The sequence below is a fragment of the Triticum aestivum genome, chromosome 2A, assembly GCF_018294505.1.
Source record: "Triticum aestivum cultivar Chinese Spring chromosome 2A, IWGSC CS RefSeq v2.1, whole genome shotgun sequence".
NCBI classification, from domain to species: Eukaryota; Viridiplantae; Streptophyta; class Magnoliopsida; order Poales; family Poaceae; genus Triticum; species Triticum aestivum.
In genome coordinates this window covers 615,838,245-615,910,104 of record NC_057797.1, presented here as the reverse complement: position 1 = coordinate 615,910,104, position 71,860 = coordinate 615,838,245, and the positions used below count along the sequence as shown (strand labels likewise).

Genomic DNA, 71,860 nt, shown 5'->3' with positions numbered 1-71,860 from the left:
AGATGGAACCGAAGCTTCGTGATTGATTGATTGAAGGAATAGAAAAATGCAACATCTCTCCTCTTTGTCCCATGCTTGGATGCATGTAGTACTACAGTATAGAGCACAGAGTCTACTCCCCTGTCCCTTCTATCACAAATCACAAAGCAGTGAGGCGTCAAATCACAAAAGCATGGACGAAGCAACCATCATTTCACTCTTCGCTGACTCCGCTTCTCCATCGTCTTCTTCGAGAAGCCATCTCACCGCATTAGTTACTCCTAGTAGTACTAGTAAAGGACTTCCTGGATGCAAATAAGGCGGTTGTGTCGGCTTGCAGGCGGCACTTGCGAACGACTTACCGTGGTCTCCCTCAATGGTGTTCTCCGTCGAACGCACTTCGCCAAACCACCATAAAAAAATATCGTCGACGTCACCGCAATGGGGAAGGAAGTCAAATATAGTTACTACCTCCATTTTTTTGTACACAAGGCCAGTATATCAAAATTACAATTTGGAAAGGGCCACTAACACTAATCGAGGCAAAATTGATGGGGTTAGCAACCAAGGACATTAATATCCCCTGCATGCGTGCGGAAGTGAGAAGGTTGGTTTGCATGGCGCTGCATTAATCAAGCGATGAGGAGTGAGATGGTTAGCTCTTTGGTCTTTGGAGAAGAAAATACGCATTAATTGACACGTGAAACGAGGATTTGTATCGATTAAATCCCGCGAAGGAAAACCCAGCCTTTCTTTTTTAACACTAGTACTCCTAGTACGTACGTACTTATCCTATTTGGGTCTAGGTCTTGCATTGCCAAACTTCGCCACACATTTTTGCCAAGCTTGCCTAAAGTTTCCAAAATAAGAAGGAGGTACACTTGCGCATGACTACCGCGGCCGCACCGCACCCTCACACGGTCGCTCCTGCATGCCGCGGTCGCATCGCACCCTCACACAGTCGCTCCTGCACGCCGCAAACCCAACCAAGGGGACGCACCCTCGCTGACACGTGCTGTCGCATGTGAACACACCAAACTCAGCCATCCTATCGCTGACACATAATTTTCGTTCATAGAGTATGTTTATCCAACCGCATGTTGGGGAGTATCCGTACGGCCCGTGAGGTGGTCTGTTGGGGAAGAAGAAGAGGTGAGGAAGAAGGAAAGAAGGGTTAGGAGACGTAGGATATTCATCCAACCACCTGAAATGGTAGACTGACCCAAGTCAGGCGACTTGCATAACAAATATATGTTTTTACATAGCAAAAGATCCATGAAAACAACAACATAAAGAAAAACTATCACTGCTCGCGGAAAGAGACGGCCTCGTCGTCTTTGGCTGCCGGCGCGAACCAGCCGTCGCTGCCGAGTGTGTCTTCGCACCGTGGTTGTTCTCGGCCTCCAGCTACTCGTTCAAGCGGAGCGTGCGGGCGCTCTGCACAGACGAGAGCACAGCCCGGTTCAAGTCGAGGACGTCCGGTTCCGCCTACAGGAGGGCCTCGATGGCAGCGGCATCCGCGCGCTCCGTGTTGAGTCGAGCCTCTGCCGCCCGGTTCAAGTCCAGGACGTCCGGTTCCGCCTGCAGGAGGGCGTCGATGAGAGCGGCATCCGCGCGCTCTGCGTCGAGTCGAGCCTCTGCCGCCCGGTTCAAGTCCAGGACGTCCGGTTCCGCCTGCAGGAGGGCCTTGATGGCAGCGGCATCCATGCGCTCTGCCTCAACTTGAGCCTCCACCGCCCGGTTCACATCCACGACATCCGGTTCCGCCTGCAGGAGAGCCTCGATGGCAGCGGCATGCGCGCGCTCCGTGTCGAGTTGAGCCTCTGCCTCCCGGTCCTCCTTTAGTATCGCCATGTTGAACCGCTGGTCCGCCTGCACCATGCGGGACTCGGACGCCGGCACGAAGTCGACGTCCATCGTCTCATACCCATCGGGGGCCTTCTGCGCCGCGACCTCCGCCATGAACATTGGATCGGCTTCCTCCTCCTCGTAGCTTGGCTCTAAAGAACTCGGGGATTGGCCCGCCGCAAAGCGAGCTTGGGAACGAAGGTCTATGGCGTCGACCGCCACCGCGATTTCTACGCGGCGCTCTGGCGTCAGCATGTTGTAGTAAGTGATCTTGTGGCGCACCATGGCTTTCCGGAGAACTAGGGGACGCTTGATGCAGGCTAGGGGATCGAAAGGTGGGGGAATGGGCTGGAGATTTGGTGTGGTTTTAGGGCAGTGGCTGGCGTAGGCCGAGCAGCGAAGGTTCTGGTGTGAATAGTGGTTCCGGTGACGACCAGTCAATCGGTTTTGACTGTACATCGCTCTTGTCGCATTCCCGTTGCATCCCGGCACGCTAGACCCTCCACGTTGCTCACCGAATGGAACGCGCTTCGTCTTGCTTTTCGCTCGCTTGTGGGACCGCAATTGAGAGCAAACCGACGTCCCTCCCCCTCCCCTGCCCACGTCATTTATTATACCACCACTCCCTCCGTTTTATGCGGAGTAAATAAAAACAGAGGGAGTATTATTGCGGATGAGGATCCCCTGACGTCGCCGAACCCATTGAGTAACTGACATGCGGGGCCTAGCAAGCATGGGGTCCGCCAGTAAGTGACCGAAAGGGAGGGTAAGGCAGGGATACCTATGTCAGAGGATCCACTTGCACTATACTACTTTGACCAAATGTTAGAGTAATAATATATGACATGCAACTTACACAAAGCATACAGGGTCTAATGCGTTTTTCGAGGCTAACTTTGACCAAATGTTAGAGTAATAATATATGACGTGCAACTTACACAAAGCATACGGTCAAATTCGTATGTGAAAGGAGTTCCCAATGATATAATTTTCACAATATACATCTCATGTACTATTAATCTTGTCAATAGTCAAATTGGAAACCATCTCGAGTACAAATCTAGGAGTACGTACGAATCTAACAATATTGATTGGGCGTTGTTGAATGTTGATACCTTTTTTATCAAAGTAGATATACTTTGACTACACATAAAACTTATATGTAAACTACTCTTTATATATGATTTGCGGAGTAGAAAGGATAGGAGGGAGTATATTGTACGTTCAAAAACGAAACGAACATTGAATACCCTTTATATATGATTTGCGGATGCTATGATCACCGGTTAAATTTTTTGAATCCGCCTTAGGTATCATGTGCCCCCACTCGTTCCCTCTCGATTTCATCTCGGGGTTCGGCGATCTATTGAAAGAGGACTAGGGTGGGTACATGCGAATGATACTCGGCGGAATGTTCAAATGAGGCATGCGGGAGGATGGACTCGACTGGAGGGCGACATGATCGATGGAGAAGAGGGTCGGAGAGGAATGAGAAATAAGCAAACGCCACATGATTATACTTGAACGGCTCAAATAAACAATAAGTTGTCTCGCTTGGCCTACATAGTGAAAGGCCTAATGCGCAACATGGAGCACTGACGCTCGAATATGGCCGGGAAAACAGGGAAACAGACATGTGGGGCACACCCGTCGGGATGACGTAGCGCAGACTAGTCCAATGGAGGAGCTGGCCCACGACCTCCTCACCACCGACAACCGTTCATGTGGGTCGTTGGGGCCAACAACGGGGCGCAGCACCAGCACCGCCTCTGGACACGGCGACCGCGGTGAGTGACACGCTCATATCGTCGCTAGACACGGTCAGTTTTAGTTTGCCGAGGGTGGCGTTAGTGTTGTGGCACGACCAACAGTATGTTTGGTTTGTGCCCAAGGTTGCCCCATCAAAGCATTGGGTAGCCAAAATTTTGTTTGAGGTATTGGTTTCCCATGATTTGGCCGACATTGGCAAGAAAAATGAACTTGAGTTGGCTAGAGTTCATTGGTATGCCAAAGAAATGGCAACCATCCAAACAAAGACCAATCTTTGGGTCAGGACCAAAATTTTGGTTGAGGTATTGGTTGCCCATGATTTGGCCGACATTGGCAAGAAAAATGAACTAGAGTTGGCTAGAGTTCATTGGCATGCCAAAAAAATGGCAACCATCCAAACAAAGACCAATCTTTTGGTGATGACCAAAATTTTGGCAAGGTGCACTTTGGCCACAATCCAAACACACCCCAACACCCAGCTCGTCGAGGATGCACGGGGCGCCGTGATGCGTCCGCGGAGTGGTGTAGCGCGGCCAACTGCATCCTCTGGACCTGAGACCATGCCGGGTCGTCTTGCTTTTTCAATGACATGCGGGGATCGCATGTGAGCAAAGGGCATCTCCAACGTTGCCACGACCGCCGCTGACTACCCTGGCACACCAAAACCCTCGTCCCTCGCGACGTCGCACGGTGCGTTCCCAGCCGCCGCCAGCTGCCCACATTCATGTCGTCCGTTCGTATGTCATCATTAAGAGGCTCGGTGCCTGAGGAACAACTCCGGCGACTTAATGACGCACCTGGACGCTTGGCCTCACCGGAATGCGCTACTTAAAGCGGCAACGCCCAGCTAACCTCCACACCATAGCGCATCGTCCTCCTACCTGGAACCACATCCGCCATGACCGCAAGCGCGAACGCTCTGCGGGAGAGCTTGTCTTCGGGGATGGATCTTGAGGTCGCCGCCCTCGCTGAAGTCGCCGCACAAGCGGTGGCTACGCTGGCGGCCGGCGACGGGAGCACTGTCAGCCACGCGTCCTACTTGCCGCCGTCCAATGTCGGGCACCGCCGAGGTCGGGGACTCCTCCGAGGATGAGTAGGGCATGGGAGGCGGCAGGGCATGGTGTGCCAACTGGCCGGTCCGTCTCCCGTGTTCTACTTTTCCTCGCCGGAGACCGCACCTTCACTTCACGGGTCTTGAACCCCGCCCCCGTACATGGAGATCACAGATGGAGGACGTCGGTCGCCGTCATAGAATAGGTTTAGGGTCGGGTTTCTTTTATTTTTTTTGTCCTATAAAAGTTCGAAATGTAATGAAAATCTGCCGTGTTTGCATTAATCTCGGCCGGTGTATATGAACTTTCACAATAATATACATATTGTAGGAGTACTAGCAAGATGCCTGTGCGTTGCACGGAAGATCAAGATCTTGTGGGAGAAAAGGATGAACCAGGGAAAGCCTTATCTGCAAATGTGGAGAGGAGTGCGGGTAAATTGTCATAGTTTCCTTCCTATCCGTTAGATATAGATCGGACGGCCTATATTGCAGGATCGGACACATCTTTCTACATCTATGGAACCTACGAAAGGGTTAACGTAAATTGCCTCTCTCTCCTCCCCTGATTTTCATGGTGGTGGGCCCCTCCCTCCCCCCAATCTACAATCAACAGCTCACACGTTTCACATTACGTTAATTACGTAACTGGGATTACGTAGGTGTAGCATTACTCGTCCTAAAAAACCCAACTAAGCCAACCTCCCAGCATATCGCGCGGGAAAAGACCCGGCCGCGCCGTTTTAGTCGGGATTACCGGATTACTAGTAGTAGTATCGATGGATCGCGTGAAGCAACATATTTTTTTTGTGGGGGCAAAGCACCTAGTTTAAAAGGAGAAAATGCGGTACACTCACAGCACTCCTGTCGCGGTCGCATTGCACCCCACACATGTTCAGTCCTGCACACGGCTCACGCAAACGGAACGCGCTTCGGCTTAACTCTTCACTGACACGTGAGACTGCACTTGGAGAAACCGACCATGTGCCAAACTCCCCCCCGCCCACCGCGCGAAAATCCTCCCCCCCCCACACCCAAAAATTCCCCCCAAATCCGATTCAACCGCCCTTCGACCAACTAGCCAATAATATTACCCAAACCCCCCTCCCGCCTGGCCCCCTCCACTCCATTCGCTCCGCCAAAGCCGCCCTCCCCACCGCGCTGATACGTCGGCCCCGCGGTTCGGCGATCCTCTCGCTCCCACAGTACGCTCTCATAGACTACCGTCCTCTAGCCGCGCCGCCACCTCTGGCTACGTTCTTGTGGAGGCGCACGGCGGTCAGCGCCGCCACCGCTGGCGACATTCGTGTGGAGACGCACGGCGGTCAGCTTCTCCCACGGTATGTGCATTCTAGACTGAGGCCCCGTTCATGTCGGTGTAGCGCTGAATGTTAGCTGCTAGATGCTGTTAATCTCACTGTTTGCCGAAGTAGTTTACTGTCAATATGCTCTGCTTAAGAAGCTTCCTTGCCCTGTTCTGCACTCAATCTGCTTAGCTGAGATGGCATGCCAAGGCCGATTATTTGCTAAAAATATCCTGCCATATATTTATTGTGACATAGATTGCCATGGTCTAGTAGCCAATCTGTTAGGTGAAATAGCTCTACACCGTTTTATACTTGATCTTTGTTGCTGCGATGGCCTTCGATAGTTTGATGGCTGTGTGCTCGGCCTCATTGACTGCTGAAACAGCCTGCCATAATTTGGCACTCAAATCTGTTTGCTGAATTAGCTTTACATATATTTCGTTACTTAGATCTGCTCGTCCAAATATCTTGCCATAGCTTTAGACATCGACCTAGGTATTTTTTTTCTGGACTTCATAAAAAAGCATATATATTTTTCCTGTAATATCTAGTAGAAGAACTAATTTGTATGTCTAACAGATGGACAGGACTTGGATAACTTCTGCTCGAAGATTCTCCGCTGCATATGTCGAGGGGGTTGAAAACTTCATGAACTTTATCAGAGCTGAGTACGGTGGTCTAAAATCAGATGTGCTCTGCCCGTGTAGCAGTTGTATGAATTCAGTTACAAGACCCCAGTCAACTGTGCAAAATCATCTACACTTGTATGGGATGTCGGTCACATATACTAGGTGAGTTCATCACGATGAAGCTGTGAACGTCAATGTTATTGACTACGTGGAAGCAGCAGATCACCATCTTGATCTGCCTGATGCTCAGATGGAAGAGGAGGAGGTGGTGGTGGTGGCGGAGCCAGTGAGTTTGACCAACATTGAAACAATGCTACGAAATGCTCGTGCATTCCGTGAACTTTCACCTACAGAAGAAAAACGGTGGGCCCGCATGTTGGAACAATGCAACGTTGCTGTAACCCCAGGAAATAAGTTGTCAGTATTCTCAGCTATGGTCACCTTTCTTCAGGTGAAGACATCTGAGCGGATGACCAACAAATCATTCGATGCGATGTTGGCTGCTTTCCGCGAATCTTTCCCAAATGCGTCTGAACTGCCACACACCTACAGTAAAATGAAGAATTTTCTTCGTGCAGTTGGAATTGGATATGATATGATCCATGTTTGTAAGAATAATTGTGTTCTGTTCTGGAAGGATTATGCCAACTTAAGTGAATGCCCGAAATGCAAATCATCAAGATGGAAAGATGGCGATGCTGTGAAGAGGATTCTCATAATGTTCTGAGACATTTTCCAATTACACCAAGATTGCAGAGGTTGTTTCATGATGCTGAAACAAGAGAGGATGTACTATGGCATTCTAGGAACCAGGAGTACAGAGATCAGAATGTAATGAGCCATCCATCTCATGGTAGTGAGTGGAAAAGCTTCAATGATAAACACAAAGATTTTTCTGCTGACCCGAGAAACATTAGACTTGGCTTAGCTTTAGATGGATTTAACCCATTTGGCCACGAGAGCGTCACATATAGCATGTGGCCAGTGCTTGTTATCCCTTACAACATGCCTCCAAATGTCTGCACCAAAGAATCAAACTACATAATGGCCTTGCTCATCCCAGGTCCAAAAAGTCCTGGAAAGGATTTTGCTTTGTTCATGGAGCCTCTTATGGAGGAACTTCAACAGCTATGGAAGGGTGTTCTCACTCGAGACCTATATAGCAGCCCACCAGCTGATTTCTTTCTGCGTGCTGTTATAATTTGGTGCATCCATGATTATCCGGCTTTGGGCACTATGTCAGGGCGAACGACACATGGTTACAATGCATGTGTTCGATGTGACAGGAATCCGCTGTCATACGCAATACTTAGCAAGATCTGTTACATTGGACACCGTCGTTTCCTTGCCAAGGACAAGCCGCTTCCTAGAAAATACCAAAGACATGTGTTCAATGCAAAGCATGAAAACCGTGATGCGCCAAAGAGGCTCACCGCCGATGAGTTGCAACTGGAATTAGAGAAGGCCAGGCATATTACACCAGGAAACCATCCTGATAATGGTAGCGGGAAAAGGAAGCGTGGCAGGGCAGAAGAGAGATTATTGTTTACCCGCAGGTCCACTTTGTGGGACTTGGAGTATTGGAAAGATTTGGATTTGCGGCATAATCTTGATGTGATGCACATCGAGAAAAATATATGTGACAGCATTATCGGCACACTTCTTAATATTGAAGGCAAGACGAAAGATACCTTAAAATCTAGGATTAATTTTACACACCTGGGTATCAGACAGGATTTGCAGGTGCAAGATGAAGGTAAACCATGGGATATGGCACCAGCTATGTAAGTCTTGGACAAGGTAAAAAGAAAAGAATTCTGCAAGGTCCTGTCACGTGTGAGATTCCCACATGGATTTGCTTCCAACCCTGAAAGGAGAGTCAGTGCAGATGGAAACAAGGTACAAGGGTTGAAAACTCATGACTGCCACGTCCTACTTCAAAGGGTTTTACCTGTTATCCTTAGAGGATTGGGCCGCCCTGACTTATACAGAGCAGTTGCAGAGTTGGGACAATTCTTCAGGGAACTCTGCAGTAGGAATATCAGGATAGATGCTTTGGAGCGTCTTAGAGACAAGATACCAACAATCCTATGCGACCTTGAGAAGATATATCCTCCAGCCTTCTTTGATGTGATGGTGCATTTGGCTATTCATCTACCTGATGAGGCACTACTTAGAGGTCCAGTACAGTATGGCTGTTGGGGAACGTAGTAATTTCAAAAAAAATCCTACGCACACGCAAGATCATGGTGATGCATAGCAACAAGAGGGGAGAGTGTTGTCTACGTACCCTCGTAGACCGACGCGGAAGCACTGACGCAACGTAGAGGAAGTAGTCATACATCTTCCCGATCCAACCGATCCAAGCACCATTACTCCGACACCTCCGAGTTCTTGGCACACGTTCAGCTCGATGACGCTCCCCAGGCTCCGATCCAGCAAAGCTTCGGGGAGGAGTTCCGTCAGCACGACGGTGTGGTGACGATCTTGATGTTCAACTGTCGCAGGGCTTCGCCTAAGCACCGCTACAATATGACCGAGGTGGAATATGGTGGAGGGGGGCACCGCACACGGCTAAGGAACAATCACGGAGATCTACTTGTGTGTCCTAGGGTGCCCCCCTGCCCCCGTATATAAAGGAGCCAAAGGGAGGGGGCGGCCAGCCAAGGAGGGCGCGCCAAGGGGGAGTCCTACTCCCATCGGGAGTAGGACTCCCTTCTTTCCTAGTTGGAGAAGGAGAAGTGGGAAAGAGGAGGAAGAGGGAAAGGAAATGGGGGCCCCGCCCCCCTCTCCTTGTCCTATTCGGACTAGGGAGGGGAGGGGCGCACGGCCACCTCTTGCCTCCTTTCCTCTTTTCCCTCAGGGGCCATGTAGGCCCAATAACCCCCGGGGGGTTCCGGTAACCCCCCGGTACTCCGGTAAAATCCCGATTTCACCCGAAACGATTCCGATATCCAAATATAGGCTTCCAATGTCAGGACCCCGACTCAATGCCACATCGATCTAGCATGTAACACCTCATATCACTTTGCGGCCTCACGCACGGTATTCCCACGGGTGTCGCCTTACCTTTACCCAGGACCGTTTGCGCCTTTTGGCACACGTATATGACAGTGTCGCTAGCATCTATATGATAAGGAGCCCGGGCTGACATGGCTAGTCGTAAACCCAAAATGGCACAAACTTACAGGGACAGGCATCCATGACCCAGCATCGAACGTGTCGGTCATCAGCGAGTGAATCCAGGCTGTAGCACTGGGCTAGCAGGACTCCGGTGAACCGGGCTGTAGCGGGCTAACAGGACTCCGGTATTCATCGCGTGACATTTCCCCGAAGGGACAGACACAGGAACGAAGAAGGACACATGCCGGCCAGCCTAAGTGCTCCGGAGCAGTAGCAAGCTACCATGGCTCGGTGGAAACACTAGGAGACATTTCCCGGTAAGAGAGGCTACTAAAGATAAACAACTAGATAGTCAGATCCCACACATACCAAGCATTTCAATAACATACACACAATATGCTCGATATGTGCAATACAACATGGCGTCACAAAATGACTCTACGACTCAGTAGTTTTTATTCAATAGGCTCCGAGGAGCGAGATATTACAATCATGGGTCTCATGACCCAACACTCAGAGCATACAAGTCAAAGCACAAGCGGAAGCTATCATGTCTGAGTACAGACATCTATAAATGAAAAAGGCTAAGAAGCCTGACTATCTACCAGATCCTGCCGAGGGCACAAGATCGTAGCTGAGGTAACAAGCTAAACATCGAAGTCCACGCGGAACTACTAGTGAGACTGAAGTCTCTCTGCAAAAACATAAATTAAGCAACGTGAGTACAAATGTACCCAGCAAGACTTACATCAGATCTAACTCCATATGCATCATTATCAACAAAGGGGGTGGTGGAGTTTAACTGCAGCAAGCCAGCTTTGACTCGGTGGCTAACCTGAACTACGACTGCAAGTAACTCTTTTGAGGTGGCGCACACGAGTCCACATATTCACCATATCAATACACCACTATGGATCCGCTCCCGTCTCCCTACGAGAACGCCATCCATAGCACTCACGCTTATCTTGCGTATTTTAGAGTATCCACTTTCACTTGTCTATGAACTATGCAAGGGGTCCAAGTTTCCATATCCGAGGAATCCGGCTATTCGAATAGATAATGATAACCCTACAGGGGTGTACTTCTTCACACACGCTTCCGCCACTTATCGCCCTGTACACGTCATGTATCTCGGCAACCTTCAAGCGGAAGCCGGGCGAGGGAGTCGGCCACGACCTGACTAACCGAACAAGTCTCTAGTCCAGGTTTATCGCCTATTCGGGTTCCATCTGCAAGGAGATCCGGCCGGGGTGTCGCTCACGGCCCCAAACGATGTGAGCAGGGTTCCCAAGCCCACCATCCGGGTGCCACTTGGTACACCGTGCCACTGTGCCTAGTCTGTCCCAAGCCCACCTGTACCGGGTGCCACTTGGTAGACTACTAACACTACCTACAAACACCAGAAACTAGTTGCAACTCCTGAACAGAGATCAAGTTGATTAATAAGTCGAGAGAGCTTGGAGCGCCCGGAGCCCAATGTGTGGTAGTAACTGATCATGGATCACAAACACAGAACTCAGTTCCTGAGGACGGCTGCAATGAGACAACCCACCATGTACTCCTACATGGCCTCTCACTGCTACCTTTACCAAATCGTGTTCACACACTTAGTTCACACACAGTAGGACATGTTCACACACCTCTGATTCATCCCCGATGAATCAGACCTGACTCAACTCTAAGCAGTAGCAGGCATGACAAACAAGCATGAATGAGTAGGCACAACAGGGCTCAAACAACTCCTACTCATGCTAGTGGGTTTCATCTATTTACTGTGGCAATGACAGGTCATGCAAAGGATAAAGGGGTTCAGCTACCGCAGCAAGTAACAAATATGTCGTTATTGTCCTAATGCAGTAAAAGAGAGCAGGAGCGAGAGAGTGGGATTTTATCGGAATGAACAAGGGGGTTTTGCTTGCCTGGCACTTCTGAAGATAGTATAGCTCTTCATCGGTGTCATCGAACTCATCGTCGATATCATGTCTATCGAGAGGGGGCAATCACCGGCAACTGAGGAAAAACACAATCAATGCAATGCACAATATGATGCATGAATGTGACATGGCAATATGTTGTGGTTTGTGCTAATGCAACTAAAACCAGATTAAATGAAGTTGGTTTGAATCCAAGATTCAAACTCAAACTCCATATGTGGATATTTAAATGCCATTAATATGATTTGTGCTAAATAGCAGTTATAAGTTGTTCTAACATGCATGAAAATGGTACAGATGGATTCCTTGAATTTTTCTGATAATTTTTCATATATAATTTATTTAATTTGGAGTTACGGTTGAATTTCTATGAATTTTAGAAGTTTATACAATTTTCTGGAATTTCTGAATTATAATAATTCCAGTAATTCATTATTGCGTCAGCCTGACGTCAGTGTGACGTCAGCAGGTTAACAGGGACTGTTCCAGGTCAAACCTGACCAGTGGGGCCCACTGGTCAGTGACTCAGGTGACTAACAAAGTTAATTAACTCTAACTAATCAAATTAATAGCCACGGGGCCCACTGTCAGTGTCAGCAGGGGTTAATTAGTTTAACTAATTCGATTAGTGCTAATCCTAATTAGCTAACAGGGCTGGGCCCACCTGTCATGGACACAGGGGGGTCCCGCCGTGGTTAAAGTGGGTCAAACCCACCGGACTTGGTCCACGGCTCGTCGCCGGTGAAGCCCGAGACGGCGGAGGGGGTCGGAATTCCTCCTCCGGCGACCAAAACAGCGACTGAGGGGCTCTACGCGTAGCTGGTGTGTGCGCGCATCGAATCGTGGCATCCGTTCGTGCTGGGGAGGTCGGATTTGGCGACGGCGGCGAGCGGGGCGGCAGCCGGAGCACGGCGAGGTCGGGGTTGGCGCTAGGGGGCACGGCAGGTCGCACGGGTGGGCGCGCCCGGCTCCTGGAAGAGTACTGAGCACGTTGCCATGCTCGGGAGTTAGCTACGGTGGCTCTAGCCTCGTCTGCGTCATCGCCGGCGGCGAGGAACTATCGGCTCCGACAGCCAGGGTGGTTAGAAGGCGCGGACGGGCACGGGGAGAGAGGGGAAATGGACAGGGGCTCACGGTGAGTTCGAAGAGAAGGTCGGCGTGCTCGGGGAGGCGGTGGAGACGGCGAATCGACGGCGGCGGTGGTCGGAGCCCGAGGTGGAAGACGATGGCGATGGCGATGTTCCAGGCCCTCCCGGCTTGCGTGGCTCATCGAAGATGAAGAAGACAATGTGGCGGAGCTTCTGGGCGCGTCGGGATTGCGTGGGGTGGCCAGTGGCCGCGGCTATGGCGAACGGCGGCGACGGCTGCGCTCGGGGCTCACAGGGAAGAGAGGGAAGAGAGAGCCAATGGAGGGGGAGCGATCCAGAGGGAGAGGGGAGAACGAGGGGAGGATCTGGGTGTCTCTGTGGCATCGTCTAGGAGGGCCGGGGAAGCAGGAGGTGGCGCACGGCGGCGCGCGCGGCCGACAGGCAGCTGCCTGCCTGCTCTGGCGGGATGAAGCAAGTGGCTGGCACGGGCCAGCACAGTGCTAGGCCGGCCAGCGGGCTGCCAGGTGGGCTGCGTCAGGTAAGGTTTTCTCTGCTCTGTTTTATTTTTTTCTTCTGTTTTGTTTTATTTAATTTTGTTTTGCCACTGTTTTGAATTTAAAAATAATTCAAACAATGCCAAAAGCTCCTATGAATATTTTTATTTTGCTAGATGGACTTTTCCAAAAGCTCATAAAATATTTCAGGGATATTTGAAATTATATTCTAATTATATGAATATAATTCAAATTCAAATAGCTAATGAATTAAATCCAAAGTCCCAAAAATAAATCCTTAAAAATGTTCAATATTTTGGTTGGGACCAGAACCCTTGCCAAAAATTATCAAACATTTAAGAAGAGCATTTTGGAACAATGAATGAGATTTTTAGGGTTTTTGCCCTTCTTTTATTTAGGGTTTTGAGGCTTCCAATATTCCTCAATTCAAGTTTCGAAAATATAGACATGATGCACACATGAAGCTAGCCTAGAGCACTACCAGCAGCTAGGGATGTGACATCCAATATATCGATCTTTATGTCTCGACCATTTCGAGACTCCTCGTCATGTCCATGATCACATCCGGGACTCCGAACAACCTTCAGTAGATCAAAATACATAAACTCATAATGAAACTATCATCGTAACATTAAGCGTGCGGACCCTACTGTTCGAGAACAATGTAGACATGACCGAGACACGTCTCCGGTCAATAACCAATAGTGGAACCTGGATGCTCATATTGGTTCCTACATATTCTACGAAGATCTTTATCGGTCAGACCGCATAACAGCATACGTTGTTCCCTTTGTCATCGGTATGTTACTTGCCCGAGATCCAATCGTCGGTATCTCAATACCTAGTTCAATCTCGTTACTGGCAAGTCTCTTTACTCATTCCGTAATACATCATCTCACAACTAACTCATTAGTTGCAATGCTTGCAAGGCTTATGTGATGTGCATTACCGAGAGGGCCCAGAGATACCTCTCCGACAATCGGAGTGACAAATCCTAATCTCGAAATATGCCAACCCAACATGTATCTTTGGAGACACCTGTAGAGCACCTTTATAATCACCCAGTTACTTTGTGACGTTTGGTAGCACACAAAGTGTTCCTCCGGCAAACGGGAGTTGCATAATCTCATAGTCATAGGAACATGTATAAGTCATGAGGAAAGCAATAGCAACATACTAAACGATCGGGTGCTAAGCTAATGGAATGGGTCATGTCAATCAGATCATTCACCTAATGATGTGATCCCGTTAATCAAATAACAACTCTTTGTCCATGGTTAGGAAACATAACCATCTTTGATTAACAAGCTAGTCAAGTAGAGGCATACTAGTGACACTCTGTTTGTCTATGTATTCTCACATGTATTATGTTTCCGGTTAATACAATTCTAGCATGAATAATAAACATTTATCATGATATAAGGAAATAAATAATAACTTTATTATTGCCTCTAGGGCATATTTCCTTCAGACTCCCACTTGCACTATAGTCAATAATCTAGATTACACAGTAATGATTCTAACACCCATGGAGCCTTGGTGTTGATCATGTTTCGCTCGTGGAAGAGGCTTAGTCAACGGGTCTGCTACATTCAGATCCGTATGTATCTTGCAAATCTCTATGTCTCCCACCTGGACTACATCCCAGATGGAATTGAAGCGTCTCTTGATGTGCTTGGTTCTCTTGTGAAATCTAGATTCCTTTGCCAAGGCAATTGCACCAGTATTGTCACAAAAGATTTTCATTGGACCCGATGCACTAGGTATGACACCTAGATCGGATATGAACTCCTTCATCCAGACTCCTTCATGTGCTGCTTCCGAAGCAGCTATGTATTCCGCTTCACATGTAGATCCCGCCACGACGCTTTGTTTAGAATTGCACCAACTGACAGCTCCACCATTTAATGTAAACACGTATCCGGTTTGCGATTTAGAATCGTCCGGATCAGTGTCAAAGCTTGCATCAACGTAACCATTTACGATGAGCTCTTTGTCACCTCCATAAACGAGAAACATATCCTTAGTCCTTTTCAGGTATTTCAGGATGTTCTTGACCGCTGTCCAGTGATCCACTCCTGGATTACTTTGGTACCTCCTTGCTAGACTTATAATAAGGCACACATCAGGTCTGGTACACAGCATTGCATACATGATAGAGCCTATGGCTGAAGCATAGGGAACATCTTTCATTTTCTCTCTATCTTCTGCAGTGGTCGGGCATTGAGTCTTACTCAACTTCACACCTTGTAACACAGGCAAGAACCCTTTCTTTGCTTGGTCCATTTTGAACTTCTTCAAAACTTTGTCAAGGTATGTGCTTTGTGAAAGTCCAATTAAGCATCTTGATCTATCTCTATAGATCTTAATGCCTAATATGTAAGAAGCTTCACCGAGGTCTTTCATTGAAAAGCTCTTATTCAAGTATCCCTTTATGCTATCCAGAAATTCTATATCATTTCCAATTAGTAATATGTCATCCACATATAATATCAGAAATGCTACAGAGCTCCTACTCACTTTCTTGTAAATACAGGCTTCTCCAAAAGTCTGTATAAAACCAAATGCTTTGATCACACTATCAAAGCATTTATTCCAACTCCAAGAGGCTTGCACCAGTCCATAAATGGATCGCTGGAGCTTGCACACTTTGTTAGCTCCTTTTGGATCGACAAAACCTTCTGGTTGCATCATATACAACTCTTCTTCCAGAAATCCATTCAGGAATGCAGTTTTGACATCCATTTGCCAAATTTCATAATCATAAAATGCGGCAATTGCTAACATGATTCGGACAGACTTAAGCATCGCTACGGGTGAGAAGTCTCATCATAGTCAATCCCTTGAACTTGTCGAAAACCTTTTGAACCAAGTCGAGCTTTGTAGACAGTAACATTACCGTCAGCGTCAGTCTTCTTCTTGAAGATCCATTTATTCTCAATTGCTTGCCGATCATCGGGCAAGTCAACCAAAGTCCACACTTTGTTCTCATACATGGATCCCATCTCAGATTTCATGGCTTCAAGCCATTTTGCAGAATCTGGGCTCACCATCGCTTCTTCATAGTTTGTAGGTTCATCATGATCTAGTAGCATGACTTCCAGAACAGGATTACCTACCACTCTGGTGCGGATCTTACTCTGTTTGATCTACGAGGTTCAGTAGCAACTTGATCTGAAGTTCTATGATCATCATCATTAACTTCCTCACTAATTGGTTTAGGTGTCACAGAAACCGGTTTCTGTGATGTACTACTTTCCAATAAGGGAGCAGGTACAGTTACCTCATCAAGTTCTACTTTCCTCCCACTCACTTCTTTCGAGAGAAACTCCTTCTCTAGAAAGGATCCATTTTTAGCAACGAATGTCTTGCCTTCGGATCTGTGATAGAAGGTGTACCCAACAGTCTCCTTTGGGTATCCTATGAAGACACATTTCTCCGATTTGGGTTCGAGCTTATCAGGTTGAAGCTTTTTCACATAAGCATCACAGCCCCAAACTTTAAGAAATGACAACTTTGGTTTCTTGCCAAACCATAGTTCATAAGGCGTCGTCTCAACGGATTTTGATGGTGCCCTATTTAACGTGAATGCGGCCGTCTCTAAAGCATAACCCCAAAACGATAGCGGTAAATCTGTAAGAGACATCATAGATCGCACCATATCAAGTAAAGTACGATTACGACGTTCGGACACACCATTACGTTGTGGTGTTCCGGGTGGCGTGAGCTGCGAAACTATTCTGCATTGTTTCAAATGTAGACCAAACTCGTAACTCAAATATTCTCCTCCACGATCAGATCGTAGAAACTTTATTTTCTTGCTACGATGATTTTCAACTTCACTCTGAAATTCTTTGAACTTTTCAAATGTTTCAGACTTATGCTTCATTAAGTAGATATACCCATATCTGCTTAAATCATCTGTGAAGGTGAGAAAATAACAATATCCGCCACGAGCCTCAACATTCATCGGACCACATACATCTATATGTATGATTTCCAACAAATCTGTTGCTCTCTCCATAGTACCGGAGAACGGTGTTTTAGTCATCTTGCCCATGAGGCACGGTTCGCAAGTACCAAGTGATTCATAATCAAGTGGTTCCAAAAGTCCATCAGTATGGAGTTTCTTCATGCGCTTTACACCGATATGACCTAAACGGCAGTGCCACAAATAAGATGCACTATCATTATCAACTCTGCATCTTTTGGCTTCAACATTATGAATATGTGTATCAGTACTATCGAGATTCATCAAAAATAGACCACTCTTCAAGGGTACATGACCATAAAAGATATTACTCATATAAATAGAACAACCATTATTCTCTGATTTAAATGAATAACCGTCTCGCATCAAACAAGATCCAGATATAATGTTCATGCTCAACGCTGGCACCAAATAACAATTATTTAGGTCTAATACTAATCCCGAAGGTAGATGTAGAGGTAGCGTGCCGACCGCGATCACATCGACTTTGGAACCATTTCCCACGCGCATCATCACCTCGTCCTTTGCCAGTGTTCGCTTAATCCGTAGTCCCTGTTTCGAGTTGCAAATATTAGCTACAGAACCAGTATCAAATACCCAGGTGCTACTGCGAGCTCTAGTAAGGTACACATCAATAACATGTATATCACATATACCTTTGATCACCTTGCCATCCTTCTTATCCACCAAATACTTGGGGCAGTTCCGCTTCCAGTGACCAGTCTGCTTGCAGTAGAAGCACTTAGTTTCAGGCTTAGGTCCAGACTTGGGTTTCTTCTCCTGAGAAGCAACTTGCTTGCTGTTCTTCTTGAAGTTCCCCTTCTTCTTCCCTTTGCCCTTTTTCTTGGAACTAGTGGTCTTGTTGACCATCAACACTTGATGCTCCTTCTTGATTTCTACCTCCGCAGCCTTTAGCATTGCGAAGAGCTCGGGAATTGTCTTATCCATCCCTTGCATATTATAGTTCATCACGAAGCTCTTGTAGTTTGGTGGAAGTGATTGGAGAATTCTGTCAATGATGCTATCATCCGGAATATTAACTCCCAGTTGAATCAAGTGATTACAATACTCAGACATCTTGAGTATATGCTCACTGACAGAACTATTCTCCTCCATCTTGCAGCTATAGAATTTATTGGAGACTTCATATCTCTCAATGTGGGCATTCTGCTGGAATATTAACTTCAACTCCTGGAACATCTCATATGCCCCATGACGTTCAAAACGTTGTTGAAGTCCCGGTTCTAAGCCGTAAAACATGGCACATTGAACTATCGAGTAGTCATCAGCTTTGCTCTGCCAGACATTCTTAACGTCGTCAGTTGCACCAGCAGCAGGCCTGGTACCCAGCGGTGCTTCCAGGACGTAACTCTTCTGTGCAGAAATGAGGATAATCCTCAAGTTACGGACCCAGTCCCTGTAATTGCTACCATCATCTTTCAACTTTGCTTTCTCAAGGAACGCATTAAAATTTAACGGAACAACAGCACGGGCCATCTATCTACAATCAACATAAACAAGCAAGATACTATCAGGGACTAAGTTCATGATAAATTTAAGTTTAGTTAATCATATTACTTAAGAACTCCCACTTAGATAGACATCCTCTAATCATCTAAGTGATCACGTGATCCAAATCAACTAAACCATAACCGATCATCACGTGAAATGGAGTAGTTTTCAATGGTGAACATCGCTATGTTGATCATATCTACTATATGATTCACGCTCGACCTTTCGATCTCAGTGTTCCGAGGCCATATCTGCATATGCTAGGCTCGTCAAGTTTAACCTGAGTATTCTACATGTGCAAATCTGGCTTGCACCCATTGTAGATGGACGTAGAGCTTATCACACCCGATGATCACGTGGTGTCTGGGCACGACGAACTTTGGCAACGGTGCATACTCAGGGAGAACACTTTTTATCTTGAAATTTAGTGAGAGATCATCTTATAATGCTACCATCAATCAAAGCAAGATAAGATGCATAAAAGATAAACATCACATGCAATCAATATAAGTGATATGATATGGCCATCATCATCTTGTGCTTGTGATCTCCATCTCCGAAGCACCGTCATGATCACCATCGTCACCGGCGCGAAACCTTATGCTTCTACGACTATCGCTACCGCTTAGTGATAAAGTAAAGCATTACAGGGCGATTGCATTGCATACAATAAAGCGACAACCATATGGCTCCTGCCAGTTGCCGATAACTTGGTTACAAAACATGATCATCTCATACAATAAAATTTAGCATCATGCCTTGACCATATCACATCACAACATGCCCTGCAAAAACAAGTTAGACGTCCTCTACTTTGTTTGTTGCAAGTTTTACGTGGCTGCTATGGGCTTAAGCAAGAACCAACCTTACCTACGCATCAAAACCACAACGATAGTTTGTCAAGTTGGTGCTGTTTTAACCTTCGCAAGGACCGGGCATAGCCACACTCTGTTCAACTAAAGTTGGAGAAACTGACACCCGCCAGCCACCTGTGTGCAAAGCACGACGGTAGAACCAGTCTCGCGTAAGCGTACGTGTAATGTCGGTCCGGGCCGCTTCATCCAACAATACCGCTGAACCAAAGTATGACATGCTGGTAAGCAGTATGACTTATATCGCCCATAACTCACTTGTGTTCTACTCGTGCATATAACATCAAACCATAAAACCTAGGCTCGGATGCCACTGTTGGGGAACTTAGTAATTTCAAAAAAATTCCTACGCACACACAAGATCATGGTGATGCATAGCAACGAGAGGGGAGAGTGTTGTCTATGTACCCTCGTAGACCGAAGCGGAAGCATTGACGCAACGTAGAGGAAGTAGTCGTACGTCTTCCCGATCCAACCGATCCAAGCACCGTTACTCCGGCACCTCCGAGTTCTTGGCACATGTTCAGCTCGATGACGCTCCCCGGGCTCCAATCCAGCAAAGATTCGGGGAGGAGTTCCGTCTGCACGACGGCGTGGTGATGATCTTGATGTTCAACCGTTGCAGGGCTTCGCCTAAGCACCGCTACAATATGACCGAGGTGGAATATGGTGGAGGGGGGCACCGCACACGGCTAAGGAACAATCACGAAGATCAACTTGTGTGTCCTAGGGTGCCCCCTTGCCCCCGTATATAAAGGAGCCAAGGGGAGGGGGCGGCCGGCCAAGGAGGGCGCGCCAAGGGGGAGTCCTACTCCCACCAGGAGTAGGACTCCCTTATTTCCTAGTTGGAGAAGGAGAAGTGGGAAAGAGGAGGAAGAGGGAAAGGAAAGGGGGGGCGCTGCCCCCCCTCTCCTTGTCCTATTCGGACTAGGGAGGGGAGGGGCGCGCGGCCACCTCTTGCCTCCTTTCCTCTTCTCCCTTAGGACCCATGTAGGCCCAATATCCCCCGGGGGGTTCCGGTAACCCCTCGGTACTCCGGTAAAATCCCGATTTCACCCGGAACGATTCTGATATCCAAATATAGGCTTCCAATATATCGATCTTTATGTCTCGACCATTTCGAGACTCCTCGTCATGTCCATGATCACATCCGGGACTCCGAACAACCTTTGGTACATCAATATACATAAACTCATAATGAAACTGTCATCATAACATTAAGCGTGCGGATAGACATGACTGAGACATGTCTCCGGTCAATAACCAATAGCGTAACCTGGATGCTCATATTGGTTCCTACATATTCTACGAAGATCTTTATCGGTCAGACCGCATAACAACATACGTTGTTCCCTTTGTCATCGGTATGTTACTTGCCCGAGATTCGATCGTCGGTATCTCAATACCTAGTTCAATCTCGTTACCAGCAAGTCTCTTTACTCGTTCCGTAATACATCATCTCACAACTAACTCATTAGTTGCAATGCTTGCAAGGCTTATGTGATGTGCATTACCGAGAGGGCCCAGAGATACCTCTCCGACAATCGGAGTGACAAATCCTAATCTCGAAATACGCCAACCCAACATGTACCTTTGGAGACACTTGTAGAGCACCTTTATAATCACCCAGTTACGTTGTGATGTTTGGTAGCACACAAAGTGTTCCTCCGGCAAATGGGAGTTGCATAATCTCATAGTCATAGGAACATGTATAAGTCATGAAGAAAGCAATAGCAACATACTAAACGATCGGGTGCTAAGCTAATGGAATGGGTCATGTCAATCAGATCATTCACCTAATGATGTGATCCCGTTAATCAAATAACAACTCTTTGTCCATGGTTAGGAAACATAACCATCTTTGATTAACGAGCTAGTCAAGTAGAGGCATACTAGTGACACTCTGTTTGTCTATGTATTCACACATGTATTATGTTTCCGGTTAATACAATTCTAGCATGAATAATAAACATTTATCACGATATAAGGAAATAAATAATAACTTTATTATTGCCTCTAAGGCATATTTCCTTCAATGGCTAGATGTACCCTATTGAAAGGCGGCTAGGCACTTTCAAGGGCTAAGTTAGGAACAAAGCTAGACCCGAGGGTTCCATTGCAGAGGCCTACATTGCTACAGAAGCGTTGACATTCTGCTCAAAATACATTGAAATAGCTGATCAGCTTAGCAAAGAGGTGGGTGAAGACAATCCCGGGCTCAATGTTTTTGATTATTCTGTTCGAGTTATAGGGAAGAGTTGACAAGAGGACAAACCTAAAGATTTGGACAAAATGGTTTGGTATGTGTTGAATAACTGTCCTGAGATACTACCTTATATCAAGTAAGTGCAGTACTGCAGCTTATACATCGTAATCTACTAAACTTACAGCACATTCTTATATATTTAGATGTTTGACGCGATCACTATGTTGTGCAGCATCTACAAAGAGGAGTTACTGCCGCAAAATCCAAGAAACATTGACAAACTGGTTATGGAAGGATTTGCGAAATGGTTCAAGAACCATGTAAGCTTTTGAAGTGCACTGTCAGTTTTTTTAATATATTGAGTACATAAGATGATCAGCTTGTCTATTTTCTAACCATAGGTTAAGAAGATGCGGGAGGATGGGAAGGCAGTTGATGATGACCTTTACTCACTAGCAATGGGTCCCTATACTCGGGTAAGACATTATGGATCTTGCTTTGTTAGAGATGTGCGCTACAACACCCTTGCACGAGACGAAGGCAGGAAGACACAAAACAGTGCCATCATGAGCACAGATACGTATGACAAAGAGACAACTGAAATGTATGCTAACATAACAGACATTGTTCAGTTGCAGTATATCTCCAGTTTCAAGGATCATCGGTGTGTGGTTCTTTTGTGCTGTCGTTGGTATAACCTGTTTTCCAGGATCGCAAAACCCTGAGCTGATGATTATTTCAAATCCATCAATGTCAAGGCGGCGTACCAGACCAACGAGCCTTTTATTTTGGCAAATCAAACAACACAGATATTTTTCTTGGAAGACACATTTGCACGTAGCGATGACTGGAGAGTATTTCAAAGGTTTGAGCAGAGGAATTCGTTTAATGAAGTTGCACAACAAGATGATGCTTACACTACTCCTGATGTACAAGATAACACAGATGTTCCTAATATCTTTGAGAACCATCACGTCAATGACGCCGGCAAAAAGATTGCCTGTCGTGCTGTGGACATACAAGAGTTGGTCAAGAAGAAGCCAACGTTCGAGGACGTTGAGGACGAAGAAGAAGATGACACCGTGGGGAATTATGATTCAGACTAATACACATGGCAAAGATGTTGACGCTGCTGCTGCGGATGATGATTACATTGCTTTTGTCGTATTTGCCTGTCAGAAGACGTTTTTTATCTACTATGTGAAATTGTGTTTGCTATGACAACTGAAACCTGATGAACATGTTGTTTAGTATTTTGCTGTGAGAACATCACTTGTTATGTATGCTGATTTGTGTTTGGTGATTGTATGACAACTAAAACATGATGACATTGTTGTTTAGTTGTACTCATATTTGGCTATGAAACTTGAATTTGATGACATAGTTTGCTATTGGACTGCAATTTGCTCGACGTCTTCGAATGAGAACAAAGCTGACCCGACAGGGCCTCTGCTATTTATTTATTTATATGAGCAAAAGGGGATACCCCCTGATTTCCGTTAACAGAAATCATTAGATGTTCAAAACACTATGCCCAGCCTGCTACACAGGTTTCATTCATTACTAGTTTCAGCAAAGTGCTCATGTCGTAGCCACTGAATACATCACGAGTGCTACATACACTGCAAATAAAGAGACAATCATCCTATAGAGAACATCGATTTTGCCCATTATCTTCACAAGCTCTTTCATCTCCTCATTGCTGTCAAGGTTGTTCAGCAGCTGTTGCTTGGCCATGATCAGAGGAACTGCATCTTTAACCTTCTGCTCTGCATTTTCCTCTTCTGTCGTTCCTTCAGTTACTTGTCCAACACCCCAACCTGCTGGTATTGGGATTCCTTGGCTAACCAAATAATCAGCGTAGTTGCATTCCCCCACATCAGCAACTTCACAGAAATACAAATCACATGAATCTTCCCTTTTCTGCACGAATCAAATTGGTAGATCATCAACCAAACTATTAAAAAAATCAGCAACTGAAAGCAGCAGAACAACACTTAAACATATTATTACCCCATGATTCGGGCATTTGTAGAAGACTCGGCCAGGGTTGCGGATTGTGGTTGAGACGCGATGGATGGCTCTGCGTGATTTGCAGCAGTGGCACCACACCAACGGCAGCGGGTTGCGATGAGCAATCGGCTGCGGTGCACGTGCCGGCGAGGGTGTGATGAGACCCACAGGCGATGGTACGGGTTGCGACTTGGCGCATATCTGGTTGTTGCCTGCTGAAGAGTAGGTAGACGAGCAGCCAGCGAACATGATTGCTGCGGCCAAAGCTTCTGATGCTAGGCAGAGTAAGTAGAGAAGAGGAGAAGCAAATGTTGGATATGTCAGTTTCATTACTTGCAGAGTAGCATAGCACCAATATATAGTCATAGTCTAGGTTTGGATTCGAACCAGCTATAGGAGCACGTCTTTCCTTTTTCTAAAACTCGGCAACGTCTCTTTACTGGTACACTAGCTTGTTCTGTACGCCTTCCCAAGTCTTTGATTTTCTTTCCCTTTTTTTACGAGGACCTGACAGTTGGGACCCACCGGAAGGGCCTCTGTATTTCGCGAAAAAAACGTTCCCCCCGCTGACATGTCGGACCCACCAGCTATATGTTCGCACGCAAGGAAGTGCCTCCTTATTACGCACAAAAAATGAATACCACCCTGCTAGCTGGGACCCACCATAGTAGGAGGATGACTTGTGGGCCAACAAAGTTGACGGGGACGGAGGGCTTTGTCAACTTAGTCAATATGAACGATTCTAGCTCCAGTGACCGTACGATGTCCATCCAACGGGCGTAGTGCTTCTTCAACCTCTGGTCTTCTTGCTCCAGCCGCCCAAAGCAGTGCCGGTCGTGTCGCATGCTCCTGCCTCCCGTGGTGGGTTGTGCTGCCACGGAGGCCTCACCGCCCCCTACTATTCCCACCGCTGGCCAGGCCCTGCGGTGACGGCAGCCTCACACCGCAGTCGAACCAGTGAACCCTCGTACTCCTCTCCGCGCAGGCTTCCACTGCCGCGTCTTCCCCGGCTCCGCGTCGTCCCCTTCCTAGGCCTCGCCGTCGTCCACCGCCGTGGTGCTCTCCGCGCGGCATGGTCAACGTGGTCAAGGAACGACTTCCATCGGAAGAGTACTGTACGTGGAGAGGCTGACAGCTGGGTCCACGGCCACAGCCCAGTTTTTTTGTGATTTGCCAAGTAAGTCGCTTTGTCAGGCCTGTTGGGTTGCAAATCTTTCAAGACTAGGAGAGCTTTCATTCGGCTGGCCAAGAAAATGGCCCATCAGTAATGAGAAATGGTTGTACATTTTTAAAACACATCAAACCGGCAATTAGTTTCAAATATCTTTTTTTCATTTCAAGATTTTAAATTACATTAATTTTTATGTGTGGAGAATTTGTTGGATTTCATATTGATATACATTTATTTTTAAAATTAGTTTGAATGTGAGTCGAAATTTCAGGATTAAAAACAGTTCGGACCGCACCGAAATATGCAAAATTTCGTATAATTTTTTAACCGTGGCCACAATTTGGGCTGTAATACTAACAAAAATAATATGGGCTCCAAAAAAACCTTAAGAATTAGCAAATGGGCTGAAAATTATTAGAAATAATGGCAGATGGGTTGTATGCTGTTTTCCACAGATTTGAGGCTTTCCTAAAAAAATGTTGACGCACAAGCAGTGACTGTTGGATGTCCATCCAACGGCCGTCGTGCTTCTTCAATCTCTGCTCTTCCTGCTCCAGCCGCTCAAACAGGCACCGGCGGGACTACCTGCTCCCTCCTCCCCGCGGCCGGCTCTGCTGCCGCGCAGGCCTCACCGCCCCACCATACTCCCATCGCTGGCCTAGCCATCCCTTTACTCACCCACACCTGCTGTTATTCTCCAGCGATGCCAGACGAACCAGTAAACCCTCGTACAGTCGTACTCCCCTCCGCGTGGGAAACAACTGCCGAGTCTTCCCTGCCTTCGTGTCGTTCCCTTCCTAGGCCTCACCGTCGTCCACCGCCCTGGTGCTCTCGGCGCGGCCTGGTCAACATGGTCAATGACCGACATGCATCTGAAGTGGACTGTACGTGGAGAGGCCGATAGCTGGGTCCACGGCCGCACGCAAGGAAATGCCTCCTTATTACGCGCAAAATAATGATTCCTCCACCTGACATCAGGAACCCACCGAAATGGCCTCTGTATTTCACGAAAAAAACGTTACCGCAGATGATAGCTTGGACCCACCAGCTATATCTTCGCACACAAGGAAGTGCCTCCTTATTACGCACAAAAAAATGAATACTCCCCCTGTTAGCTGGGACCCAGTATAGTGGCAGGCTGACTTGTGGGCCTACTAAGTTGATGGGGATGGAGGGCTTTGTCACCTTAGTCAACAATGCATGATTCTAGCTCCAATGACCGTACAATGTCCATCCAACGGCCGTAGTGCTTCTTCAACCTCTGGTCTTCTTGCTCCAGCCGCCCAAACCAGCGCCGGTCGTGCCTCGTGCTCCTGCCTCCCGTGACCGGCTGCGATGCGGCGGAGGCCTCACCGCCCCCTACTACTCCCACCGCTGGCCAGGCCATCCCTCTACTCACCCACACTCCCTGTTACTCTACGGCGACGGCAGCCTCACACCGCAGCGAACCAGTGCCCTCATACTCCTCTACGCATGGGCATCCACTACCGCGTCTTCCCCGTCTCCGCGCCGTTCCCTTCCTAGGCCTCGCCGTCGTCCACCGCCCTGGTGCGCTCGGCGTGGCGTGGTCAACGTGGTCAAGGAACGGCTTCCATCGGACGTGGATTGTACGTGGAGAGGCTGACAGCTGGGTCCACGGCCGCAGCAAGGAAGTGCCTCCATATTACGTGCAAAATAATTATTCCTCCACCTGACAGCAGGGACCCACCGGATGGGCCACCAGTATTTTGCGAAAAAATCGTTTCCCCCTGACTGTTGGGACCCACCGTGGTGGGAGGCTGACTTGTGGGCCTATAAGTTGACGGGGACGAAGGGCTTTGTCAACTTAGTCAATATGAACCATTCTAGCTCCAGTGACCGTATGATGTCCACCCAATGGTCGTAGTGCTTCTTCAACCTCTAGTCTTCTTGCTCCAGCCGCCCAAAGCAGCGCCGGTCGTGCCGCATGCTCCTGCCTCCCGTGGCCGGCTGTGCTGCCGCGGAGGCCTCACCGCCCCTTACTATTCCCACCGCTGGCCAGGCCCTGCGGCGACGGCAGCCTCACACCGCAGCCGAACCAGTGAACCCTCGTACTCTTCTCCGTGCGCGCGGGCTTCCACTGCCGTGTCTTCCCCGACTCCCCATCGTCCCCTTCCTAGGCCTCGCCGTCGTCCACGCCTTGGTGCTCTCGGCGCGGCGTGGTCAACATGGTGAAGGAACGACTTCCATCAGACGTGGACTGTATGTGGAGAGGCTGACAGCTGGGTCCATGGCCGCAGCAAGGAAGTGCCTCCTTATTACGTGAAAAATAATTATTCCTCCACCTGACAGCGGGGACCTACCGGACGGGCCACCGTATTTCGCCCCCCTGACTGCTGGGACCCACCAGCTACATCTTCATAGGCAAGGAAGTGCCTGACAGTCGGGACCCACCTGGTCGAAGTGTACGTAGCGTTGTCATTCTGGTCGCGAACGTGTATGTACATATATACTGGTGGATGTAGAGGCGCGCACATGTCGTAGTAGAGGCGGCCAGGGTGCAAGAAAGAAAATACGGCCACGTATGTGTACATACGGGCGGGGTCTCGAACGCCTACTCGCGCATACGTACGGCGAGGACTCGTGTACATGGCTGGGTCGGAATGGAGAAACAGCGTCGTCGTCGTGTTCATGGGTCGGAACGGAATGCGTGGTCGTATTCATCGGGAGGGCTTGGACGGAAGAGGCGATGGAAACGAGGCCTGGCGTACTGCACAACAGAGGAAACGAACCTCCTACGGTCGAAACGGGGGTCCTGTTGATCGGGAGGGGTGTGGCGTACCGCACAATGGAGGAAACGGACCTCCTACGGTCGAAATGGGGGTCCTGTTGATCGGGAGGGGTGTGGCGTACCACAAAACGGAGGAAACGGACCTCCTACAGTCGAAATGGGGGTCCTGTTGATCGGCAGGGGTGTGGCGTACCGCAAAACGGAGGAAACGGACTTGTGTTGGAGCGCTACGGTCGAAACGAGGGTCGTGTTCATCGGGAGGGGTGTGGCGTACCGCAAAACGGGACTCCACGGGATACTGTTCATCTCCACCGTCGACCCCCTCTAGCCTCCACGAGCTACTGTTCATCCACCGTCGACCTCCTCCAGCCTCCACGGGCTCCTGTTCATCCAGCCTCCACCGCGCACTACTCCACCGGCTACTGTTCAACCACCCCTCCACCGTATACTGTTCATCCAGCCCTCCACACCATGGGGGCCTGTTCAACCACCCCTCCACGGGCACCCCTCCACCGTCTACTGTTCATCCTTCCCTCCACACCACGGGGTCCTGTTCATCCACCCCTACACGGGCACCCCTCCACCGTCTACTGTTCATCCAGCCCTCCACTACACCACAGGGTCCTGTTCATCCAAAGGCAACGCCACCGCTCACTGTTCATCCAAACCCCCCCCCCCCCCCACAACGCTCACTATTCATCCCATCGATCGGCTTCAGTTAGCAGCAGTAGCCAAGGAATTGCTCGATCGGGTTCAGTTAACAGCCATCGATCGATCGCTCGGGTTCAGTAACGCGTAGCCTGCAGTGCAATCGCTCGGGTTCAGTTAGAGCCCAACGCCTCGCTCGGGTTCAGTTAGAGCCAACGCCTCGCACACACACGCGTACGTGTATGAGAGAAACGCGCATCGCTCGGCCCCTGGCCTCCCACCGTAACCGGGAACTCCCCAAAATTTTCCTCCCCTCACTTCTACCATGGTTTTTTCCATCATGGACGGCCCAAAGAATGTCATGCAGCTACGTCTCCGGCCCGCCAAGGACGAAAAGCCCATTTTCTGTCATGATTTTTTGTCATAGAAGTAGGAGCCCACCACATCTATGATGATACCGGGTTTTGTCACAATTATCGTCATAGAAGTGTCATATGTATGACAGAAAAGAAATTCGTTCAGCCCAAAATGTCACGGATGTGTCTTTTTTTGTAGTGACCACGCTCGGCAAGCCAAAGGGCGTACGAATGTAGCTGTGCGGCGAGCCGCTGCAGCGGCCCATACGCGAAGGCCAGAACCGCTCCTGAGATGCGGCCCTGTTGAGCCCTGGGACGTCGATGTAGACACGCAACCCATCATCCTCGCCAGGATGCGGAGTTGCGCCCCGTGGGCGGCTGTCGCTGCACATGGCTCTTGCTTCTTGCAGTTCGTGGGTGGTCTTGGTGATGAACTCCTGGGTGGTGGGAACTCCTTGCCCTGTGCTCTCCTGAGGGTCACGTGCCATAAAGCATGCTTCCAAGTGGTGCCCAAGCGCCTCCCTCGTGAGGTTGGCAAGGTCTGAGGCTCTCCAGAAGAGAGCCACTGAGCCCTGCCTGAGGAGGGCGCCGGGCGCGCCTTCCTATGCAATGGAGGGAGGCGCCCCTGGAGCGGGCACTGGTCCTGACGTGGCTCCTGCCGCGATGCCATCCTCCTGAGGTCCTGCACGGCGCGGCTTCTTCTTCTTGGGGATGGCCTCCAAAGGGACTTCACTTCTGCTGTCGGGGTCGTCGATTGCTGCAGCTTGAAAGGCGCGCTCGAGGGAGCACACCGCATCCCTCTCTTCACACAGGACCGTGATGATTCCTCCGCTTCCTGGCATCTTGAGAACGTTGTAGCCGTGATGAGTGATTCCCATGAACTTTGTCAGGGCTGGATACCCGAGGATGGCATTGTACGGCAGGCGGATGTGCGCGATGTCGAAGTTGGTGAGCTCGATGTGGTAGTTCTTGCGCTCCTCGAAGGTGACAGGCAGGCGGACCTGCCCTATCGGCGTAGTGGAGCCGTCGGTCACTCCTGATAAAGGCTTGGTGGGTTGGAGCTGCTCATATGGCACTTGGAGGTTGTAGAACGTGTCGACGGATAGGACGTTGAGCACTGCGCTGCCGTCGATGAGGGTCTTGGTGACCTGCACATTGCTGATGACTGGGGAACACAGCATGGGGAGGGTGCTAGCGGTGGCTGCGCATTTGAGCTGATCTGCCGAGTTGAAAGTGATGGCGCATTGGGACCACCTGAGCAGGCGCGTGGCCTCGAGTTTGGGAAGCGTCGCGTTCACCTCGCAAGCGAACTGCTTGAAGATGCACTGAGAGGCTGGGGCCTGGGCGCCGCCCAAGATGCAGGCGATTGCACGCGGCTCCTGGAAGCCCCCAGCCCCCTCATCCTGGTGGTGGTCATCATTCCTTCTTGGTGGCGGAAGCGGGGGAAGATCGGCGTTACCCTGGGGGCGATCCTCACGCGGCGGGTCCCTCCAGGTGCCCTCACGAGGCTGGTCCTGCCAGTGGTCCTCACGAGGCCGGTCGCACCACTCCTAGCACGGGCCATGGTCATCCCAGCATCCGCCTCCACGTCCTCCGCGATTGTAGCCCCGGTCGTTGCGCTCGGGGCATCGACCGTAGCGTCCTTCTCGTATGGCTCTGAGCTCTTGACAGTCGCTGGTGTTGTGGGTGTTCAGGTTGTGGAAGGCGCGGAACGGTCGGCCGTTCTTGGATGACTCGGGCTGATCTCCGCCCCGCTTGATGTCGGGCTCCGCTGCGAGCATAACTACCTCCTTGCGCTTCACGTCCTTGGCCTTGGCCTTCTTCTCCTCCGCACGGGCGCCGGGCGCGGCGGATCACATCATAGAGCCGCGCGCCTTGGTGCCAAGGCGACGTCTTGGGGCTGAGGCGATGGAGGCGCGCCATGAGCCCTGTCGCCCGCGGCTGGTTGAGGGGGAGGCAGAGAGTGGGACGGCGGTGGCAAGCTCCCTGCGGCGCAGACGAGCTCGGCGACGCGGTCGAGCCACTCCTCGTAGAGGTCGTCGACAGGGCGGTAACGCAGGAGCTCGTTCGCCACGAGGAGCGCGGCTCGTGCCTCCATACTCACTATGTTTGGGTTACATAACCGCTTGACTCAGCTGGGAGTTAATCTCCCGGATGACGCGGTCATTGACAGAATCCTCCAGTCGCTTCCACCAAGCTACAAGAGCTTTGTGATGAACTTCAATATGCAGGGGATGGAAAAGACCATTCCTGAGGTATTTGCAATGCTGAAATCAGCAGAGGTAGAAGTCAAGAAAGAACATCAAGTGTTGATGGTAAATAAAACCACTAAGTTCAAGAAGGGCAAGGGTAAAAGGAACTCCAAGAAGGACGGCAAGGAAGTTGCCGCGCCTGGCAAGAAAGCTGCCGGGAAGAAGCCAAAGAATGGACCCAAGCCCGAGACTGAGTGCTTTTATTGCAAGGGAAGTGGTCACTGGAAGCGGAACTGCCCCAAATACTTAGCGGACAAGAAGGCCGGCAAAACAAAAGGTATATGTGATATACATGTAATTGATGTGTACCTTGCCAGTACTCGTAGTAGCTCTTGGGTATTTGATACCGGTGCAGTTGCTCACATTTGTAACTCGAAGCAGGAGCTACGGAATAAGCGGAGACTGGCGAAGGACGAGGTGATGATGCGCGTCGGGAATGGTTCCAAAGTCGATGTGATCGCCGTCGGCACGCTGCCTCTACATTTACCTACGGGATTAGTTTTGAACCTCAATAATTGTTATTTAGTGCCAAGTTTGAGCATGAACATTGTATCAGGATCTCGTTTAATACGAGATGGCTACTCATTTAAATCCGAGAATAATGGTTGTTCTATTTATATGAGAGATATGTTTTATGGTCATGCTCCGATGGTGAATGGTTTATTCTTAATGAATCTCGAGCGTAATGCTACACATATTCATAGTGTGAGTACCAAAAGATGTAAGGTTGATAATGATAGTCCCACATACTTGTGGCACTGCCACCTTGGTCACATAGGTGTCAAACGCATGAAGAAGCTCCATGCAGATGGACTTTTACAGTCTCTTGATTATGAATCATTTGACACGTGCGAACCATGCCTCATGGGTAAAGTGACCAAGACTCCGTTCTCAGGAACAATGGAGCGAGCAACCAACTTATTGGAAATCATACATACTGATGTGTGTGGTCCAATGAGTGTTGAGGCTCGCGGTGGCTATCGTTATGTTCTCACCCTCACTGATGACTTGAGTAGATATGGATATGTCTACTTAATGAAACACAAGTCTGAAACCTTTGAAAAGTTCAAGGAATTTCAGAGTGAAGTTGAGAATCAACGTGACAGGAAAATCAAGTTACTGCGATCAGATCGTGGTGGAGAATACTTGAGTCACGAGTTTGGCACACACTTAAGAAAATGTGGAATAGTTTCACAACTCACGCCGCCTGGAACACCTCAGCGTAATGGTGTATCCGAACATCGTAATTGCACTCTATTAGATATGGTGCGATCTATGATGTCCCTTGCCGATTTACCGTTATCTTTTTGGGGCTATGCTTTAGAGACTGCCGCATTCACTTTAAATAGGGCTCCGTCGAAATCTGTTGAGACGACACCATTTGAATTATGGTTTGGTAAGAAACCTAAGTTGTCGTTTCTAAAAGTTTGGGGATGCGATGCTTATGTCAAGAAACTTCAACCTGAAAAGCTCGAACCCAAGTCAGAAAAATGCGTCTTCATAGGATACCCTAAAGAAACTGTTGGGTATACCTTCTACCTCAGATCCGAAGGCAAGATCTTTGTTGCCAAGAATGGATCCTTTCTAGAGAAGGAGTTTCTCTCGAAAGAAGTAAGTGGGAGGAAAGTAGAACTTGATGAAGTATTACCTCTTGAACCGGAAAATGGCGCAACTCAAGAAAATGTTCCTGAGGTGCCTGCACCGACTAGAGAGGAAGTTAATGATAATGATCAAGATACTTCTGATCAAGCTCCTACTGAAATTCGAAGGTCCACAAGGACACGTTCTGCACCAGAGTGGTACGGCAACCCTGTCTTGGAAATCATGTTGTTAGACAATGGTGAACCTTCGAACTATGAAGAAGCGATGGCGGGCCCGGATTCCAACAAATGGCTAGAAGCCATGAAATCCGAGATAGGATCCATGTATGAAAACGAAGTATGGATTTTGACTGACTTGCCCGTTGAACGGTGAGCCATAGAAAATAAATGGATCTTTAAGAAGAAGATAGACGCAGATGGTAATGTGACCATCTATAAAGCTCGTCTTGTCGCTAAGGGTTATCGACAAGTTCAAGGGGTTGACTATGATGAGACTTTCTCACCAGTAGCGATGCTAAAGTCCGTCCGAATCATGTTAGCAATTGCCGCATTCTATGATTATGAGATATGGCAAATGGACGTCAAAACAGCATTCCTTAATGGTTTCCTTAAGGAAGAATTGTATATGATGCAGCCGGAAGGTTTTGTCGATCCTAAGAATGCTGACAAGGTATGCAAGCTCCAACGCTCGATTTATGGGCTGGTGCAAGCATCTCGGAGTTGGAACATTCGCTTTGATGAGATGATCAAAGCGTTTGGGTTTACGCAGACTTATGGAGAAGCCTGCGTTTACAAGAAAGTGAGTGGGAGCTCTGTAGCATTTCTCATATTATATGTAGATGACATACTTTTGATGGGAAATGATATAGAACTCTTGGACAGCATCAAGGCCTACTTGAATAAGAGTTTTTCAATGAAGGACCTTGGTGAAGCTGCTTATATATTAGGCATCAAGATCTATAGAGATAGATCAAGACGCCTCATAGGTCTTTCACAAAGCACATACCTTGATAAGATATTGAAGAAGTTCAATATGGATCAATCTAAGAAGGGGTTCTTGCCTGTGTTACAAGGTATGAAATTGAGCTCAGCTCAATGTCCGACCACGGCAGAAGATATAGAAGAGATGAGTGTCATCCCCTATGCCTCAGCCATAGGTTCTATTATGTATGCCATGCTGTGTACCAGACCTGATGTAAACCTTGCCGTAAGTTTGGTAGGAAGGTACCAAAGTAATCCCAGCAAGGAACACTGGACAGCGGTCAAGAATATCCTGAAGTACCTGAAAAGGACTAAGGAAATGTTTCTCGTTTATGGAGGTGACGAAGAGCTCGTCGTAAAGGGTTACGTCGACGCTAGCTTCGACACAGATCTGGATGACTCTAAGTCACAGACTGGATACGTGTATATTTTGAATGGTGGGGCAGTAAGCTGGTGCAGTTGCAAGCAGAGCGTCATGGCGGGATCTACATGTGAAGCGGAGTACATGGCAGCCTCGGAGGCAGCGCATGAAGCAATTTGGGTGAAGGAGTTCATCACCGACCTAGGAGTCATACCCAATGCGTCGGGGCCGATCAAGCTCTTTTGTGACAACACTGGAGCTGTTGCACTTGCCAAGGAGCCCAGGTTTCACAAGAAGACAAGGCACATCAAGCGTCGCTTTAACTCCATTCGTGAAAATGTTCAAGATGGAGACATAGAGATTTGTAAAGTACATACGGACCTGAATGTAGCAGATCCGTTGACTAAACCTCTCCCTAGGGCAAAACATGAGCAACACCAGAATTCCATGGGTGTTCGATTCATAACAATGTAACTAGATTATTGACTCTAGTGCAAGTGGGAGACTGTTGGAAATATGCCCTAGAGGCAACAATAAAAGTATTATTATTATATTTCTTTGTTCATGATAATTGTCTTTATTCATGCTATAACTGTATTATCCGGAAATCGTAATACACGTGTGAATACATAGACCATAATATGTCCCTAGTAAGCCTCTAGTTGACTAGCTCGTTGATCAACAGATAGTCATGGTTTCCTGGCTATGGACATTGGATGTCATTGATAACGGGATCACATCATTAGGAGAATGATGTGATGGACAAGACCCAATCCTAAGCATAGCGCAAGATCATGTAGTTCGTTTGCTAGAGCTTTTCCAATGTCAAGTATCTTTTCCTTTGACCATGAGATTGTGTAACTCCCGGATATCGTAGGAGTGCTTTGGGTGTACCAAACGTCACAACGTAACTGGGTGACTATAAAGGTGCACTACAGGTATCTCCGAAAGTGTCTGTTGGGTTGACACGGATCGAGACTGGGATTTGTCACTCCGTATGACGGAGAGGTATCACTGGGCCCACTCGGTAATGCGTCATCATAATGAGCTCAAAGTGACCAAGTGTCTGGTCACGGGATCATGCATTATGGTACGAGTAAAGTGACTTGCCGGTAACGAGATTGAACGAGGTATTGGGATACCGACGATCGAATCTCGGGCAAGTAACATACCGATTGACAAAAGGAATTGCATACGGGGTTGCTTGAATCCTCGACATCGTGGTTCATCCGATGAGATCATCGTGGAGTATGTGGGAGCCAACATGGGTATCCAGATCCCGTTGTTGGTTATTGACCGGAGAGTCGTCTCGGTCATGTCTACATATCTCCCGAACCCGTAGGGTCTACACACTTAAGGTTCGGTGACGCTAGGGTTGTAGGGATATGTATATGCAGTAACCCAAATGTTGTTCGGAGTCCCGGATGAGATCCCGGACGTCACGAGGAGTTCCGGAATGGTCCGGAGGTAAATAATTATATATAGGAAGTGCTATTTCGGCCATCGGGACAAGTTTCGGGGTTATCGGTATTGTACCGGGACCACCGGAAGGGTCCCGGGGGTCCACTGGGTGGGTCCACCTGCCCCGGGGGCCACATGGGCTGTAGGGGTTGCGCCTTGGCCTACATGGGCCAAGGGAACCAGCCCCAAGGGGCCCATGCGCCTAGGGTTTCCAAAGGGGAAGAGTCCCACAAGTGGAAGGCACCCCTAGGTGCCTTGGGGGGGAGGGAAACCTCCCTTGGCTGCCGCCCCCCCCCCCTAGGAGATTGGATCTCCTAGAGCCGGCGCCCCCCCCCCTAGGCCCTCCTATATATAGTGGGGAAAGGAGGGCTTTTCATCCACGCCTTTGGTTGCCTCCTTCTCCCTCTCCAACACCTCCTCCTCCTCCATAGCGCTTGGCGAAGCCCTGACGGAGTACTGCAGCTCCATCACCACCACGCCGTCGTGCTGCTGCTGGAGCCATCTTCCTCAACCTCTCCTTCCCTCTTGCTGGATCAAGAAGAAGGAGACGTTACGCTGACCGTACGTGTGTTGAACGCGGAGGTGCCGTCCGTTCGGTGCTAGGATCTCCGGTGATTTGGATCACGTCGTGTTCGACTACCTCATCCCCGTTCTTTGAACGCTTCCGCTCGCGATCTACAAAGGTATGTAGATGCATCCGATCACTCGTTGCTAGATGAACTCATAGATGGATCTTGGTGAAACCGTAGGAAAATTTTTGTTTTCTGCAACGTTCCCCAACATCTCTGTCTCTCTCTGTTTCTATGTTCCAGATTCTGCCCTTTCACCGTTTCTTAAATTCCCAGAGATCCGTAACTCTGATTGGGCTGAATTTTGGACACGATTTTTATCCGGATATTAGCTTTATTGCGGCAAAAGAAGGGCACCAACCGCCTTGCGTGGTAGCCACGAGCGTTAGGGGCGCGCCCCCTGCCTCGTGGGCCCCTCGAGCATCGTATTGCGTTGATTTCACTTCCCAAAATTCACATATATTCCAAAAAAAATCTCCGTCAGTTTTTATCCCGTTTGGACTGCGTTTGATATGGATTTTTTGCGAAACAAAAAACATGCAACCAACAGGAACTGGCACTGGGCACTAGATCAATATGTTAGTCCCAAAAATAGTATAAAAAGTTGCCAAAAGTATATGAAAGTTGTATAATATTGGCATGGAACGATCAAAAATTATAGATACGATGGAGACGTATCAGCGTGCGATTCAGTGGCGCCCGTGGTGCGGCCGAGGTTCCACGACTTCTTCTCCAAGGGTCTCGTGCAGCTGTGGGACTACTGGCCCATGCGCGGCTACCGCGTCAGTACCGGTCCATCAAGCCGGTTGTTGCTCCTTCGGCCATAGTGGATCCCAGCAAGTGTGTTGCTGCTGATTTGAGATTGTTCAAGTCTCTCCTTCATTCTCAGATGGAAGTGTTGCGCTCTGAGATGCATGCCTCCGTGTCTCGTTTGGAGGAGGTGGTCCAGCCCCTTCATGATGTGATGGTTGCTTTGCAGGGGTGGACAACTCTGCTCAGGGATTTTTGGAGCGGATGCAGGTTGTTGTCGGCCGGCTGGGCCACTTGTTAGAGCTCCCTCTTGCGTCGGCTACTATGGTTGATCCTGTTGTTGGCTTCATGGATGAGGCATATGTGGATCTATTTGGTAGCTTCTCGCCTCATGCTGGGTCCAATTCGACGCCCCCTGTGTTGCCGGACTTCGAGGGCGGGGCCTTCGCTAAGGTTGTGTCTCCAGTGCTGAAGATCATGCCCGTGCTACATGTGTTGTGTGGGAAACCTGTCGTATCTCCCGTGTTGCCTGCCTCTAAGGACGCGTCCGTCGCAACGCTTGTGGCCCCGGTGCTGCAGATCATGACTGAGCTTCAACATCTATGTGTGAGACCTGCTTTGTCGTTGTCTATGGGGCATATGGCGGTCATCTCGCTGGAGACCTTGTGTGAGGGACATGATTCACCTCTGCCATTTGAGCAACTGGAGGCGCCAGAGTCCATCGTCTCGAAGATACCTGTGGCTGATGATTTGCGGTGGTCGGTATGTTGGTGCCTGATCCTTCGGAGCTCAACCAGTTGATCGCCTTTGTGGACCATGGAGGTTCCGACGGTGCGGTCACCCAATTGCATGTGACTGTTGGGCAGGTGGAGTCTGTGTGTGACAAAGTTGATGCGATTCTCTTTGAGATAGAGATTCACATCTTACTCAAACGTTTGGAGGCAGTTAGCCTTGGATCCGGCAAGACAATCGTGGAGAAGGCTCTCAGAAACAAAAGTAAGAAGAGTGGCGCCACAGAAAAGGCGTCCGCGGTTGCTTGATGAATGGTCGTCGGTTTTTTAGGTTGTGCTTGGTACTCATTGGGAATTTCTTTCTGATCCAGGAGTGTGAGGGTTGGTGGTCGGTGCGTGTTGGGTATGGTTGTTCGGTTGATCATGGCTTATGGGGTTGCATGCTCTGTGAGTAGTATGCATGCAGTTGGTTTGTATCGGTTTTCGCCGGTTTTCCATTGATTAACTGGGCAATTCTCTTCTTTTTAATTAACCGATGATGCAAATCTTTTGCCTCCGTTTCAAAAAGAAAGAAAGTTCGTCGTGGACTCTGGGGCAACTCACACACATGCAAGGTACGTACTACCTCATTTCGCCAGCCTCCGTCCAGCCCATCGCACCGCCAGAGATTCTGAACCACTGCTCTGTCTCGTCGGTGCTCGCATTGCAGGTACGGGAAATAGTAGGAAATGCGAGTAGGTTCATGCAGGAGGAGATCATAATGGAGCACTTGTATGACTACATGTTCCACCTTCTGAGCGAGTACGCTCCGCTGCTGCGATATAGGCTCACGGTGCCGAACGGGACCGTGGAGGTCACCGTGCAGTCCATGACGCACGAAAGGCGAGCTGCCGTCCCCTTTCGGGCCCGAGGAGCTAGAGGCGCTGCGGAGGAGGAAAGACGTTGCGGTGAGGCAGGTGGAGACGCGGGAGGAGCGGTGACCGACAACTGACGAACAAAGGAGAGAAGAATCAAAGGATGGCGTACATACGTGCGTGTTCTGAGTTTCTAACATGCGCAATGGACCGGCCATAGTGCCATTGGAGTGGTGGGGAGCTTAAGGCGCCGAACAGGAGCTCCCAAACGATACATAGGAGCGCCCGTCATCATCCATGATGCATCCAAGGATGTATAGATGTGGCCTACATGCAGCTCGGCCCAACCAAATTCATGAACCTCAAAGCATCTCTGGGCCTCACTAGGGAGGAGCGGCCGAATCGACCGTTTTTCCACAACCAGGCTCCGGCAAGCCACGCGTAGCTGTGGCTTGCACAACTAGAGGAGACAGAATGTATCGTCACTACTTCCCACACTCCTCTCCTCTCACCACCCAAACCTCCATTTACACAACTCTCTCTCACAATTCATACGGTCTCATCGATGGCCGCCGATGGAACACCTACGCTGCGCCTAATTCTTTCCCCCGTCAGCAGTGCCAATCACGACCATTGGGTCACCTCTGTTACAAGGTGGGGGGCTACAGCCCTAGTGAGTTGCAGAGGGTGTTGCCTGCCTCGACCCCCATCTGCATGAAGCCGCGCTCCGCGTGCATCGGCCACCCATCAGTGGCCGATACCTCCGTTGTGGTGTTGGGTAGTTTGTCTAATGCGAGGGATACTTCGACATCAATGGTGGTGGATGGTTCGATTGACTCAATGAAGTCTTGAAAAGGGCATTTTCCTCATGATTTTCTTTAGCATACCATGGGCATGTTCGATCTGACCATCTACATTCTTGCAAGCTCTCTATATGAATATATATTCACTAATCACAACAGTAAAATTGTATGAATTACAACTCCATGTTCTTATCGATCTTATAGCGTCTTCTAGGACGTTTGGATGGTAGTTTGGACGGCTATACTTTTGTTGGCAGCATGATGAGTTTGGCTTTGTGCATGACCTCATTCTATGACTTCTATTGTCATACCTCAAGCTTATTTGGTCTGTGAAATGAAATATTGATACATTATATATTAGTTCACTTTGAAATTACATTTGCATGACATTTGTGTTTATATTTACATTTCATTATCAATGTGGATTTGTGGTTCAGATGTTGGGTGCTATATATTATAATATTTGAAAACCTGATTTTTGATTTCTAGATTAGACACACGGACTTAACTTGCCCAGGCTTCACAAAAGTTTCGGCTCAGCCACTGCCTATCGCACTAAGAGCAACTCCAAAGGGCCGACCCATTTCGTCCGCCTGCGTCCGTTTGGGTTGGCACGGACAAAAGTGGCGGCCCAACGCGCCGACCCAAACTCAAATCACGTCTGCGTCGCGTCCGCGCTGGCGCATGTGCGGCCCAAATTTGCGTCCCAAATGCGTCGGTGCGGACGCCGAACGGACGCTTCGCGCGCCTTCTCGCTATCCGCCGTGTCCCTACATGGCAGCCGTCCAACTACCCGCTGCCCACGCGGTCAGCTTAATTTATGATGACGGGCCCACGCGTCAGCGACGACGCTCGTCCTTTTTTAAGCCGACCATGCGTCGGGGCCGTCCTCATCCATACTCGCCGTCCACATCTGCCCACCTTTGCTCCCTCGTCGCCGGCAAACCCTAGCCACCACAACCACAGCGAGATGGGCCTCTTTTCCGGCGCCAGCGGCAGCAAGGCCAAGGGCAAGTCCCCCGCCACCCCTTTCCCCTCCGAGTTCCTCCCACCTCTGCCGGCGCCTCGCCGGCAGAGGCAGCGCGTCGACGTGCCAGTGCACCAGGCGGAGTGGCACTGGCAGAACCTCCAGCCTCTGCCGTATCCGGACATGACGCTGCCGCGCGACTGGCATCTGGATCCAGAGAGGATCCCAGTGCCGGCGGCGCCGCGGCCGACTCGTGCTCACGCGGAGGAGGTGTGGCGCCGGCGAGCGCTGCTGACGCCGGAGCAGCGCCTCGACAAGGCCTACGCAACCGACTCGCCCAACTGGGCGAGGTGGTTCGCCTTCGAGCACGAGAAGGCGAGGCGACGGGGCGTGCGCGACGTCGACTGGAGGCCAACGCCACTCGTCGTCCGCGAGGAGGACCAGGCGGCGGAGGACGCCTACCTGGCGGCCCTTGCGGCCGTCTACCGGGAGAGCGAGGAGGACGAGCGGCGCAGAGCGGAGGCGGCGGAGGCAGAAGAGGAGGCCCGCTACGAGGCGGCAATGGCGCAGGCCCTTGCCCTCTCCGCCGCGGGCGACAGTGTGGTATCGCCAGTGGCCCCGCCGTCCCCCATCAAGCCGAAGCCGGAGCCGCAGCCGCAGCCGGAGCCCGAGCCAGAGCCCATCGCGCGCTTCTCCTGGAATGGAGTGGTGCCCGAGTGGGTGTCCGTGCCACCGGTTTGGCTGGGGGCGACGCCGGCGCAGGAGCAGGCGTACCTCGAGATGTGGCGCCAGCGCCGGCTGGCAGAGGAGCGCCGTCGCGGCGAGTACGAGGAGATGCTCGAGCGCGACCTCGAGGAGGAGCAGCGCGAGGCCGAGGAAGAGGAGCGCCAGGCCGCGGCTGCACAGGCGGCCGCACACACCCCCGCCCCGGCACTGCCTGCGCCGGCACAGCCCGACATGGCGGCGCTCTGGAACACGGCATTCGCCTAGGCCGGGCCAGCGCCGACGCTCATCGACCTCACGGACCCCGAGGATGACGACGACGACGCCTAGGGCAGCGCGCCGCCTCGTAGTTTAGGCTATTTTTTTAATGCAAATGTGTGGACGCGTGGACTCTCGCCGGCCTTCGTGACCGGCTTTAATGTTTAATTAATGTTGTTTCTCTTTTTTTTATATGCATGCGTTTATGTTTTTGGCGCCGTCAAAATGGTATCGGCCAACATTGGGCGCAGGCGCCGACCCAGATGCCGAAACGGGCATCCGTGTCCGTCTGACCGACCCAAACAGACAGAAAACGGACGAAATCACCGTCCGTTTAGGTCGGCCCGTTGGAGTTGCTCTAACATGCTAATGCACTATGAGAAAGCTCCATGCGACCCCTACTAGCATTTCTGCACGCCAATAAATGTGAAAACAACCCGTAGCTGGATCACCACCTTCCGTCTAAAAGTTAAGTTTATATCTGGTGCAGCGAGTTGGGTGAAGGGAGCAGAATGGCTAGCCAGTCCACATCACATGATCAAGTGCACTTGCATCATCAGAGCAACTCATTTCCTCCGCCGTCGTCTGTTTGAGTTGGCGCGAACAAAAAAGCCGGCTCAACGCGCCGACTCAAACGGTCGCGCGTCCGCTTTCGTCTACCTGCCGACTTATTCCTGGCCCATTTTTGAGGCTGATTTGCGTCGGCGCAGATACAAGACAGACGTGCGCGCGCTCGTCCTCTTTCCTCATCAGGCCCGCTGGTCGGTGGTATATTGGATTCACACACTCGCCTGCCTGCTACATCGCCGATGCCGCCGGCCATTTTTTCAGACTAAAACGGATACACAGATAGTTCTAGTGTACACAGATAAAAGAAAAAGACCACTACTCGTCGCTTTCTGACTCTGACTCGATAATGTCCTCCTCCGACGTTTGAAGGTAGGCGTCAGCAAGCTGCTCGTCTTCAAAGTCCCAACCCGACGTTTCTTGTAGCTTCAGTTTCAATTGAGCTGCCTGCTTCCGCGAACGCTTGTCCTCCTGATAGGCGGCTCGCTCCTTCCTCCTCGCGTCCCTCTCCGATCTCAATTGCTTATAGAACTGGCGCTCGTCGATGATGTCCTGCGGGTAGCCTCCTCGCCACAGCATCAAGGCTTCCACGTCCTTCTCTGTGATGGCGAGGCGACGCTGCCGCCTCCGATGGACACGACGATCCTCGTCGGTGAAAAGCCGCGGGAGAGGCGCCAGATCCTGCGCCCGCTGGCTCGACACGTTGAAAAAATTCATATCCCAACGAGGCCTCAGGAGGCGCCATGCAGCCGCGTCGTGCGCGCGGGCCGCCTCCTCTGCGGTGCGGAAGGTGCCGAGGATGAGACGTTTCTCGCGAAACCAGATCTCGGCGGAGAAGGCGCCGGAGCGGCGCTCGTGGACTCCGCGAAAATCCGAAGCGCGTAGGCGGCGGATCAACATGGTGGCGCAGAGGCGGCGAGAGTGGGCGGCCGACAGAGTGTGGAGGGAGCGCCTTCTTTTATAGCGAGCGCCGGCCGCGGCGCGCGCGCGAACCTTTCCCGCGCGCTGGAGCGCCAAAACCAGCGCGCGCGAACCTTTCCCGCATGCTCGAGCGTCAAAATCAGGACGATGGCACGATGTTAAACGCGCGCAGTCATGAAAATGAGTCAGCCCGTTGGACACACTGCCGACCCAAAACTAAAAGAGGGCGGACGGCGAGCGGGCGGCTGACCCAAACGGAAAAAGAGCGAACAAAAACGCCGTCCGTTTTGATCGGCCGGCCCGTTGGAGTTGCTCTCACACCCTTGAAACCTTCCTTCTTCCACGCATTTCAACACCCTCGTACGCTCCCACTTCCCAAATATGCCCGCCAAGCTAGCATCACTAAAGACCGGACAGAGTCTAAGTTCATAAAAAAAAGGCAGGAAAAGGAGAAAGAGAGAGATGGCGAGTTCATCGCTTCGGGTGTTCGTTCTACCGAGGAGGGAAGAAGGCATATCAGGCTGAGAGATCAGAGATGCAGCCTCCGGCGAAGGCTGGCCGGCTCACTCGGAGCCTGGTTGTGAACGGCGGCGTGTTCATCTTCATCGCCGCGATTGTCGCCGGCGCTTTCGTCTCCGCCTACTGGATATCTGCCAGCGCCAGAGTAAAGTTTTCTAGCTTCGCACTCTCTCTCTCTCTCTTGTTTGCTGAAATGCTGTGATATAATTACAGATGCATCATGGCTTATCGCAGAATAGTAGTTTGAGTTAATAGTAGTTTGAGTTTGTTGATCATCCGGGTAGGGTCATGGTAGGGTAGGGCAGGACTTCAGAGAGTTGCGACAGTACTTGACACCGGCCGACCGATGCATCAGAAGTTCAGGAACATAGAACAGCACTACCACGGTTGCCGACAAGTCTGCCGGGCAACCGAACCACCAGCCACTGAACATTCGGAAACAATCTCGTTAAGATGGGACTGGATTGCATCATTTGTTACTACTAGATGATGTCCCACACGTTGTTGCGGGAATATTTGCAATATTTCAATAAAATTTTAATTATATGAAATATGAATTCTTGAAACAATAGTTTCTGAAAGTATATAAGAATTAAATGTAAATAGCATAATAAAATGGAATTTTACATGCATGCATGTTGTAGTGAATTTTTAATATGCATAGTTGCATATTGAGGTGGGTCTTTTCTTATGCATGTTGAATGATAAGGTGTCATACTTGCATGTTGAGAGAAATATCTTAGTGGGAGCTAGCTATTTAGATATAGAAGATTAAGTGACCAACATCTTGGTATGAAATTTGTATACAATTTACAGGTTGCTTCGATCATTCCTGCCGGTTGGGGGCCCCTTCCTCCGCAGCAGCCACCTGCTCCGGCGCCGGATGCCGCAGAACCAGCGACGACGGCGTGCCCGGCCTACTTCCGGTGGATCCACGAAGACCTGCGGCCATGGCGAGCCACGGGGATCACGCGCGAGACGTTGGAAGGCGCCCGCCGGTACGGCGCCAAGTTCCGGGTGACGGTGCTCGCGGGGCGCCTCTACGTGGCGCGCTACGGCCGGTGCTTCCAGACGCGGGACGTGTTCACGCAATGGGGCATCCTGCAGCTGCTCCGGCGCTACGCTGGCCGCCTCCCCGACCTCGATCTCATGTTCAACTGCCAGGACCTGCCGGTCGTCAACGCCGGCGACCACGCGCCTCCGCCGCTGTTCCGGTACTGCGGCAGCGAGCCCACGCTGGACATCGCCTTCCCTGACTGGTCCTTCTGGGGCTGGTAAAGTACTAGTACTACTCTGCATGGCATCGCACCAATCATGCCGCGTCTATTGAGGAGTGCTAATTGTTGATCGGTTCTGTTTGAACTTATACGAAGGCCGGAGCTGAACATAAAGCCATGGGAAGCGTTGAGAAGGGAGATTAGTGAGGCGAATGCGGCGTTGGACTGGACGCGCAGGACGCCGTACGCGTACTGGAAGGGGAACCCGACGGTGGGCGCGGCGCGCCGGGAGCTCCTCAAGTGCAACGTCTCCCGCGAGCGTGACTGGAACGCCCGGATCTACGCGCAGGCACGCCACAACTATGCCGCACGTAGTTCAGTGTCAGTAATGCTCATCAGCGCACGCTCTGCATTTTTTCAGGACTGGAGGACGGAGGTACGAGACGGGTTCAGGGCATCGGACTTGGCCAAGCAGTGCACGCACAGGTAACATTGCTCTCGCCCACGCTCGTGGTCGTGCCACGGGCACATTGGCACGCTGGCTGGCGCCTGACGCTGACATTGTTGGCACCGCTGGTGCAACGACGGGCAGGTACAAGATGTACGTGGAAGGGCGCGGGTGGTCGGTGAGCGAGAAGTACATCCTGGCGTGCGACTCCGTGGCGCTCGTGGTGCGGCCGAGGTTCCACGACTTCTTCTCCAGGGGGCTCGTGCCGCTGCGGCACTACTGGCCCGTGCGCGGCCAGTGCCGGTCCATCAAGTTCGCCGTGGACTGGGGCAACTCGCACCCAGGCAAGGTATACGTACTGCTACCTCATTTCGGCAGCCTCCGTCCAGCCCGTCGCACCGCCGGAGATTCTGAACCACTGCTCCCGTCTCGTCGCTCGTCGGTGCTCGCACTTGCAGGCGCGGGTAATAGGAGGAAATGCGAGCCGGTTCGTGCAGGAGGAGCTGACGATGGATAATGTGTACGACTACATGTTCCACCTTCTGAGCGAGTACGCTAGGCTGCTGCGGTACAAGCCCACGGTGCCGGGCGGGGCCGTGGAGGTCACCGTGCAGTCCATGGCGCGCGGAAGGCGAGGGCTGGAGCGGGAGTTCATGGCGGGCACGGCGGTGAACGTCTCGGGCAGCGCGGAACCGTGCGAGCTGCCGTCGCCGTTCGGGTCCGAGGAGCTGGAGTCGCTGCGGAGGAGGAAAGCCGATGCGGCGAGGCAGGTGGAGACGTGGGAGGAGCGGTGACCGACGACTGACGAACGAAGGAGAGAAGAGTCAAAGGATGGCGTACGTACGTGTTCTGAGTTTCTGACGTGCGCATTGGATCGACCATTATGCAGTAGGAGTGGTGGTGGCAGGGAAGCACGATGAAAACGGTAAAAGGGAATTGGAGAGCACGCAGTACGCTAGCGATGTTCCGTGGCGTTAGTGCTGTGCGGCAGGAGTAATGCTAGACTTAGGTAAGATTACGTAAATGTTTACGTAAAAAGGAACGTGGTGAGGCGGGATTGGATGGATAGGGGCAGCAGGGGCCCATCCTGTTAAAATCCTACATCCACCTAACACACTACGAAGACTTACGAAAGCTTCCTAACTAAAACTCTCTGCCCCCCTGATTTTAACGGGGTGGGTCCTTGCTGCTCTTATTTGTCTAGGATATATCTAGATGTGCTATAGTTATTGCACATCTAAGTGACACAATCAAGTATGAAAAGAAAAAAAATTCTTTCACACGAATCTCCGCGTAAGATCAATAACATAGGATTTAGATGTGGAATACTTATAGCACATCTAGATGTGCTTTAGCAAAACTCCATCCAATCCCACCTCACCACGTTCCTTTTTACATAAAACATTTACGTAACCTTACCTAAGTCTAGCATTACTCGTGCGGCAGTACCAAAGTGCGTCCTGAAAGATACCGTTCGGTTGTTGGTATGCTTCACCGGTCAGTCATGGAAGTGATGGAGCGGTTGATCCATGGTATCCGTACTCGTGACTCAATTTGGATTTCTTTTTTACCTCACTTATACTCTCTCTCTGTCCCTAAATAAGTGTCTCAACCTAAATACAACTTTGTATTAAAATTTATATAAAGTTGAGACGTTTATTTTGAGACAGAGGGAGTATTACTTAGCTCTTGATGAATCATCATTCGACCTTTCTACGTCTCATCACCTTCCATAAATTATTCTAGAAAACATAAATTCATTAACTATGATCTCTGCACCAGCTGTAGATATATAATAACAACATTGTATACATAGGCAAAAGACTTGGAGAAAAATAATAGAAAAACAACACACATGATGGCGGATTGTGGAACACAATGCATGTCAAAATTGATTATGAATTTCAGTGATTTCAATAAACACAAAAATATTTACCTTTTGATCAAACTATTTTACTTATTTCAGTTGTACAGATGAATCCCAATTTTCAAATATTTTTTTAGAACTTCAAATAAATGTTTATGTGCTTTGGCCGAAATGTAAACCAAAATCATCGAAATTAACTGAAATTTGGTAGGTGCTGAAATATTTCCGAAACTAAAACTTAAAACCATGCTACCTTGTAACCCTATAAGAGTGCTACCAAGAGATCATACACACACAACAATAATTATATGGCGATGAGGTGTAGAGAATGTTAGCCCATCAAAGCGAGGCCTGCAACCTTTATAGAAGCATCCGACCAAGCGCTCACCACACCACCATCACTGAATGCAGTCGAAGGTCCAACATGGTTCAATTTTTCTTTAACAAAGTGAATGCAGCCTCAAAACTTAGGATCAAAATCAAACCATTCAAAGTCAGATTTAAATACCTCAACAATTATTTAAATTAAGTGGATATTATTATGGTCTAGAGTTTATCCCTCAACCGTGAAAATGGGTAGTCATAACTATTGAACCTAGATGATGTCTCGCGTGTTGCTGTAGAAACCTTGTAACAAATAGTTGCTAAAACAACTAAATCTGATGGAAAGCAAATATAAGCTTAAAAACAGTAAAACATATGAAACCTCTAAAAAAGAAGGATTTTTTGATTTACGGTTAAAAGAACGTTGTTTCTAACAAAAAGAGAAGGATGAACTACATGGATATGTTGCAAACGCCCAACACAAATAACGTCCATAAAGATACAAAATCTAATGAAAAAAGTAACTTATGACTTTTTTTGCGGAAAAAGTAACTTATGACTAACATGCATGAGTTGATGATGTTGCGCTACATGCATAGAGTAACGCAAAAAATTGCTTATGACTTAAATGCATGGTTTGCTCATGTGGCATGTTTGCATAGTTAGAAAAATAGATAGAGGGTTGTAGCTATTTAGGAACAGGGGATTGTTTGCCTCTTGGCACCTACATGCATTAGTTATTCACTCGACAAATCAAAACATATGAAAGATTTCAAAATTCATGAAAGGAAAATTTTGACGTATGACCTATGAATTACTATCGAATGCACTTTGAGTTTTAGAACAATATGAGAGATAAGTTACACATATCACCACAATATTTATCTTTATTTTGTTTTTATAAATCTGGCACGTTTCTACTTACTTAACTCTAACTCGATGCTTTCAGCCGTTTAATTTCTCCCACATTGAAATCTTTATAGGGTTTCGAAAATCAAAACAAGGCCATACCTCCAGCACATCAAGGAAAAAAAGAATCAAGTTATATGTAAACTGATTATATATATATATATATATATATATATATATACATACATATATATATATATATAAGTGTGAAATAATGCCTTTTTTTCTTCTAAAAATCAGATCGCGGGTTAGACAGCCCACAAACGTTTCATTAAGCTGAATGGTGTGTACAACGCCGACCATGCGAGTAGGGACATTTGAACTCAAGCGGGTGGGCAGGTATCAACACCTAGTCACCTACTGACCACCGGATTGAGCCACAGTTCACTTACTTTTCTTTTCTATAGGATACAAAAAATAATCATATTTTTCGGGAAGTATTGCAGATTCTTGTGTGATTGCATGGTTTGTATTTACCACTATAATTACTTTCATAATTTTCAAGAGCTGGTTTCATAAGCTGAATGGTTTTCATTTTCATCTGCTCGTTGTGGAAAGTCGTTGACGTGTTCAACGTAGCTGCTGCGCTAGCCTGTGGAGACGTCATAAATTGTGGGTCGTTGTCTGCCCCTGTGTGCCGCTGGGAGCGTCATAACTTAACAGAAGAGCTCGTGCCTACCGTCAAAGGAAACAGAGCACCCGCTCACTCTCGCCTGCTCTTCAAGCAGCACTGTCTGAATTCTGAAACACCTTGCTGCAGCATATACACCTGACCCAGTGGAGGTCACCGGCGGTTGGCGAAGAGGCCGGCCGCCATGGCGATGGCGGTGGCACCAGCTGGGGCCGTGGAGGGACAGCGGTCCAGCAAGCTCGTCGCGGCGCTGTCGAGAACGAGCGCGACCTTCCTCTTCTTCTCCGTGGTCGCCGTCGGAGCGGTCGCCGTATCCACTCGCTGGATCACCACCAACACCACCACTGTGAGTTGATACTTGAACCCGTATGATTCTTGGGTAGATTTTCCGTCTCGTGTTGCCATGCTGAAAGACTCTGCATGCGTGATCGGCAGCAGCAGCCCAGCTTCTTGATGCAAACGAATAGAGTTTCCCTTCCCTTCTCAAAGAATCGAGTACTTTGGTTGACTTGAGGGACGCCGCCGACCGTCGTCTACCCCTACCAAGGACTACGGCGGCGATAGCCGCTCAGGCATGAATGCAACTTTGAGGTCTGGGGTTTTACTCGACGTTGTGAGTGTCGACACGTACGGTGCTTCCGTCCATCGCAGCCCGTTAGCCGCCGGCATGGACCACGGCGTTGAAAGCCGGTAGGTATGCCGTATTAGTTTTTTCCTTTCTCGTGTCCGCTTTGTGCTGTGCCCTTCACGTCACGGTGCGTGCCCATGGACGCACTACGCACTACGCACAGCACCACGCTACGGGCGCAAGCAGCAGCCCCCCTCGGTGAGTGTAACCCGGAGGGTCGGCTGCGAGGTCGTCCTCCTCCCTGCCGTGCCCTCCTCCTCCTTTCTTTTTTCGGGAGAAAGAAAAACTGAAAACGAAGGCGCCAAAGGAAAAGCGGTATTTTGACAAGATCGCGAGCGTTCACGCAGAAAGGGTAGAGAAAGACAAGAAGAAGAAAGGAGGAGGGGTCACGACTCACGGGAGAGTGCACGGGTGGTTGGAGCTTTGGAGGTCGGCCGCAGATGCCTTCTTTAGCGAATGTTTCCATTCGATGCTGGAATAAAGAGGAAGACGACGATTGGTCTCTGACTTGTGAGATTCGGTTTCGTCCAGAAAAAAAAAAGGGAATGTCCACGGAATTGGCCATGGCTGCCGCCGCCCTCCGCTGGCACTGCCCATGCGGCCATGCCTCTGCCGAGCCTGCCTCCTGTCGCGAGGCCAAGCTCGGCCACTTGCAAAGAAAAGTGGAGGTATTGTAACAAGACCACGATCCACGGTCCATGTAGAATAGAAATAGAGTGGAGGTATTGTAGTCTGTTCCTTCGTTTTTAAATATACATGTACATAGATCTTCTCCACTTTTTATATAAAAAAAACAGAGTTGATGATGATGATGTGCCTGCCATCCTGCAATACAGGCCGCCCGATTTATATCTGACGGGTAGGAAGGAAACTATGGCAATTTTGTAAAAAGATACCCACACCCCTCTCCACATTTACAAATAAGGCCTTTTCTCGTTCATTATTTTCTCTCACAAGATAAACTACTCATACAAATGCATCTTAATGTTTCATGCAACGCACGGGCATCTTGCTAGTATGTATATTACATTAGTGTAAATAATCAAACATGTTGCTGCACTCTACACAAAAGAAAAACAATGGACTTTTATAGTGAATAGCACATCGGCTGGAAATACAATAGCTTTTTTAGCTCAGACCAAAATATATTTCATTATGAAGAAAAAACCGAAAATGCATGCAGAAAAGAGAATTAAAAAAGTCCTCCCACGGGTTGCGCCCAACATGCGACACATGACAGTGATTGGGTGCAACAAGTGGCGCGCTCTTAGGTCACCCAAAATGCACGTTGGGTTCTCATCGAAATGGTACCCCTTAATTAGTTGCTCCCGTGTTAAGAGGAAAAAAAATCAGTTGCTCCCACAAAAAAACGCTCTCCGTATTATATCATAATATGTCCTCATCCTATACCACGCATATGAACGTATTTTTAAATTCAAAAATAAATAAATAAATAAATGTATTTTTAGGTAGTTATGTATGTTGTTGCTCATCAGAAAAAGAAGTAAGGTTTGACGGTAGTGTTGAAATGTTGGGGCATGTTCCCATTTGTATCCTATTCGCCTTCATGTTTGGTGACGATGACCACAGATTGTTGAAGTTTTCAAGCTGCTTCATTTCGTGATAATGTTTTCTATTTTCATGCAACCAAGAAAGTAGCAGCCTCCCTAAAAAAAGTTGTCGCTAAGAACCATCCAATCGTGCAAGTATGAAATGATGGCAAACTCCTGATTGATTAGATATTAACGCCTAATTAGTAATAATTATTTCTCATTTTCAAAGTCATTTTCTATTTATTTTCCCCCGCATAAAAAGCCATTTTCATTTTATTTCAAAATATCGAAAAGGGTAGAGTACACTGGAAGCCTGGGCTTCCAACCTACCTCCTCCGTCCGGTGAAAATGTATATTTGGCTTTAAAATTTGTTCAAAAAAATATAAATCTATCTTCCTAATGCACATTAAAGTAAAAAAAATGCTTTACTCTCCTCACACGATAATCAAGACCAATAACATTCTACACATGATCTTTTTAATATTTACATGCACTTAAGTCATTGTACGTAGGATAATTAAAGAGAAGAGAGATGATGGCTTTGCAACTTCCCAATGTCTTTTTTACTTCATTTCATAATTTATCTTAAAATTTCTATATGTACATTTTTCAAGGGACGGAGGGAGTTTTTTTTTTTTTTAGAAAAACCAAGAAGCCTCGTCAGTCGTTGCAATGAACGTCTCGTTCGTTTTTGCAGTTGCAGGCAAGCTTCCCCACCACCGCGGCCATTCCCGCCGCCGCCGCCGCCGTTCTCCACCCCAAAACACAGCACCCCAACCCATCACCGCAGTCGCCCTCCAGACAACCGCGACCACCACCCGCCGCCTACTCCATCTCTTGCCCCGTCCCTTCCCTCCGTCTCAACATCTCCCACGCCGCCAAAGCGAGCAAATCTTCCCAAACCCTGGCCCTCGCGCTCTCCTCCCCGTCCTCCTGCCGCTCCTCCCCCGACCCCCCACCGGCCACCGCAACCGCCGCCGGCTCATCCTCCAACTCCTCGTGCCCGCCCTACTTCCGCTTCATCCACGAGGACCTCCGCCCATGGCGCGCGGCGGGGGGCGTCACCCGCGCCATGCTCGCGCGCGCCCGCGCCACCGCCAGCTTCCGCCTCGTCGTCCTGGGCGGCCGGGCCTTCGTGCAGCGGTTCCGCCCGGCGTTTCAGACGCGCGACCTCTTCACCATCTGGGGGATTCTCCAGCTGCTCCGTCGCTACCCCGGCCGCGTCCCCGACCTCGACCTCATGTTCGACTGCGTCGACTGGCCCGTCGTCCGCACGCACCTCTACCGCGGTGAGCACGCCCCCTTCATGCCGCCGCTCTTCCGGTACTGCGGGGATGACAGGACGCTCGACATCGTCTTCCCAGATTGGTCATTCTGGGGCTGGTAATTATGCTTGCTCGCCTTCTTCATTCTCACTTTATAACTGTCTAGAATACTCCTTCGGTTCATGCCTAAATTTGGCATGCTTCATCACTGATAATTGAGAAGATAACATGTAAATTGTCTGTCTATCTATGTGATTATAACTGATTAAATTTTGTCTGAAATTTTTCAATAAAGATAGTAATGAACAACTGAGTATCAGAACTTTGATGACAGTGAAGTTGTTTACTGATGTGTTTGCCTATGACCTTTTGATTCACGAGTGGTAATTTTGGAAATGCATTATTACTGCTGTGATAAGCATTATTCACTCATTTATCCACGCGCTGGTAAACTACTGTTAGCAAACACTTTCGAGTATTGCTAATAGTTCAAATGTCTTCCAAAACTTAAAAGTCGGGCCCTGCATACTCAGTTGTGCACATAAACTCTCACTATAATACCTCTTCATGGATGCCAGGCCGGAGATCAACATAAAACCATGGGATGCCCTGCATAAAGATTTGAAGGATGGTAATAGTAAGGTAAGATGGTTCAGTAGAGAACCTTATGCTTACTGGAAAGGGAATGCAGCAGTTGCGACATCACGGCAGGAATTGGTTAAGTGTAATGTCTCCAGCACGCAAGACTGGAATGCAAGGATTTACACTCAGGTAACTCACATGTTAATGGTGTCACTCATGTAGTTATCGAACCTTGAAGAAAGTACATCAGCTCATTTCCCCCCTTTTCACGTGGACCTACATAGTTTAATTTGGCATACTTAAAACACATGGTTTAACTTGGCATATTCAAAACAATCAAACTCTGCTTGTTGTTTTTCTTTTTTGGAAAAGAAAAAGTTTATTTATCTCATTGTCAGTGCATCGATAGGATGCACACAGCCATGCGGATGCTGACTTGTGCAAATATCTTTGCTTTTGGTGGTGAATGTAAACATCACTTATGGTTTCACTTTGTTGTTTGTGTTGTAGGACTGGTTCAAAGAGAGCAAGGAAGGGTATAAGACCTCGGATTTGGGCAGTCAGTGCACTCACAGGTTTACTTTATGTTCGTGTTAGTTGTCCGATGATAAAAAAACAAGGATTTACAGGTTATTTTGTGTGTGGCTAAATTCCTAACACTGTGAACATTCAACAGGTACAAGATCTATATAGAAGGATCAGCATGGTCTATCAGTCAGAAATATATTCTAGCATGTGATTCCATGACATTGTTGGTCACACCAAAATACTATGATTTCTTTTCAAGGTCTCTTATGCCGCTTCAGCATTATTGGCCAGTTCGGGATAACAATAAATGCGCCTCAATACAATATGCTGTTAACTGGGGCAACTCTCACAAGCAATTGGTACTTTCCATCTATCAGAATTCAAATATGCATGTGATTACGTTTTTCAGTGCTAAACATTATTGATGCAAATGATCATCATGGATTTATTTCTTACCTTCTGTTAAAAGTAAATAGCATCAAGATTAGGTGTGATATAAACTGTGAACCATAACCAAAACATGAAATGAAAGAAAGCATTGATGTGTTGATGTTTGAGCACCTCAGTTAAGCCCTGGTAACTTGAAATTTTCATCCAAACTTCTGTTGTGTTCTTCAATTTAATTTGACCAAGCTGAATACGTGTTTGGTGTTTAAGGATACATTTAGAGTTTGCCGTATAGTATTTGAATTCCTTAAGAGCTGACTGTTATTGAACCTGCATATTGAGAATTTTAACCATGTTGTTTATTAGTCTATTACATTCTTCTTGACAAATCTGCTCCATAGGCACAGCGCATAGGAAAGGAAGCAAGCAATTTCGTTGAACAAGAGGTTAATATGGACCATGTGTATGATTACATGCTTCACCTGTTAAGGGAATATGCCAAGCTTCTAAGTTTCAAGCCAACTAAGCCACCTGAAGCTGTTGAGGTCTGCCCTGACTCTTTGGTCTGCCAAGCTGAAGGCACTGAGAGGAAGTTTCTTATGGAATCCATGGTGAAGTCTGCCCATGATTCAGGTCCATGTGATCTTCCCCCACCTTTCAGCCGCCGGGAGCTCACAATGCTAAAACGGAGGAAAGAAAATTCGATCAGGCAGGTTGAAATGTGGGAGCGGAGAGCTTCGATAACTAGATGACATACTTTGGGAACTGGGTTTGCTAATGTGGCGCCGGCCAAAACAAGTACTCTGCTATTGAGGGCGCACAAAGATGAGGCTGAGGAAGCACGGTGCGCTCGGACGCTGCTCCACGCGTCTTTCGGCGCCCAGCATTAGAATTTAGAAGTTCGGCCTTCCTTTCAGACTTCTGTCTTCAAGTTCAAGGTTGGAGATAGCTTCACACGTACATTTTAAAATACGATATGAGTTGCTGATATTTTTCATGAAAGGTCCAATTTGCGGTTATTAAATTGTGTTGTGCTGAATTTATGTTTAAGCTGTTGCAGAAATGTCGGTCTCCTGTTGTGCAGTTTTTTTTTACACTGCCAGTACAGCAGAAGGTAAACTTTTTCGCTGACTTATTATGAAACCATCACGTGTCCAGAAGTTAAAATATAACAAAATGATTTAACTGGATAACACTGCATGCACTTTTTTAACTGGACTAGGTGAATGCCCGTGCGTTGCACGGGGCACAAATATTCTAGTTGCTCATTACTACTCATGTCAGAACATACATCTTTAAGTTCTAATGCACTTCAAGATTACATTTTCAACCTTTCTAGCGCCAAATCAGTTTTCTTCTTATTATTGTTCTTCCTCCCAGCGTCTCTGCCTACAGATTCATGCTCGCCACCTCCATCGATACGGCTTGTTCTTTGAGTCACAAATATCATCATCAAAATAAATCAAAAGGCCCATTATACCCAACATGTAAGGAAAATGGATATTTGGGTTTGTCTAAATATCACATATATATTACGGAGAAGTTCATCAGCTAAGCATCTGTGATTACATGTCTATCTAGTTCCTGTAGAGAGAAGGAATTGTGTTGCTGGCTTGCCGCTTTGTGTAGCTTGCAAATGATTCAAGGAAAATTGGAGAGGATCAGATTGGGAGAAGGAACCGTGTTTCTGGCTTGCCGCTGCTAGCTGCGTCCGCTTGCGCTCCATGGAACTGGAATGTCAAGCCGAATTGTGGCATGACTATATGCCCCCCACCCCCACCCCTTCCCCAACATTTACCTTGTTTGAGCTGCTCCACCACCTCCATAGCATGCATGTAACCAACACCCTTTGATCTTCCGGCAGGTCTGGTACTGTTTGTACTACTTCTTTAGCATCCATGTGGATGTAGTCCTAGATCTAGACTTCTTCATAGTTTCTTGACTTCCTTGCATCTTATGAACGGGGGCTCTCCTTATCTAATCTTTTGCAGCACACACACATCGTGTCACAATATACCTGTACGCTTCAGGGAGAGTCTCAAAGGAAAACAATTATGGGTTAGCCTCCATAAGAATTGCTGCACTTGTTTTTTTTTACATGGTATCTCCCAATTTCTTTTCTCAGCGATGTCTGTTACCGAGTTATCACTTGTTGCAGGGGATAGTGACATGGGTAGGCGATCTGCAAAGGGCGAGATTGCTCGGAAATTCACATAGCATCAGCAGCACGTACTCCCAAGTGAAAATAAGCTGGACGTTCATCAGGTAGAGGTTGATGCAGCTGATGTCGTCACCATCGACGCCGTACCATAGTACCTTCTTGCCGTATCGTGAGTTGCCACACCCTACCTCAACGACCTACAGGCTGCAGCACAACAAGAAACATATATGTTCAGAAATCAGGAGTCCATCACGAGATTGACCTCAAGAATGGGGGAAGAGGCAGGGGAGCATGAACTGGGACAGAGAAGGAGAAGAATGGGGCGTGGCCGGCTGCCACATCGACTCCATGTCCTAGTGACGATACCAGCCCGGCGGCGGGAGCCTAGGGAAGACATGAACTCTCTCCCACCCTCTCCTCGACGCTGCAAAATAGCTCCGGGCGGCATCGGTGAATCCTTGGGTGTCACGCAACATTGACGGAGAGCGCGCGTCCTCCTGTCGTTCGCCAGATCGGGGAGCTTGTGGCGGCGGCCAGATCACAGGCGGGATAAGGCAGGGGAATCAATTGGCGTCGGTTTTGTAGTAGTGGTTTCTATGGAAAATTGGGATAAGGCAGGGAAATCAATTGGCGTCGGTTCTTTAGGAGTGGTTTCCATGGAAAACCAACGTGGGGAGCACGTGAAGAAAAATCAATAGCTCGGGTGCGGGAAGGCTTAACGAAACTAACGACGTAAGAGGGGAGAGGGAACCTTACAGTTCTTTTAGGTAGTATAGAGAAGAGATAGAGATAGAGGTAACTGTAGATTTTTTCCACGCACTCGAATCTCCGCCCAGGCAGAGCTGTTTCGGATACTATTTCTACTCCGATTCCAGGTCGTACCGTATCCAGACAGATTTCAGTGTCGACGCAGACGGTCTATTTAGTCGCAGCAAGCTCGACTATTCGTGGCGCCGGTGGAGGTAGTTCACACATGATAGCTAGGAGCGGGAGGGATCGATTTCTGCGCCGCCGCCGCAGCTGCCAGCCGCAGGCGGTCCACGGTGATGACCGGATCAGCGCCCTATCCGACGACCTCCTCCTCGACATCCTGGGCCGCCTCGACACCCGCACGGTTCTCGCCACCGGGATGCTCTCCAAGCGCTGGGCCGGCCTCCCCCGCGAGCACCCCGTCCTCGACTTCCGCGTCGGGGACATACTCCCGCCGCGCTACCAAAGATGGCTCCTCCTCCATCGGGACCCCGAGGTCACCGGTTTCCACCACAATTCCGGCGCGGCAAAGGTGGAGAAGGCCATGCGCCACATCAGGAGGTACGAGCGCCGCGCCATGCGCGCCTTGGCCAGCTCCGCCGAGCGCCTCTCGGACGCGGCGGCCGGCCGGAGGGTCAGCAGGCTGACGCTCGAGTTCTTCTCGACCCACAACACCGGCTGCATCAACCGGCTCATCTCCACGGCCATCGATGCTTGGGAGGTCCGCGACGTCGTGGCCGTCGCCAAGCCGGTCTACTCGCAACGCCGGAAGTTCCACGCCTTCCCCAGCCAGGGCATCTGCGGGCACCCTCACGCGTCACGCCTGCGAAGCCTCAAGCTTGCTGGCTGCGCGCTCCCGCCGCTCCGCGGGCACGGCGCGCTCACCGTGCTCGTCCTGCAGGACACGCCCATGTCGACGCCCGTGTCGGCGACTCGGCGTACGAGGGCGTCTTCACCTCGTGCCCGCAGCTGCAGGTGCTCCACCTCATCTCCTGCTACACCGCTGACATACGAGGGCAGATCACCGTGGACGCCCCCGGGTCGGACCTGACGGAGCTCGTCGTCGACCGCTGCGTCGGGTTCATAGGGATATGCCTGCGGGCTCTTCCCAGGCTCGAGCGCCTGGCCTCCCTGGGCACGAGAGTGAGCTTCGAGGCCGCCTCGTGCCCCTGCCTCAGGCAATGCAACCTCGCCCTGTGAAGGGGCGTCACGGAGGCAACGGCTCGCCGCTACTTTGTGCCACGCACGAAGCTGGAGCTTGCCTCGTTTGTGGGTGCATCCCGGACGTAACGGGCATGATCGTTCGGTTCACTGGACCTGACAGATGGATCGTGCCGTCCGTTTCCTCGCCGGCGCTGTCCCTGCTACCTAACCTCCGGCGGCTGCTGGTCGCCGACGTGCCTCGGTGCTGGGACGTCTCGTGGCCGCGCCTCCTCCTTGAGACGGTGCCTTCCCTCGAGACCCTCCATGTCCACGTTGCCCCGCCGCCTTGCAAAGAGGAAGAGGAGCCCAGCGGCGATGAGATATCGTGGCGGCCCGCCATGCGTGGGCACCGGCACCTCAAGGAGTTTGTGATGACTGGTTTTGAAGGGACGGAGAGGCAGGTTTACCTCGTCAGGCTTGTCATGGGAGTGTGCAGCACGGCGTTGCGCCATGTCGCCATGCTCAAGAAGGGGCTTGTTCGGGACAAGGACCACTGGGACTGGGAGATGGCGACGCAGCAGCAGCACTCACAGTCACAGTGGACCGACGAGGAGAAGGACAAGACGCTTAAACAGATCATGAATGGGGTTCCTTCTTACTCAACCGCTTCTCCGGTTATAGTTTTTGGATGATTTGTTGTAAATTTTTTCATCCATAACGTGAAAGTGTGCATTTGTCCAGTTAATTTGTAGGCCTCCGGTTTTTTTTTGGTCGATGTGATTTATAAGGTGCTGTTGTACTCAAATTCTAATGTGCTTGGAGGGTGGAAGACACCGTCGAGCTTGCGAAATGAAAAACTAGCGGTACCGGCTTCTACCGAGTAGGTGGATGCCGTTGGATGTTTATGAGATTCACACAGCTCTGTACTGTAGTCAATGTAGATTCTACGCTCCATTATGTATCGGTACACCTTAGAGCATCTCCAGCCGCGCCCCAGAAAGGCCTCCTCAGGCTTTTTTCGCGCTGACGCCGAAAAAACGGTCCAGTCACGTCCCAAGAGCTCGATTTTCGTCGGCCTGAGCCGAAATCAGTGCCGGCGGATCCAGCCCGAACCCGGCGCGCTGGGAGGCGCCGGACGAATTGTTTTTGATGCGAAAGAGCCGTGGGCCCTCCTTGCCAGCGACTCGTCTCTCTTCTAGCCGCTTCGTCGTCCTCATCGCTTCGTTTCCCGCGGCGAATCAATGCCAAAGCTGCCGCGCGCTGCCGCGCCAGTCAGCCTACTTCATTGATGCCTCACGGACGGCACAGTGAAGACCGGACGACGCGCGTCTCTCGCTCGCCACGCGTGCACACGGCGGCCACACGTACGCGATGCGCCCCCATTTATATAAGCCGACCCCAGCGCACATGGCCAGCTGGCTAGGGCGGCCGGGTCACTTGTAGGTCCCCGTGAAGTTGCGGATGAAGGCTTCCTCGAAGTCCACCCACTTGTTGATGCTGCCCATCGGCAGGCTGTTAAACCACGTGCCGGGCCGACCCTTGGAGCATGAGCGGTGCGTAGCGCACGGCGAGACGACGATTGGCACCGGTGATGCCGATGTCCGTGGTGTAGTCGGTGAGCCAGTCTTCTGGCTTCACCGTCCCGTTGTACTTGGGGGTGTCGCGGGGGAGCATGAATCCTTTGGGGAAGGGCTCCTCCCGGATGCGGGGGCCGAAACACGCCGGCCCGATAGCGCCGCTCTCCTCCATCTCTAGGGAGTGAGCGAGCCGATCGAGGCAGTGGCGAGCGTCGGCGTCGTCGATGGCGTGCGGGCCGAGTCGACTTGCGGCCAGGCCACGGGGGGAGGGGGGTGGGTCGGTTGGAGCCAGACGTCGGCCATGCTGGCCGGGTCCGCGCAGGATCTCTAGGATAGGCTCGTCGCCCAGTCCATCGGCGGCCGTAGCGGCCGGGTCGCGCCGAGTCCGGGCTCGGCCGGAGTGCGCCTCGCCGGGTGGCGACGAAGCGGTGTGCAGTAGTTCGCCGGACCCGCCAAGGCGGGCGGAGCCAGATCCCTCCAGCTTGGCGAGATGGTTGAGACGGTCCTACTGGGTGTTGACGGCGTGGAGGAGTTCGCGCATCCGCCCGATGCGCTCTTTCAGCTCCTCACCCGCGAGCTGGTCCAGGCCGGCTGCGGCTGCCTGGGCAGCGTGCATGTTCTTCGCTGGGGTTTCATAGACGGTTGGGACGGCGCCGAGAGCCCGGCCGATCGCTCCTCCCCAGGCACGCACATCGGCGACCCGGCTTGGGTCGACCACGGCGGGCGTGAATCCGTAGGCGGCATCGCGCTCCAGCTGAGTGGCGTCCAGGCGACGCTGAGTGGCGGCGAGCGTCTCGGACAGGTCCAGCATCTGCTGGCGCCTTTCCTTGAGCTGGGTTCGGGCCTCCGCGATGTTGGTGGCGTCGATGTCGGTGCCGATGGGGATGCGGAGGCTCTGCATCGCGGCGCGCAACGGATCAGATGACTCGATCCGTTCCGCCGCGGCCTTGGTGTTGACACACGAACACGTCACGTGTACCCTCGACGCCGGGGGTGATGCACCGCAGCTCACGTCGAAGGAGACCCGACCGACAACGCGATACGCAAGACAGTCGACGGGCGCTTTTGCAGACCCGAAAACCCCACACACCCGGGAGGGACCCCGTCAGGGAGTGCGGCGGCTATGGGATGCCCTAGGTCGATTCGCTCGCCCCTAGAGCCTCGGAATTCGCAGCTCTCAAACACGAAGAACAGCGAAGAACGAGAGAGAAAAACGGTGGAGAGATAAAACGTAGATGAAAAAGTAGAATATTGATTTGTTCGATTGTGTGTTGTTCAATCGGCCGTCACCCCCAACATATATAAGAGGCGGCTGGACTTCCCGTACAAGCAAAGGATTCATCTAGGCTTTCCTTACAAGAAAATTACATCAATTCACGACCTAGAGTCCTAGTTCTGGTCCCACTTGGATTCAGCCCGAATCTGATCCAATCTTCTGTCTTGATCCTTGCGCGGGCCGTGGAACCTGCATATGACTTACGATGGAGACGGTTCAAATATCAATTTTGTATGCTTCGATGAGGCCAACAATCTGTATGTTGATCACTTTTCCAAATAAGGCCATCTTGAATACTCCACGGGGTCATCTTTAATTTCGAGTCGGACTCGGTCATGTAGCTGACTGGACCATCCGACTCTTGTAGCGTCTCTGCAGGTCGTATACTATGTCGGATGATGATGACTCCAAAAGCAAAGTTGACCGTTTCGACGTTACGGATAACTTTCATGTTGAACACTTCTTCATCCGAGTCCATCTAGATAATCATTTGAGCCCATCTTCAGCTTCTGGTCGGATTGGCCTTGACAGTTTCCACCTAGCAAGCTCCTTCCCGGCAAGCTTTTCAGCCCCGGCAAGGTCTTCGCCCGGCCAGCTTTTCCCCCGGCAAGCTTTCCTCCCCGGCAAAGTTTCACACCGGCAAGCTTATCTGCCGGCAAGCTTTCCACGCCGGTAAGCTTCTCTGCCGGCAAGCTTTCACGCCGGCAAGCCCTCACATCAGCAAGGTTTTACCCCGACAAGGTTTCATTCAGCCGACAAAGGCCGAATACTTTCTCACCCAGATTCGTGACCATGCCAAAATCTGGTGTCAACACATGCCCCCCCTGTTTTTCGGCAAAGCTTGTGTGCCGAAAAATAACTTGTATTGTGTTTGTTCTAAGGACGATGTCAACACTCCATCGGCCATTTATTTTCCTGAGGATGATAATCAGGTATCGGCCATGTCTGTGCTAAGGGCGATAGTCATATATCAGCCATTGCCCACTTAGGCTTCTTGCCACACACTTGGGTGGTATTTCTTCAAGTACTTGCCATTGAGAGCTCGAGGTAATAGTGCCCCTTGTATGGATTCCACCAAATAAGAGTTTCCGGGAACTATTCTTGCAATTCTAAAAGGACCTTCCCAACTTGGAGACCACTTCCCGAATTTTCTGTCCCTTGAACCAATCGGGAGAATTACTTTCCAGACGAGATCGTCAACTTGAAAATTCTTCAACTTAACCTTCTTATTGTAAGCCCTTGCTACCCTCAACTTGTCCCTCTCTATGGCCTTCAAAGCAGCCAAACGTTTATCGGCAATCTCATCAATATTGTCCATCATCAAGTTATAAAAGTCTACTGCCGATAAATCATTTTGTTTGGCTATTCTCAAAGCATTCACATTCACTTCCACCGGTAAAACAGCCTCTTGACCGTATACTAGCTCATATGGAGTCACCTTTGTAGCACCATGTCTTGAGATCCTATGTGCCCACAAAGCTTCAGACAACAACTCATGCCATCTCCTTGGATTATCCTCAATCTTCCTCTTGATGAGCTTGATTAAAATTTTATTGCTAGACTCGGCTTGTCCATTGGCTTGGGCATAATATGGAGAGGAATTGAGCAATTTTATGTTATAAGATTTGGCAAATTCTCTAACTTGGTGTGACATGAAAGAGGAGCCTTGATCTGTAGTCAATGTTTGAGGAATGCCGAATCTATGAATAATGTGTTCGGTTATGAATTTAATCACCTCCGTATGTGTCATGTTCTTGAGAGGTACTTCTTCAGACCATTTAGTGAAATAATCGGTTGCCACCAATACGAACCGATGCCCCTTTGAGGAAGACGGATGAATTTGTCCAATAAAGTCTAAACCCCATCCTCTGAAAGGCCACGGCTTGATAATGGGATGTAACATAGTAGCAGGAGCCAACTGAATATCACCAAATTTTTGACAAGCTTCACACCCTTTGTAATATCTGAAGCAATCATTAATCATAGTCGGCCAATAAAATCCAGCACGTCATAGCAACCATTTCATCTTGGGAGCCGATTGATGAGTGCCACAAATACCTTCATGGACCTCCCCCATAGCAACTCTCGCTTGGTCCTCGTCCAAGCACTTTAGAAGAACATCATCAACCGTTCGGCGATAGAGATCATCATCTCTCATTGTATACTTGAAAGCCATTCGATGAAACAACCCTGTCCACCCTTCTACTAGGATCACACAAATAATCAACAATGGGTTTCCTCCAGTCTTGACTTTCTCCTGCATTGAATATTTCATTAATGGCCGAAACGGTGGGCTCCTGTTTGGCCTCCCCTACGTCGGCAAGACTAGACATCGGCTTTTCAGAAATATGAAACACGCCATGATCAACATGGTAGCTGGATGCCTGTTGTGCCAACTCATTTGCTTTCTAATTGTCATGTCTAGATATATGAGCAATGCTAAAACAATCCAAAGTAGAAATTATATCTAGACATTTATTAAGATAAACATTAAGTGATTCGTCCAAACACTGAAAGACTTTGGATATTTGCTGCACCACTAGTAACGAATCATCATAAGCCTCAATATGTGTAACACCTATAGCAAGCAACATCTCTAAACCGAATAACAATGCTTCATATTCGACTTGATTATTTGTGCAAAAATATTCTAAGCGGCATGAGGCTTTAAAAACAGCACCATGGGGAGATATGTAAACAATACCAACACCTTGGCCATTGCTACAAACTGAACCATCAAAATATAATCTCCACAGTACTAATGAGACAAGGTTTATATCAATGTCATACTTGTCATCAATCCGATGTTCAACAATAAATTTAGCAACAATTTGGCCTTTCATGGATTTTAGAGATTCATACGCCAAATCATATTCAATCAAAGCATAAGCCCACTTGCCAATTCTACCACTAAGAATTGGCCTATGCAACATGTATTTAATGACATCGGTTTGACAAGCTACTATACAAGCACTCGGCACTAAATAATGTCTCAATTTTGTGCAAGCATAATATAAGCATAGACATAATTTTTCAATAAATGTATACCTTGTCTCGGTGTCCAATAAGCGCCTGCTCAAATATGTAATAGCATGCTCTTTTCCCTCGGTTTCTTGATTCAAAACAGCACCAATAACTTCTTCTTCTGCTACAATGTAAAGCCTGAAGGGTTCCCTATGCTTGGGTGCTTTCATCACCGGAGGAGTGCACAAATAATCCTTGATCATATCAAATGCTTCTTGCTGTTTTGCCCCCCAAGTGAAATCAGCATCATTCTTTAACCGAAGGATAGGATTAAACGCATCAACCTTCCCTGACAGATTAGCTATGAACCTCCTCAAGTAATTGACCTTGCCAAGGAACTTTTGCATATCTCTCTTGCATGTTGGAGCTTCCACTTTCTGTATGGCCTCTATCTTTTTGGGATCAATCTCTATGCCATTCATCTTTGGGTGTAGCCCTATTCAGATCTCTAAAGTCAATGCACACTCTCAACTTACCGGATCCTTTCTTTTCCATTGGGACAATGTTAGAAATCCACTCGGCATACCTGCAAGGTCTAATAAAATTAGCTTTAAGCAAACAACCGATCTCTTCCTTGATCCGGTCATATGTTTTTGGATTAAACTTTCTGGCCGATTGTTTATGTGGTCTAAAACCAGCCTTTATAGGTAACCTATGCTCCACTAGCTCTCGGCTTAAACCTGGCATCTCATGATATTCCCACACAAAGCAACAGACATATTCTTTCAACAGCTCGATCAACTTAGCTTTATGATCGGCTCTTAAATTTGCATTTACAAATGTCAGCCTAGGAGTTGAACCATCTCCTATATCTATCTCTTCTAATGGATCGGCCGATGTAAAACCTTGTCCTAATTTATCCATATCATCTAACTCTTCTATGGACTCATACATATCGTTCTCATTGGACCGATATTCTACAAGTCGCTTTTGTAACCACTCTGAGTTAGGATCCATTTAAGCATATCATACCTTGGAGCCAATTGCATTCAGTCGGCTTTAAAGAGACAGGCACGAAACCATTCTTGGTTGCGCTGAGAAAATCAAACTCTGACAAGTCACGTCCCGTCAAGCAAGTAGCATTTGGGTGTTGCCAATCCACTGACGCCTCGGCCAAAGCAACATAGGCTGAGTTATCCGCATGAATGACTTCCACTTCATCATCAACCCACTGAATCAAAAACTGGTGCATAGTGGATGGCACGCACTGGTTCGCATGAACCCAATCACGGCCTAGTATGACATTGTAGTTACCTTGCACCTCAGCGACAAAGAATACGGTAGCCAAAGTTTTACTTCCCACCGTGAGCTCCACATACATCACACCTTTGGCTTCCGTTTTCTCTTTGCCTTCAAATCCATTGAGTACCATGTTGGTGTTTATCAACTCTTCATCATGCAGCCCCAATTTTTTTGAAGACCGAATACGGCATAAGATTCACCACACCACCACCATCAACAAGCATCCGAGTGAGCGGTGATCCATTGATATGACCTCTGAGATACAACGGTTTCAGATGCGTTACTGGGTCTTTTAGCTTCTCGAATTTTGCATTTTTAGGGCCAAAATCCAGCTGAGCTACCTCCCCTTCCTTATCTACAGCTCGAAACTCAGCAGGTAAGTAATACACCATATTGATATCCATACCTTCATGAACCGGCGTAGACTCATAGTCCAACATATCATCCTCTTCTTCAAGTGCATCCACCGATTCTGAAATTTGTCCAGGTGAAGGACAAGTAAGAAGTGTCGCAGACGATGTAATAGCTGTCGCATCGTCCTCCTTTGGTGGCGCAGGTGTTGCTGTGATAGGTGTAGAAGCGACTGCATCTTGTATTTGTTTAGGCCTCCACACTTGTTTTGTAGGCACCATGGGCCGAGTGTCATTGAACAACTTATCCCTTTGCTTCTCGGCTTCTTGTTTTGTCATCTCTTGACTCCTTAACCTATGTAGTTTCCTCTTTTGTGTTTTTGTCAGCCCTGGAGGACACCACTTTGGCTGAGCGTATTTAGGATCTCTCATCTTTACTTGGCTGGTGTTTCTTTCAAGGTCATTAGCCAAGTGCTTTGGTGCGATAGCAAGTATCAGCTCAGTCGGATTGCTATGCATAATCGGCTATTGTATGGTGAATGTTTCGGTGCCCAAGATGAGTGAGTCGGCATCGGTTTTTTCCTTGCCTTTGCTTGACTCGACCGTTACAACACTTGGCGACTTAACACGCCATTCTTGCTTGCCGACCCTTTTTTGATTATCTTGCACTGGCCGATTGACACTATTATTCAAACGGCCTCGTGTGGGATAAGAAAGTCTCTCATGAACGGGCCTCCTTTGTTCTGCCCAATCCGGATGAAAAGCATAAGGGGCCATTGGGGGCTGCCCCCATCCTCCATTGAAGTCTCCCATGTAATATGGTACATAGGGGAGAGGCGGTGCCCATGGTCCTGGCGCCCACGACCCACATGGCCTTGCATGATGCTGAAATTCTTCCCGAGGAGGTGACCTTGAGCGCTTCAAATTTGGTGACCGGTTAGAGCTAGAACCGGCTGCATGATTGGCATATTTGGACAACAACATATCAAAAGTTGGCTTGATTTTCTTGCGCTGCACTTTAGCTTCATTCGTCTTCCACTTGCCAACTTTTGGACTTTTGGGCTTGACAAATTTAACACGAGTATTTTCTTGCGCTTGCGGTTGACCCCCGAGTGTAGGATTCTTGATGGTGATTTTGATTGCCTCCTTGCCACAGGGTTGCTTGTCAAGCACAACCTGTCTCCCCAAGACCTTGTCGCCCTCCTTGTCTTTCCTGGGCTCACCAACAATGACATTAGCTTTATTAGCAGATTCGGCAACCTCCGGCCGAATGAGTAGCTTATTTCCCTCCAAATCCATGGTATTCATCGGAAAAGGCTGTTTATCAACTTGCATCTCAGAAAAGTTCAATCGTCCGTCATTAATGGCCGATTGTATCTGCCATCGAAAAACATTGCAATCGTTAGTAGCATGAGAAAAAGAATTATGATATTTGCAATAAGCATGCCGTTTCAGCTCCTCAAACGACGGTAAAGTATGAGATATTCTAATAATCTTAGCCTGTAGCAAAGCATCAAATATTTTATCACACTTAGCAATGTTAAAAGTAAACTTCATCTCTTCATCACGATTCTTATGAATCGGTTTCAGATCATTGCAAGTAAAGAGTTTGGCCTTAGATGGCCAAAAAAATTCAGTAGAAAAAACATCACCCTCATCGTCCGAGTGATCGCTATCATATTCCACCATATTCATCTTTGGACGATCGGCTTTGTATCTATGCACTTCTCTGAGGTCTTTGCTTCGGCTTTCCTGAGCCAAAGCCCTTTGTAAGACTTGGTTGATATTTAAGAACTCATAGCCTTCTAGCTTTTCTCTAATGGGAGTTCTCAAACCACTCAGCACTAGGTCCGCCAAGTCCCTCTCGGTTATCACCAAACTAAAACACCGGTTTTTTTGTTCTCTGAATCTCTTGACGTAATCGGAGACCGATTCATCATGCTTCTGTTTAACCGATGTTAGATGTGACAACTTGAGTTCATTGTCGCCGCTATAAAAGTGATCATGAAACTTCTGCTCTAGCTGCGACCAAACCCGAATGGAACCATGTGGTAAAGAAGAAAACCATGAAAATGCGGTACCAGTTAATGATAGAGGAAATAACCTCACTTTCAACTCATTTAGTGAGCCTACTTCACCTAATTGTGCCAAGTATTGACTAACATGCTCCCATGTGGTTTTTGTGCCCTCTCCATTGAATTTAACAAAATCTGGAATCTTATATCCCGGAGGGCACTGGATGGCATCAAAGTACTCGGGGTACGGCTTTTGGTAAATCCGATTACGAGGTAACTCAACTCCAAAATTCTCTCGAAGCATCTTAGCCATCTCCTCTCTAAGATTAGCTAGACCATCATCCACAGTGGACGATGCAACTTGTGGTAGCGGCATAGGAGGAGTAGGACTACTAGCAGTAGGTATGAACTGTGGCACGTATGCCGAACTACAGTTCGGTAATGGCCGAGTGGTTGTAGCTGTAGGTAGGGTTTGGTTCGGCGTTTCCATCGAACCTGGCATGCTCATAATAGGATTAATAGGTGCAGTCACAATCTGATTTGTTTGAGTAGGATAATAAGCCATCGGCACGAGAGGCGCCGATGCAATAGGTAAAGCCAGATTAGGGTTTTGCACACTAGCAGCTACACCATCATTACCACTAGACGATTGAGATGTATTCTTCTGAGCATTAGTATTTCCTATGAAAGTTTGGTAGACTAGATTGTTACCATTAGCAATACGACTTTCAATCTCAGCCCACTGCTCAGGAGAAAAGGCAGTACTTACAGAGGTTTTAACCTGCTCGGCTTGAAGAGGAGGGAACTTGATTTCTTCAATCGGAGTGATGTTGCCTTGGCGATCCTTCTTGAACTTTGCAAGGAACTCCTGCAAGTCCTTCTCCTCGCGCGCCTTCTTGTACTCCTCATAAACTTGGCGATGATCGGACGATATCTCATCAAGAATGGGCTTAATGATGTTATCGGCGTCTACCTCAGATGGCTTGGGAATATCAGACATGGTGGAGGATGACGATTGATCTTTGTTCCCCAACGGAGTCGCCAAAAAGTGTGTTGACACACGAACACGTCACGTGTACCCTCGACGCCGGGGGTGATGCACCGTAGCTCACGTCGATGGAGACCCGACCGATAGCGCGATTCGCAAGACAGTCGACGGGCGCTTTTGCAGACCCGAAAACCCCACACCCCCGGGAGGGACCCCGTCAGGCAGTGCGGCGGCTATGGGCTGCCCTAGGTCGATTCGCTCGCCCCTAGAGCCTTGGAATTCACAGCTCTCAAACACGAAGAACAGCGAAGAACGAGAGAGAAAACGGTGGAGAGATAAAACGTAGATGAAAAAGTAGTATATTGATTTGTTCGATTGTGTGTTGTTCAATCGACCGTCACCCCCAACATATATAAGAGGTGGCTAGACTTCCCGTACAAGCAAAGGATTCATCTAGGCTTTCCTTACAAGAAAATCACATCAATTCACGACCTAGAGTCCTAGTTCTGGTCCCACTTGGATTCAGCCCGAATCTGATCCAATCTTCTGTCTTACTCCTTGCGCGGGCCGTGGAACCTGCATATGACTTCCGATGGAGACGGTTCAAATATCAATTTTGTACACTTCGATGAGGCCAACAATCCATATGTTGATCACTTTTCCAAATAAGGCCATCTTGAATACTCCACGGGGTCATCTTTAATTTCGAGTCGGACTCGGTCATGTAGCTGATTGGACCATCCGACTCTTGTAGCGTCTCTGCAGGTCATATACTACGTCGGATGATGATGACTCCAAAAGAAAAGTTGACCGTTTCGACATTACGAATAACTTTCATGTTGAACACTTCTTCATCCGAGTCCATCTAGATAATCATTTGAGCCCATCTTCAGCTTCTGGTCAGATTGGCCTTGATAGTTTCCACCCAGCAAGCTCCTTCCCAGCAAGCTTTTCAGCCCCGGCAAGGTCTTCGCCCGACAAGCTTTTCCCCCCGGCAAGCTTTCCTCCCCGACAAGGTTTCACACCGGCAAGCTTTCCACGTCGGCAAGCTTCTCCGCTGGCAAGCTTTCACGCCAGCAAGCCCTCACATCGGCAAGGTTTTACCCCGGCAAGGTTTCATTCAGCCGACAAAGGCCGAATACTTTCTCACTCAGGGCCGTCCTGCGAAGTGTTGCCTCTAACTTTTGCATATGAACCCAGATTCATGACCATGCCAAAATCTGGTGTCAACACCTGGCTTCGGCAGCCTTCCTTGTCTTGCTCGACGAGGAGGAGGCGCCGTCGCCGGTGACAAAGACCTCTACGTTGACGTCCATTGCCCCGGCGGAAATGCCGCCGCCGAGGGAGAGGGGAGAGTCGGAGTAGCTAAGCACCTCGCTGGGATACTCGTCGGCCGCGAACGCGTCGGAGATGCGCAGCGCGGCGAAGGAGGCGACAAGCGCGCCGACGACGTTGTCCGCCAGCGTGACGGACTCGTCGGTGTAGGAGAAGGGCCCCATCTGAAGCATGTTCCCGGTCAGTTCCTTGAGCCGCCCCACGGTGGGCGCCAACTGTCGTGGTGGGCACACAGCAGATGCCAAGGGATGGCTAAAGAGAGGAGGAGGCTCGAGGGCGCTGGTGGACTCCAGAGGCGAGGTTGGCATGAGCGGGCGTGGGACACCAGACATACCCAGGTTCGGGGCTCTCCGGAGATATAATACCCCTAGTCCCGCCGAGTGTAGTTGGATGATTGATAGTACAATGTCGCTCCTGGAGCTGTATGGGGGAGGAAGGAAGCTGGCCAAGGCTTAGGTTGTTCCCTCTCCTTGGGTGTTGCTAACTAGGTGTGTGTGTCTTCTGCTTTCTCTCTTGCTCTGTTGCATTGTGTTGCGATCGCGGGCTCCCAGGGGGTTTTATAGTCCAACCCCCCGGGGGTACAATGGTAACGTTACAAGTCGGTGGGTCCGTATTGTCGGTGTTCGGGAACCCGGGCTGGGTCCCGTCGAGGGCTCGTGGTTCTCTGGGTTCCCCTAGGTGTGGGCCCCGCATGGCTAGGGGGACTGTGCGCTGTCTTGTCGATCGTCAGGGCGTGGCCGAGTCGAGTCGTGTACAGTGCTCTCCATCAGGTTGCCACTTGTTGTCGTCAGCGGTGAAGGCGGGGGCACTGTAGCCACGCTAGCCTTGGTCAGCGGGTAGGTGAGGGGCACTATTGCCACGTTCCTGCTGACCAGAGGCATGGGCGGGGCACTGTTACCTCGGTCATCGTTGTTTGAGGTCTCGTCCCATCGTACGGCCTGGATGGAACGGGAGTTGACCCGTGGCTGGATTGCGTACCACGCCACGGGTGGAGCTGGCTTGTTGTGGAGGCTTCGGTTGTGTCGGGTTCGGCTGTCTTGCGCTAGTTGTTGGGGCCAAGTCGACGTGTCTTGCCGGGTCGACTAGTCTGGCCGGCTTGCGGAGCTTGGCCGGGTTGAGTGACCCGGTCAAGCGCGTGCCGGTATTGAGGGGCAGTGCCAACCCCGTTATTTTTGAAGAGGATCCGGGTTCCTTGCCTGCCCGGGGTCCACCCCCGACACATTTCCATTGTTTTTTTAACCTTTCTGGCGTTCTATATGATCTAAGCAGAAATATTCTTATGCTTATGTAAACACCTAGGTGTACGATCATGTCGGTAAGGCCCTGTTACTATTGTTGATGACATTCCGGTAGCCACCGCTGGATGAGAACTTTGCCTATTGGTCCGTCTCGTTCAACGAGCAGGAAAATGGTTCTCTTCGTCCCTCACCCTTGGTACCAATGTTGTTGCCGACATAACTGATAGGCTACCCTCTGACATGCCTTGCTTACATGATCACGCAAGATGTCTCTACCCTTCCTACTTTTAACCCACATGGTGGGCCCATAACCCACAGTTCCACAGGATCGAAACCTGACTCTCTGGTACATCCCTGTTTCCAAGGTTATTCCTCGCGCGTGGCCTCATATGTTATTCACGAGCCACCTTCCGAGAGTTCATCAATTCTAGTATCAGACACAATGCTTATTCCCATTGCTCTGAACCCTTTTCACGCCCTGTTTCAGGCATCGAACGATTGCCTATGCGCTTGAAACTTCTCATGGTACCTTCTTACTTTACTCTCGATATCTTCTTAAGTTTCAATTCGAGAGATACTTATGCTTCTTCCCCTGAGTTAACCGTCTGATGCTCAATCCTATTAGAATCCGTCCTTATAGGGTTTTCCCTTCTTACCCTTTCGCTAGTACGGTGAAGATCATGAAGGAAGGACGGCAACTTCATCATGATGACTTGAAGCAGAGAAATGAAGACATGAATGTAATGGATCGACCTCTTCGTGAAGAGAAACTAAGACCAAGAAGAATCGTTGGAATTTAGTAACCACATCGTTTCCCTTACTCCGCCTCTTAAATCTCAGCACAAGATTTCTTGTAGTGGAGGAGAATTGTGACGCCCGGATAATTAGGCTACATTAATCCCACGTTAACGATGCCACATCACTTCGATTACTGTTGGTAATCTCGCGTTAGTTCGAAATCGATTCAAATTCAAATTCAAAATCAAGCAAACAATAAAAGTTTTCAAATAATAAAACTAAATTGTTCAGATGGTGTCAAATAAATCATAAGCAATTATGGTGGAGAAACCACAGTTTTTATAAAATATTTAAGTACCATCAGGTGAATAAAACAGTAGCAAAACAATTATATAAATGCTATTAAATATAAACAAATATTAAAATAGTTTATTTAGTCACTAAAAACTTTTTACAACTTCAATTTAGGTGTGGGCTTTAACTTATTATAAAACTATAACTAGTAAAGAAATAAAATAAAACAGAAAAGAAAATAAATAAAAGAAAAGAAAATACATAAAAAGAAAGAAAGAGAAAACCCCCTGCCCCCCGGGCTTCAGCCCA

At 49.2% G+C, this 71,860-nt stretch overlaps 2 protein-coding genes across 4 annotated transcripts; both read left to right on the top strand.

The window, feature by feature from the left end:
* Nucleotides 1-42,953: 42,953 nt before the first annotated feature.
* Nucleotides 42,954-46,333, top strand: LOC123185711 (O-glucosyltransferase rumi). The gene is made up of 5 exons (XM_044597542.1): nucleotides 42,954-43,225; nucleotides 43,897-44,354; nucleotides 44,454-44,783; nucleotides 44,890-45,094; nucleotides 45,204-46,333. The coding sequence occupies exons 1-5, from the start codon at nucleotides 43,097-43,099 to the stop codon at nucleotides 45,537-45,539; spliced, it is 1,458 nt and encodes a 485-aa protein (XP_044453477.1). The 5' UTR covers nucleotides 42,954-43,096; the 3' UTR covers nucleotides 45,540-46,333.
* Nucleotides 46,334-48,499: 2,166 nt separating this feature from the next.
* LOC123189782 (O-glucosyltransferase rumi homolog) lies at nucleotides 48,500-54,439 on the top strand. Of its 3 annotated transcripts, none has more exons than XM_044602271.1 (6): nucleotides 48,507-48,822; nucleotides 51,356-52,041; nucleotides 52,502-52,694; nucleotides 53,016-53,080; nucleotides 53,293-53,392; nucleotides 53,822-54,439. In XM_044602271.1, exons 1-6 carry the CDS (start codon nucleotides 48,661-48,663, stop codon nucleotides 54,170-54,172), a joined length of 1,557 nt encoding a protein of 518 aa, XP_044458206.1. In that variant the 5' UTR covers nucleotides 48,507-48,660; the 3' UTR covers nucleotides 54,173-54,439. The 3 variants fall into 3 exon arrangements, with proteins under 3 accessions (XP_044458207.1, XP_044458206.1, XP_044458205.1); XM_044602270.1 differs by having other exon boundaries at nucleotides 48,511-48,822; nucleotides 53,182-53,392; XM_044602272.1 differs by lacking the exons at nucleotides 53,293-53,392; nucleotides 53,822-54,439 and adding an exon at nucleotides 53,182-53,222 and having other exon boundaries at nucleotides 48,500-48,822; nucleotides 53,016-53,091.
* Nucleotides 54,440-71,860: the final 17,421 nt, after the last annotated feature.

What these genes read in the sequence shown, in the direction of transcription:
- LOC123185711 (XM_044597542.1), top strand. Translation starts at nt 43,097, where the DNA reads ATGCAGCCTCCGGCGAAGGCTGGCCGGCTCACTCGGAGCCTGGTTGTG. An exon ending in GGATATCTGCCAGCGCCAGA is followed by an intron (nt 43,226 to 43,896) that starts GTAAAGTTTTCT and finishes TACAATTTACAG; the next exon opens with GTTGCTTCGATCATTCCTGC. An exon ending in GCCAAGCAGTGCACGCACAG is followed by an intron (nt 44,784 to 44,889) that starts GTAACATTGCTC and finishes AACGACGGGCAG; the next exon opens with GTACAAGATGTACGTGGAAG.
- LOC123189782 (XM_044602270.1), top strand. Translation starts at nt 48,661, where the DNA reads ATGGCGATGGCGGTGGCACCAGCTGGGGCCGTGGAGGGACAGCGGTCC. An exon ending in GGCAGTCAGTGCACTCACAG is followed by an intron (nt 53,081 to 53,181) that starts GTTTACTTTATG and finishes AACATTCAACAG; the next exon opens with GTACAAGATCTATATAGAAG. An exon ending in GCAACTCTCACAAGCAATTG is followed by an intron (nt 53,393 to 53,821) that starts GTACTTTCCATC and finishes TCTGCTCCATAG; the next exon opens with GCACAGCGCATAGGAAAGGA.